This window comes from Lepeophtheirus salmonis, chromosome 4 (assembly GCF_016086655.4).
Source record: "Lepeophtheirus salmonis chromosome 4, UVic_Lsal_1.4, whole genome shotgun sequence".
Taxonomy (NCBI): Eukaryota; Metazoa; Arthropoda; class Copepoda; order Siphonostomatoida; family Caligidae; genus Lepeophtheirus; species Lepeophtheirus salmonis.
In genome coordinates this window covers 48,650,954-48,723,042 of record NC_052134.2, presented here as the reverse complement: position 1 = coordinate 48,723,042, position 72,089 = coordinate 48,650,954, and the positions used below count along the sequence as shown (strand labels likewise).

Genomic DNA, 72,089 nt, shown 5'->3' with positions numbered 1-72,089 from the left:
ATAAAATGATGAGAATGTGAACAATTTTATTTGAAAGTTTATATCAGGGCCAATATAAGTATTTTAAATCAATTAAAGGCTCTAAACTATAGATAACCTTAGTAGATATATAAAATTATCCAACAAATTTGAATAGTATGGCTACAATGTACTCAAATTTGGCTGAATTAGGCACATACTTGAATTTGAATGTTTCATTACCTTGATTGCTGTTCATGATTTTTTTATACTTTTTATTGTTCAGATGGAGTTGTAATTACTCGATCTGAATTAGGAATCTTCTTTGAAATCCATATACATAGAGTACATTTCCTTCTGTAGGATCGCCCAGAGTGGAAACCTACGCAACATTGGTTCAAGAGAACAATTTCTCCCGAGGGTGTTGTCAAGATTGTTTTTATGTTGATATATAACAAATGTTTGTAGTTAATTTTATTTACATATCTACCATAATATCCATGGATGTATTTTCAAAATCAGACTATGAAATAACATTTTTGGCCCAGGAGCAAACCCCACATCAATTGCACAGGGGGACATTTAGAAAGGGGAATTTTGTACTTATGAATTGAAGACAATAATCGAATTTATCTCTGCGCACAGAATTCAAAACCGATCTCAGTTTTTCTATTGTTTATCTGAATTCTGAAATATCTTCTAGAGTGATAATTTAAAAGTATGATAAATAAAATTTATGTGAAAGTATTTTATGATTAAAAAGTGTTTGTATTGCTTCTGTATCTAGTTCTGAACTCGATATATTTCCATTTGAAAATCTATTGATGAAAGAGGAACAAGAATGGCTTAAAAAGCTATTTCACCAATGCTATTTTACACCCATAAAAAGGCCTCAATCACTCATTATTCCACTTCATGTAAATGTAATACCCAAAATTGATATCAAGATTTTTATAAATATGCCACCAGACGTTGAATGGAGGTGACAGGTTTCATCCAGTGAGTTCTACTATGGAATTATGATTGGTACTGACCTCACCAACGAGAAAGTTGCTGTTCACTCCCCGGTCTGGGCTGCAGCTCAACTTATTATTTGGTCAGCTGTTCTGAAATTCAATGGGGATTCTATTCTGGATATAATCTGAGGCCAAGCTAAGAAGCTTTTCTTCATGGGGATTCTTAGCTCTCCGAAGAATTTAGAGGAAGAATCCCTGGAAAAAAATATTCTAATTTTTCATGACCTAAAGGAGCAAACTCCCTTATGCGATGGTTGTTTTTACTACCCTTTAAAAAGTGCGACAAAAGATTTGATTGTTCCTAGATCCGGGCATCTTAAAATGACTTTTATTAAACCAACAGACGAAGCTCAATCCATTTGTGAATACTATTTAAATTTGTTAAGACTTCGAGAAAATAGGAGAAAAATAATTTTATTTTCCCTTCCGGATGGTAGCAAATTTAACTAACAATTTCAGATCTCTGCCAATTGTATCACATTTTATAATCTATGCAAAGATTGTGGGAAATTTCTTATCTATACACTGCATGCCTGTGTGGATTGTAGGGCTGTCAAAATTGTGCAAAGATTCGTTGCCATCAATATTAAGGTTCTGGAAAATGGACTTTTGAATTTAATCAAAGCTTCTATACTCTTTGCATTGTCTAAAAGGATGAAGCAGTCTCCACAGAAGTCCAAAGCTATTGATTTTGCTTTATTAAACTCTAAGGCATTAATTGCTGGAAGGCGTACATCCTATGAGCCAATATACCCCTTCCGAACTTAAAGCAATTTTTATGGCATCTCCTGCTAGATATACCACCCTTTCCTTGAAAGTACCCAATGCTGATTTCACATCCTGGATCCCAGCGGCAAAAGAATTGAAATTCTATCCATCCGTGTCACTCCAACATAAAAAGCTACTAAAGTCAATCATCAGAAGTTTTAGAATTTCTAACCTGGGCTCATGATTGCTGGTATCTATTTTGGTAACAATTATTTTTATACAGTAACTTTTATAAATGCGTTTTATTAATGATGTTTTTTATTATAATTGGTGCACTTCTTTTTTATTATTTTAAATCAATGACACTTTACATCACACACTAGAATAAGGTGCCTTTTTTGTTTTTATTATTTTTCGTCCGGCCTCTTCGAAAGCTCTTATATGAAGCAACAACTTTAAAATATCATGATTTATGTATATTTATTTATGTCATTGCTTTGTATGTATAAAAGAACGGTGAATTAAAAAAAATCTATACTCTTCCTTAGACCCTTATAACTTATTCATAATACATAGTGATAAGGAATGTCTCAGCTTATATTATAGAAATATTAATGTATAATTAATCAAAAGATCTAATTACAAACATGCATTTGCAAGATTGCATGTCCATTTTGTATTTTTTTGAGTGATCCAATTTTGAAAATATAAAAATTATCTATTCATCGAGAATGGATCTCTTTATTGTTTCGATCCTGGTATCTCATTCCCAAGGAAGGAGTCCAATATTCCCCCTTATGATCTCTGGTAGTTTTCTTCGGATAAATTCTCCTCTCGTCACCCCACATGGAATTCCGAATTCAAACATGTCTCGAGATAGAGGATCAGGTTAGAGTCATCTTCCTTTGATTACCTCAATCTTCATTTTACAGGGCATAACGTCATCAAATTGGCATTGAAATTGGACAAAAATATAATGTTACTGTTGTCTATTTGCTAGTAGACCCCCATAAAAATGGGATCACTACAAAATGAAACAAAAATCCTTTAGTGTTCCCCTGTGTTATTGTTAATTAGCCGTAGAACAAGAAAAAGAACCATGAAATTTTTTAAGCGCGGTAGATTTGACCTATAATGCCTTTTTTTTATTTTTTTTATCACGTTTTTGAGTATAATTTCGCGTGACCGGTAATTTAGCCGCAAACATTTTACCTGCCCGTAATTTTGCATCGAACATTTTTGCCAATAGTAATTTTGCCTCGAGGAGGTTTTACCGTATGACATATTGGCTGCCTTTTTATATTATTGGTTATAACTTACTGTTGTGTCTCGATCAGATAAATTCTATAGCTAGTAGAGGAAGAAAAAATGGAAAATAATTAATAAAACAATTAAGTTGGAACCGAGGCAAAGTTATGTAGAATCATAATTATGATTCAGAGCTATATTTTGAATTGAAATAACTATACATATAGATGAAAATTTAATGTAATACCAATTGATAAAAAATATTCCAGCATTCAAAAGATTCAATATTTAATTAGTTATCTCAAATACAGTTCCTGTATGGGTCAAATCAAAAGAAAATACAGTAAAATAAAGTGGCATATATGGAAGCCAATACTTTTTTCAATTTGTTTTATATAACAACTATCTATAACTAAATCATAAACTTTATATAACAACTACAAAAGATTTTCTGTCAAAAAAAAAAAAAGTTTGATTGTGATTGATTTTTTCAGTTTAAGTTTTAATTATCATATAGAATATTTAATACATATATAAACAAGGTAAGGTTGCGTGAAAATATTTCGAATTAAATATAACTTAGTCAATTATGTATATGGCTAATTGTAAGAAGTAATGAATATTGTATAGGTATAAAAAGTTCAAAAATTAGCTTTAAATAAGTCGAATCGATTACTCACATCTAATCAATAAATACTAATTGAAAAATATTTAAATAGTGGTTAGTCTTCCTGCCTTTAAAATATTAATAACTTATCAATATTGATGTTTTGATCCTTATTTAGGACTGAAGACTGCAGTCTAGTTCAGTACCAGTCCAATCCAGTTCAGTCATGCAAATCAGTTCTAAAAGCTTATAAACGTCACTCAACTTTGTTAGTTCTTTTTTTAATCCGTTCTAGTTCTGATTAAAACTAAGTAGTGTTTTGTCGGTTCTTATTTAGGACTGACCACTACAGTCCCGTCCAGTTAAGTCTTGATTCGGCCAAGTTCAGTCCTGAAAATCAGTCTTACAAACTTATAAAGGTCACTAAATTTTATTTATTCATTTTTTTTAATCAGTTCTAGTACTGACTGTCCCAAGTAGTGTTTTGCCAATCTTTATTTCGGACTGAAACCCGCAGTCCCGTCCAGTTTAGTCTCGTTTAAGTCCTGCATATTCACCTTAAAACTTATAAACGACACAGATCAGTATTTATTCTTTTTTAATCAGTTCTAGTTCTGACAGTCCTAAGATCGACAGAAGGGCTGACACCCACTCTGAGTGTAGTTCCCTGTCATGGTGTCCCAGTGCAGGCTAATAGTGGCTTTGATGATATCAGTGTTTGAATGAAGGACAATGTAGGCTTCCCTTCGACATGCACCCAAAATATGCAACTAAAGAGGTTGGTATCAGGGATGTAGTGGAGTTTAAAAGAACTCAAAATAGTCTTGTAACGGAGGAAAGAGGTTTCTTTCATTACTGATATCAAAAGTGTTTTTTATAGCTCACTGGACAGTCTTGAGTTAAACCCCGACATCTCTTGCAAGGCTAATCATGGACTTGAGGGGATTCGTCTGGGCTGTTTCCTTTATCTCCTCCGGGTTCAGTTTGGCCTTTTTGACAGAGCCCCCTCAAACGTTTCGGACTTGCTGACGGTGTAGACGGTGGTCTTGGAGAATTCGCCAATCACGTTCACGTGTCATTTTCTCGACTTCTACGTAAGCTAGAGAGCTCAGGTTTGTTAGTTTTTATAAATAATTACTTATGTCCAAATATGAATTAATTTTAATCAAACAACCTTCATTAATTATTGAATTAGTAGGTGTTCAGATTTTAATGGAACATTCAGTTGTACTGACAGTTAGAAGGACCAGTCCCAAAGACTCATGGGATCGATTCTAACACTGGAATGGACCGAATAAATATGGACTGAAACAATACAACACTTATTAAAGTTATATTAAGTACAAAAACATAAATAATTTCCTAGGAAATATTTTTTTCAATTTGGAGGTCCAGCAAAATTGATTTAAAATTCTAAAGGACGATGAACGTGATAATATTTTTGACAATTCTGCAAAGTATACCAATACTTTGTAATTGTATTGTCAAAAAATCTTTAAATGCTGATCAGAATAAGCCTATCCAAGGTGCCCCCTGATAGAACTCTGAATTTTTTGATTTAATTTTTAGACCATATTAATTAATATGTTGTTTATTCAAGATTATTTATTGTATATATATTTTTAAGACACCTTTAGTAATCTAAAGGGGTCTGTAAACCTGTTTTGAAGAGGGCTCAAAGTTCAGACTCTTTTTTTTTAATACTCAACATGCAAGGCGTTACCTCCCTATTTTCACGTCAGCTGTTTATTTTTCAAGTTTTTTTCTTTATGAGTGATTGGAACATTGATTGATTGAATTTGAATAAACTCTTGTCAAGCGGTGAGCAATGTTCAACAATTATTATCAAATAATATTCGGGAATGTCTTGTTAACTCAACTCATTGTGGGCCTCTTTTTCTTTTTCATAAAAAAGACCTAACGACGAGCTTTCAAATGATTGATTCATTATAAATAAGGTGTGATGAAATATCTGATGCAAGACATACATACGGAGTTTGTCAGGTAAATCCAGAGAACCTTTAACTGAATCCTAATCAAGAAGGGAAGAAAGGAGAGGTTTGAAATTGTATTTAAAAGTTGTACAACAGAAAAAATTATCATCTTCTCTTATTTCAAAAAAGTGTTGTGCCTTGCAGGCCTTTTGAGAGGGGACCCCATTGGCCTCCACATTCATCTAAGATATCACTTGGTCAGACAGGAATTTCCAGTACCTGTCGGTACCAAAAAAAAAAGTCAAAAGGTGCGAGGGATCCTTGTGTATGAGAGCAATCTTAGGTTGTACTTCACGACCCTTCTAATATTCCCCTCAGTCACAGAAAACTACTTGGAGAAGCGATTAGTGTACTTCGTGGGGTCTTCCTTTATCTTCTTTTACGTACTAGCCAAGAACTCCAAATCTCCCCTCAAATTGTATTCTTCACTTCATGCTTTCCATGAAAGGTATTTTCTATTATTTTCCATTTTGCAGTATTGAAAACGTGACACCTTACGCACTTCACAATGTCCGTAATCTATTTCACACTAATTCTTTCGTCAATATGAATGGAGATCCGCCGGCATTGTTCGTCCTGCGCGCCCATGATGAAGAACAAGTGAAATGTTTATTATGCACGAAAGACCAACAACAGAATGTTTAAAAAAATAAACGCAGAACTTCCTCATAATAATGAGAAAACGAAACTTACTTACCAGTCCACATTTTGCTTACGATCCCCTGTAGATAATTCAGATGTGGACTACGTCACAAAATTCACGCAAACTTTGTTTTGATTACACATATACTTCATAAGAATATAAAAATGGTAATTAAAAATATTGTACAAGTAATTAATTCATTACTTTTACAACTTTTTTCAAGGATTAGTTAAATTAATCCATCAACGAAAAAAAGTTTGACATATTTTGAGTTGTATTATTAGCAACAAAAAATATATTTAATTAATAATTATTACTTAAAACATATGTAACATTTATGTGTACAAGTTAGATACAACATTCATCAGTCATTTGTATTTGTTGTGAACCATGAATACGGGTTTTTGGACACAGAAAAAAATTTATAGAGCACGTACTTACATTTATTGAATCATCATGGGCGTCCCAAGGATTATATTTATTTGTTTGTTTTTGGGAAGTAGAGCTTGGTTTTTGGCATTTTTAAAAAAAGTTATTCTTAAAATATTTCAAAATGAAACTTTTTGGCGAAATCATAGCTTTTCACAGAATAATTCAAAAATTACATTTTTGGAATTTTTTTTTTTCAAAAATCCATTATTATTCACAAAAAATTTAAAAATCCCAGCTTTTCACAAATAATTAATTTTTAAAAAATTAAATTTTTAGAAAAAATTTCAAATATGATACTTTTTGGAAACAAATTTCAAAAATCCACAGCTATTTTCAAAAAATTAAATTTTTTTCCATAAAATTTATAATAATATATACTTTTTGAGAAAAAAAATTCACCATTTAATTTTTCGGAAAATAATTTTTAGTCCAATTTTTGAGTAAAGTGGTTTCCTCTTGACCCCCAAATTCCTTAATTTTGGGGGCTATAGCCCCTGCAGATGCCCTTGATCACGAAACCTTTCCTTACAAAAAAGAAACAGAAAAAAAGCCCAAAATCATCTGGTAGTTAGCCAAATATGGCAATCATACAACTCCTCTTAATCTCTTAAAAACTCCCAGACTATCATTGCTCTATTTTTTATCCACAATTTTTTTAATCAATTATTGTACAAGGGGGATTATAGGTCGATTTTTAGTTGAGCAACGGACAAAATAGAACTATGCCTCACTGCCCTATAGGCCCTTCTCTATTGTCTGGATCTTTTTTGGTCGAGTCTTTAAGGAAGAGGTCGAGTTCTTTAAGGAAAAGGGCAGAAATGCAATAGGGAAAGGTAGAATTATTTGCATTATCATTTGATTGGCTAATTTTTTGACTCTCTTATCATTTGATTGGATAGAAAATTAAATGAAGATCTGTTTTGAAAAAATCCTTTGTATTTATGATACTTCACTCTATTTCTTCCCGAGACAAAGTCAGACAGAGGCACGGATATGACTCACACAACACTGTCTTCTCCATGAAGTCAAGGTGCATTAGCACAATGAGCAATCCTTACATTAAAGGAGATGAGATCCACCGAGTGAATTACAAAGAGACGAGATACCTTGAGTATGATGTTAAAGTGGATCAAATTGGATATCCGATATCCAAATGTGAATTCTTAGGAGACAAGAAGGATGGGTGGATACGGATCTATATATCCGAATGCTTCGTACAAAAGATCCATCCAAATCACTGTAAATGAAATGTATGTCCACTCAGTTTCCCCTCTTCTCTTCCCTCAATTCCTTTCTTTTGCAGAGTAATTAGTATTACGTAGTAACAAGGGTCGAAAGGTTTCGTGAGTGAATGGGGCAGAGATCAAAAACCTCCTCTGTCTAACTAGGGGAGTGACGCAAAGAATGACTCATTCAGGTAAAAGTGAAGAGTTTATCCACCAAAAATTGAAAAGGTCATCGGGAAGACGCAAAGTTGAACTATGATTTCATAGTACATCAACCTACCGATTCAGCTTTAAATAGAACATGTAACCCCAGTTTATTTTTTCTACTTTATGAATCCAACGCTGAACGGAACGTTAAAGGCAACTGAAGGCTAAAAAAATATATTGAACGGAACGCTTAGAATCCTGAAAATTGTGCTGTGTCAACTTGAAACGATTAAGTTGAGGCAAGTCGTTCAGGATTGACTCCAGTCAAAAAATTAGAAAAGGGGGGAAAAACTGATCAAAAAATATGTCCACTGCTCATATATTATTTTGGCTACTATTTTTTAGTAACTTTGAAATAGTAGAATTCAGTACAAAACAACGAAACTCATACCACCATTTGATAAGGAGGTTTTGTGATAAAAATCAAGCCAATTCAGTACAAATAAGAAGTCAACTGAGGGTTTCTTGAATTTGAAAATCCAACAACCACTTGAACTGAGGTAAAAAAATATATCCTCTTCACAATTATTGGAGTCAAAACAATACTAATTTCATTTTTTTAACTATTTAAATCCTAATGACTCACTTTAATATTCGTGTAGGTAGATTGCTTCATGTTTATACCTATGAGGTAAGCTCATAAATTCATGGACAATGCAGGTTATACACATTTAAAAATGTGAAGTCATTTTTTTTCTTAGAACTTATTATTATTATATTTTTTTTTTTTGAGGAATTTATGATGGCATTGGAATTCAAGATACTTTTAAAACAATGGTTTGTAAGGATTACGTATATGCACCTCAAGAAAATATTGAGGAAATTGAATCACAACAAACTCAATGCTTTAGAAAATTCTAACAATATTTGGATGATTGTCAAATATAGGTAGTGACGAAAATCTTGTACATTTTGGGCATCATAAAAAAACAAACCCAAAAATTAACATTGTAACGCTGACAATTTGATGAATGTTTTGATTGAGAGCAGCTGAACTGCCAAAACATTTCATTAGATCCGCTAAAAGCGAATATGACAATGGAGAAGGCATAGGCAAGAATTACTCCGATGTGTATCCTCAATTGCGAGTCTCGATGGTCAGTGACAAATGAAGAGATATTTGCTATTTAGTTTCTGAATAACTATGAAATAATTTCCCACCAAAAAATTCATGAGAAAATCGATGCAGCTAGAATTTTATAGCTAACTCTTCACCTTTACCTTCAAATAAACCTATCTCAATCAGAGTTGGGCAAGTTTATGCAACTTAACTAAACTTGAATAAGTTAAGTTAATTAACTTTCAATTTAACTAATTAATTATTTAAACTAATTCTCTTAATTTTTAGTTAACTTGATGAAGTTAATTAGTTAAAGTTAATTTTTTTTTATTCTCAGTTGATATATCTTTATTATAAAGCCTTGATAAATTTATCAATGGACAAACTTAAATAGTTATTTCTTAATATTGAAATTAATTTTAACTAAACCGAGGTTGGCTGAGTTAATTTAGCTTGAAGTACTTTAAAGTTAATTAACTTAAACTTAACTAGTTACAAGAATTAAACTCGAAATTAATTTTAACTTTTCTAGTTAAATTTCATAAAAATCGAAATTAATTGTAACTGAACTAATTACCTAAAAATAAAGTAATAATTAACTTAAAATTAACTAGTTAAAAAGATAAGGTAAATTAAACATTAAAAAAAAATGACTGATTTGTTTTTATCAAATGAGCAAAAAAAAAACACTAAATTTTTGAAATAGGAGCACTCAGAATATCAAAACTGAAGAAAAATACAGTTTTATAAGAATATTTTAAAGTAATTAGCGTTGTTATATATGTATAATTTCGCTATATTATACCGACAGATCAAAATTTAAGCAATACTTTTTTTACGTTAATTTTTGCCTTTGCTCAGTATTGGTAGTTCTAAACATACTAAAAGATCTTTCAACATCCACATTACTAGTTGGATCAAATTTAGAGTTGAGGTGCTCTTCAAGAATCTTTCTAAATGTAGGTATCTCATACCACTGATTATACACCAAACCTTTTGGATAAATTGAAGATCAGGATTTCGTAATTTGGCGCCATCGTTTTAATCTTTTAGTGCACGATTCAAAGGGGATTATTCAAAAGTCAGTATTTCCCTAAATTCTTATTGGCTATTGTCAAAATCTGCCTCTCTCACATATCCAATCATTTAATAGCATCATATATGGTGCATATTTTTAATTAAAAGAGAGCCTAATATAAGAAGGGTTTTGCCAAAGGATTTTTGCTCGAAAAATATCATTAAATGCTCATTAAAAGCTGTTGATTAATTTAACTTAAACTCAAATTTTCTCTATTTATATCATACTACTTTAGAAAATGAGAAATTTTCACACAAAAAGTGGCAAAAAAAAAAGATTTTTTTCATAAAAAGTTCAAGCGAGCAATGTTTTGAGGGATTGCTCACATATTCGAAGTCTAGTTACAACTTATCCGTAACAAAAATTCTAACCACCCTGTAAATTCACAGTCGAATTTGTATGTACCAGTCAGGGAAGACAACTGAAAAAGTGACCGCCTAGTGCAGATGACCTCTTAAACCAGATTGAGTATTTTGGAAGAATTCAAAATGTTAAACAGTGGATAAAAGAGTACAATTAATGATCAAATTTAGCTATTATAGGCTTAATAAATATAAATAAATTTAAAACAATGACTAATTCAATCATTTTGAAAAAGGTTTATAGGTCTTACAGTTTTGAAAATTAACGGGGTTTTTTTAAAATAAATTTTTGTCTTCTTCTTTTGATATCTTCCAACCAGAAGTGAATATGATTAAATGTATTTTTTTACTGTTTTTAAATAAGTAAATTATCTTTAAATATTACTTTCTTCCTTAATTTTAAATGGAATAGGAGTGAAGAAATTTTTTTTTAATCTATTACTCAGAGTGAACATTGTCTATCCTTATTTTTTTTTATCAAACAGCAATATATCACATTCTTTATGGTAAAAAATGCAAAATACATATTATCAGAGGGACTTTGATCTTTTATTAAAGGTTTTTCTTATTATCTCCTTTGTTACAATAACTCATCGAATTTCTTTAAAAAAATCAATCATTTATTTTCTTAAATAATTATCTTTTAATATTATTTAATTAATAATATTGAAAAATGAAATACAAAATTGACAAAATTAAATATCATCAAAATAAAAGGGGTGTTGTTAATATTGAAACAATTACTACTATCAGTCATTTCTACTTACTGTACTTTTTTTTTTAATTAGAAAGATCTCTTTCGATTGTCCTGGACTACTTGTAATAAATATTTCTTCTGCTTTCATCATTAGTAATTAAGGCCTTGTATTCTTTTATGAATGCAATCCCCCTTTTAGCCGAATCCTTAACACATGTTCAGTTGTTAATGATTGAACACATCCCCTTATAGTCATCTCTTAAATTCCAAGATTAAAGATCAGCTTGAACCAAAATTTTAATTATGTTGAAACATTTTTCAAAAGTTCAGGGTGTTTTTTGAAATAAATTTTGGTAAGGAGAGTTTCCCGCAAATAAAAAATTAGTCTACTTTTATTTGTTTTGTACTATTTGATGAGTTAATCGACCCTTTCTAATTTATAATTGCTTTGATCATAGTTTGTTTTTCTTGAGATGATATTTGTAGGTCAAAAATGGCAATGTTACTTTTGTTTGTTAAAATACCTAAGGTGCCTTGTTGCGGCTTTAAAAATTGCTGGATGCGTAATTTGTATTTTCCAAAAAATAAAAAAATAATAAGCTTACCAAAAATTGACGACAAGGAGAAGATATATCAATAAAATGTGTATCAATAGCTGTCAACCAAGCTTTGATATATATTCACAATAAAAATAAAAATATTAAGAATTCATCTTATTTCACTGGGAGTGAGTTTGAATTCATCTTGAAAAAAATAGATCTTGAGAGCGTACAATGCCTTACTCAGGCTGTATAGATCCTTGTGCAATAAAGTGTATCTTTCTAATTTGGACTCAAGCAATGCACCTAAGCCATTGATCTCATAGTGATCTCATCAAATATTTGACAACCCAATCATCTAACTGCTGGTAGATGGCTTTTACCTGAGCCTTACCAGTTCTAGATCCTAACTTAGGAACACCCAGAAGTTGACTAGTACCGAATCCAGACATAGTAACAAGTACATGAATTGTACCTTCAACTATTGGACCAATTAAAGGAAATTTTGCAAAAAAATTGGCAGTAAAGTTATTGTACATTTTTTTATCTCTCATGTATACGTGCCCTCCGTATCAGTGATCCGAAGTATTTTACGTTGTTTTTAACAGTTGATACAAATAAAAAGATTGCATTTTGATCATATTGCTCTGATCTATAAATCAATTTATCTATTTAGGGGTAGAAATAAATAAATACTTTTTACTCGCTTGTTTTCTGATGTTTTCTACACTGTATGTATAATCATTATCACCATCTTCATATGTACTTTCTTTGCCAATGCCACGGTAAACAATCAATTCTTTACTTAAGTGCATTTAATTGGTTATTTGCAGCCTTTTGGATTCAGCTTCTTGCCTCTCTGCTGTTTTCGTGACTTTTTTTGGAATGGGCTTTACCTGCTACGTCTATATACCCTCGGCGTTTTTTCTCTCTCTCTGCGTCGAAAGGAAGTCTCTATCTTTTGGATTTCTTATAATAATGAGTGCATTTTTCTATGTAATGTAGAACAAATCTTCTAGTTTACTCCCAAAGGCATTTATATCTGATTGATGAGTCTGAAATGTTTTACTTTTATGCTTTTTATGCTCTACAACTCAGAATGAAGCTTTTATAGGTGTATAATGACTAGGGATGTCAAATTATGTAAATAAGATTTATTTACATTTTGGTCTCTTATTTGTATTTTCGACCTATTTTGGCATTTTCCTGCCATTTTTAGGTAAAAAAATATCTAGTTATTAGAGTAAAGGGAGGATTGAGTGTGATTCTTAGAGAAGAAAGGGAAAAAGAAAAAAGGATGAATCCATTGGCACGATTACTTATAAAAAGTACTTGGATATTCAGAAATATATTAAATCTAGGCTTGTTAGCGTTCCGTTCAAAAAAAATTATTTTTCAGCCATTATTTCCGTTCCGTTCCGCTTTCCCATGATAAAGTACGACAATATACATTGTAAAACACCAAATCGCGACTTCTCTTTCTTTCACATTGTCAAGGAGGGTTGTATTTGAGAACTCGGTTTCAAGATTTATTACCACAATAATTCATTTAATATTAGCATTCAATTGAGCTAAGGAGCTACAACTGACAAATATCAGTTAATTCATTGTCGAGATTGAGGCCAAAAGGCAAAGTATAGCCGATTTGATTTGCACTTAGCACAGCAACAAGACAAGACAAGAACAACTGGACCGTGGACTAGTTGAGAAACTCAAGGAACGACCGCTACTTCGCCTACGTAGTTGATGAGGTTCCTCTAGTAAACCAGACTAAGTTCACAGCCTCTGCGATTATCATGGAAATCGTGGCTTCAGACGAGAATAGGATTCCCTTGTGTTGGTTTCCGAAAGGCCAGCAGATCAAGGAGTACCAGGACGTTGTCAATGATGTGGGTGGTCTTCCCCTGTGTGAAGTCCAACTACCCAGAAGGAAAATATTTGTTCCAGCAGGACTAAACTGAGGCCCTCGCAACACAAAAACAGAATCTATGATTTTTATTCCCCATTTGCTTAATTCATGGCCAAATGATGAGCCTTCGCCCCATGATTCAGAATTATTGAACTGGTCAAGATCATATGTTCGAGTTAAGGTAGAGTACTAGAAACTTTTGTGTTAGATAAGAACCTTCCAAAGTGCTTCCTTAACCCCCTTGAGCCACTACTCCAATTATTTACAATCCGTCTTTCCTCTATAAATATAGACAGGCATCCAGTAGACCTTTTTTTCAATATATTTGCATTCATTCGAAGTGAAATACCATCTTTCTAAATTGACCGTGCCAAAGATAGTGTGCCCTCAGTACTCATTAAGGAGCTCTGTGGCACCAAGGTTTGGACTTGACTATCTGAAACAAAGTATTTTCTATGCAAGCTTTGCAACTTTAACGCTAAGGCCAACAGGAAGTGTGTCCTAGAACAGTATGGACAATACACCAGGCACAAAAGTAGTATAGATTTAAACACCAAGGGAGCCAAGGATACACAGAAAGTCCACCACAACGTCTCACCCTCCAACGATAATAGCGATGGCGTATTGAATACTAACCTAGTGAAGGTCTTGACCTCTACTAATATCCCCCTTGCCAAGTTTAACAACAGGGATTTCAATGACTTATTGGGGAAGTACTCTAAGAAGACGATTATATACAAATAATGAGGCCTTGAAGTCGCTTGAGAAATATTGTACTTTTTGTAATATCGATGTAGGGTCATTTCGCCATCTATCTTGTCCTAGGATGGTCTCCCTCCGTAATGAAGCAGAAGGATTAGTGCTCAGCGCTTTTGGAGTGATGATCTCGGAGAAATCCTTGCTCTTAATGATGAACGGAAGAATGGAAGAAAATAGGAACTTGGAGTCCATCATAACAGACTTCCTATTATTAATTTATGATAATAAACAGAGAAGTAGCTGTCACACAGCACTCATAATAAAAAAAATGTACATGATACCCCTTTTTTGATGCACTAGCTCGTTATATTATCCGACTAATTTATGATGCGCACACGACCTAGCTTTATCGTCTTGAAGTTTAAAATGTATTAAATTATTATCGTGTTTTACTTTTTTAAATTAATTAAAAATGTTCTATTCTTGCTTTATAAATATTAATTTAATATAATTGTTCTACATCAAGTTAAAGTTGTAACTAAATAAATAGTACATAAAAAAAGACTAGGCCTAGCCGGGCCACCAAGACAATGGAAAAAACAAGCAAGGAGGAGGATAATTCAACAGAATGCTTGATTGAGAAATTTGAATTATATTTTTTTACAATATTTATTCGCATGTTTTGTCTTTTCCTGCATTTTTTTTTTTAGATTTTTGAGTTTTTTATTTGCATATTCAGCTCCCTTTTAAGGATTATTTGGGCATCCCTAATGATGACATATAATCCAATATCACTTTTGAAGTACAATCACGTATAGCATATAACCCAATATCCCTTTTGAAGCACTATCACGAATGATTTTTTCCAATGTTACATGATGATACAAAAAGCTGCAAAACCAGCATACATTTCTTTTGGATTGGAAATTGTCTTGAGATATTGATTCATCTTCAATGTTGCCCAAGCAAACTTATCTCTAAAATTATTTTTCTATTGGGGATATTATACCTTGCCTCGTAATTGGTTCGAGTGTAAATAAAACAAGTTGATTTTGGACCATAATTATTAGGCGGTGAGTTGTGCTTGTTTTTAAAACATCGTCTACCGTTTTATATCCAAGAGGAGTGTTCACATTTGTAGGTATTTATTTTTATTTGGAAAAGCTCACTCTCATGATAGAGAGCCACCCTTCCTCCCTCAAGCCAATAATCTTTTTGCCCCTGGTCATTTCGCCTTTTGGAAATTTTCTGTAGTAAAGGGAGCGGGGATTTAATTGTCGCTAAAATATTTTTCTACAAAAAACAACACAAAATATACATTTTTTAACTTTTTTATTGAAAATCAAAACTATGACGAGCATATAGGTATAGAGTAGCCATTCATTCGATATCATCACCGTTGGCACCAATAACAGCCTCAATACGGCCTCTGAACCGGCCGCAGGCTCTTCTGACCATCACGACGTCATAACAGTTCTCGGTTAAACACTGCATGGAGATTTTGGACACATGGCAGGGTGCTGAGTCGTGTTGCCACACCCAGGGCCTGTCTCCGGCCAGCCCTTGGATCCAGGGCAGAACCACCTCCTCCATAACATCCAGGTAGACATCTGTATTGACCTTAAGACCCGTTTCAAACATGTGGGGAGGCATAACATGACCTTCACTGCTGACCACCCCGAACACCGCACTTGGTCTTCATTACCTTCCTCACATGGCTGGTGCAGGTGGCTACCCTCCTGTTGTTCTGCTTGTTGACCTTCTGATCTTGACATAAATTCTTTTCATCAGAGAAAAACCACAGCATCCTGGGCTGCTTTGGGTGCTTGAGCTTGTTGAGCAATTTTGTTGACTTCATCAGCCTGTTGTCCTTTGCCTTCTGGGTCAAGATCTGGCCCACGTGCATCTTGTAGCTCCTGCACTTTAAATCCTCAGATACACAGTCCCTTATTGTTTTCTCATGGCACCCCAGATCCCTCGCCATGGCCTTCATGGACCTGGTAGGGTCATGCTCAACCATCTTCTTCACCTTGTCGACAAAGTCGGTGTCCCTGACCTTCCTGTCGGCGCCCTCCTCCTTGGGTGCCCTCTTTATGGTGGCATCAGCATCCCAGGTGTCCTCTAGATTCTTACGGATACGCTGAACAGTCCGTAAATTCACTCCTAAGGTTGAAGCAATCGTTGAATTGGAGATTTCACCTCCATTATTAACCAATGCCATGACTACGGCGGACCTCGAAAGCTCCTCGTTCCACTTATAGCTCTTTATCTCCTCATATGATGACGGTATGATGCTAACTGAACTACGTATCGTCAGCTGACGAAAATAGCTTTCTTATTTGGTAACCGGTTTTTTATTTGATAATGTCGTCTTCAAGTTATCATATCTTTTACATACCGACCATGTCCAATGACGGGTATTATATATGTAATCATTTGTGTAACCGCCGGCAGGAATTACAGGGCTGCACTCAATACAATTCTTTATGCTATAAAATTCTGACGTGTAAACAGGATATGACCCCCTTAGTGCGCTTACACGGAAGGTTCCTTATTTGTTTAAATAGTGGCATTTTAAATATAAAGTCATGTTTTTTGTATAATAAAAGAGTTGTACCTTCGTTATTCAGCTGTCCATATACACAAAGAGAAACAAAACCCGATGAGAAATGTCGAAACTGCAAGTAAATCTGCCACTGGTATCAATGGATGCCGGCCTGCACCAAAAATAGATATCCACCCTTAATGATGAGCAGTGCTTTATTTCCCTTTGAAAGTGTCTATAAAAATAGATATTATATATTTTATTTTACATTTCCAGTTGTAATTTAAGTTTTATATAATTTATTTATCAAAAATATATTAACTTCAACTCATTTTATACCCTTTTTAACGCATTTATCTTTATGTTTATGAAAATAATTCAAATATAAAATATTTGTTGATATAGGGCAAATAAAGGAAAATATGGATGTAATCTATCTCATCATATTCATCGTTTACTTTATCATTATAAATATTGATTTAGTATGTCCCAATAACTTTTGTTTATTTTCTTTAGAATTATATTTTCGAAGGTGGGATATTAAGGGATCACTGCTTATAAAATATGGTGAATCTGATCTGTATGGGTGTTAATTCTTGAGTGATGAAGTCTGGCATTTCTAATTTCTTAATTTAATACTTCTCCAACTTCTACGGATTAAGCACAGATGATTCAATTACTTGTTTTTCAAGTATAACGACTTTATTGATAGATGTAGGCATAATATATATAGAAATATTGGTTGATTTAATAGAAGAGGAAAACATTTTCATGATAGAGGGTATCGTCCCAAAAAAAAATTGAGATAGGAAAGATTTAACCATGACAAAAGTTGCGTTCAGTGGTGTCTTTGCAATAAAAATGAGCATAGAGACATATATTTTTCGGGCACCTACTTTTTATATCAAACATTGAAGCCTTTATTGTTTCTTGAACCCTTGGAAAATCCCTTGACCATTTATTTAATAGCATAAGATAGTCATTATATGACAATACACATATTTGTAATAATATATTCTTTTTGAATGACGTTTGATCAAAAAAAAATTACTGCATATGGAAACCTTTTAGCGCCAAATTGGGGGTGGGGGGTGGAGGTCTAGGAACATCCTCCAGAAATATACTTTTCTACGTTCATTTCTGTTGTCAAGACGCAAATTTTGCCACGGTTAAATCCTTGCTATCTCAATTTTTGTTTTGAATGATACACTCTAAATTGTTCTATCTTCCAGTACACTATCATGCAAAATCCTTATTTTGGAAACCTCCGAAAAAAATGCGCAGGTTTTTTTTATTTATACTCTTTAATAACAATGTATCTAACTAATCTCATTGAGGTTTTTTTGGGGGGCACATTTTGTCTTATATTCTCAAAACATTATATATATAAAAAAATTTATTTATTTAAATGATAAAAATAGTAAAATTTTCAAAGACAAAAATAAACCAAAATTCTATACAATATATAAATATAAAACTTTAAAAAAATTAATATAAAATAGTTACCTTTAACAATGACCTATTTGTATTTAAAATTATGTTCCAAGCTCTAAATAGCCTTCAAACTTTAACTCGATTGTAGAACAGTATTTGTATATTCTCATACGTATAATATACTTGTGAATTAAGTTAATAAAAAAACAATATTACTGTTCATTAAATTGTTTTTAAATGCCTGAACAACAAAATATAGACAGATTTTTATTAGATGCATACTAAAAAAATAGAATTCCAAAATATTAATATTTCGGGGTTTTGTCTGTTTTTTCTGTAAATTAAAGTACTGTGTGTCGTCCGTCTAAGCACTGTGAAACGTGCAAACAGGCAGAAAAGGAACGGAGTAAGCCTAAATAGGAAGTTAGGATGGTGGAGTACCGCTTTTATTCTAAAGGACGGCTTTATAGAGGAGATTTTGAAGATGGGGTTGTTTTTTTAAAACTACTAAAAAAAATACACATTTATGACCAATTTTCTGCCTTGTTTTTCATATTCTAATTTAATGGCCATCTTTTAAAGGAAATGTATCAGATGATTGATATACCGTTTAAAAGATGGTCATTAAATTTGCAAAGGATTCAATTAAGTACCCAAAACTAAGACAAACTAAATTATTTATCATAATGAAATAATTTATTACTTTTGAATGTCCATTTCATTTAAAAGATAGTGTAGACTAGTGTTCTCAAACTGAAGGGTCGCAATCCTTATTTTAGTGTTACGTAAAGACATAAAAATAAGTTAAGCATCTACTACATAGTGGTTGATATTGTGGACATAGATCCGTGTAAATTTTTAATCTCAAAATATGTGTAATATAAAAAAAAAAGTGCAACTTTGATCTTACATAACTTTGTTGTTTTTAATTAAAATTTTGATAATTTTCTAATATTTTTTATAATGTTTGTTGTATTTCAAAGACAATTTAATGAATCATTTAGCGAAAAAAGTACATTTCTAAATCATGTTTAAACATATGTTTGTTCAATAATCTGTCTTTAATTCTAATGATACATTTAATTTGACAATTTATAGGGCATTTACATAAATATATGTAGTGATTAATCATTATCATTTAATCTACAAATTTGAATACTTCAAAAAAAAAATTTACTAAGAACGTCATTTATTAATCATATATAAAATGTTGCTCTGAAAAATCCTATTTTCAAGCAATATTTCAATTAATTAATGTCTCAAAAACCACTGATGTCATTTGAGACATAAAAAACTTATCTAATATAATCAAGCCCTAAAGGACTGAATGAGTTAATTTTGCGCTTTAAATAAAAGAACGCAATAAAAAGGCTCAAAAATATGTAATTTTTGAAGAAAAACACCGGAGTAATAAGATAATTTCTTAATTTTGGGGGGGAAAACGAAGAAATTTACCATGGACTCGTTAATAATTTTTTGAGAACTATTCAAAATAAACTTATTTAAGAAAAAATTAAAAAATCAATTAAAACTTAAGAAGATTATGACTATCAAAAAAAATCTTTCGTAGGAACAATTGTGCTTTAGTTTTGAAAATATGTGAAATAGAACAGATATCGTCTCAAGTTTTTTAATCTTAAAAGTTCAAATTGGCGAATAAATTATAGGATCAAAAAATGAAATGGATCAAAGGATTTTTGTTGTGACTTATATCAATGGATGGAACCAATATTTACTGTAGGATATAAGGAGATATTCACATTTAGAGATAGGTCGGGTAAACTTGTATTATCCAAAAAGATCTGAGACCCAAAATCGGCTTTCGGTAGTTGCTCTTCTACAGATATTAAAAATAATATCCGAGGGATTTCCAAGACTATAAAAAGCTTATAGTATTGCGACATGGTGTTACTTGACACATATTTATCTTTATTTTATCTTGCAACCTTTCATCCGAAATCTTCCCGAAACTATTGTTCAATGACTGTTGAGAAGTGTTCACAGTTTAAAAGGAGCGAATTATATTTTAACCAATCAAATTTCAGAACACTGAAAAAAAACACCTTTACATTATAATCATATGCAATTCATGACATAATAACAAGTTAAAATTTCCATCTAAGTAGATGTTTCGGCGTCAGTACATAATACTGTCCAACATCAAAAATGGTAGAAAAACAGTATATGCTCTATTTAATAGAGTTTCATCCCCTGATTCCAAATATGGCCTTATTGTTTCTCTCATAGCCTTGTGGCCTTCACAAAAAAGGCTAAACATTTTATGTTATTTTTAAGGTTCAAAGCTGTTTAAAGGTCTCAGTGTCGAAGATAGGGATAAATTATGATAATGTATTTTAAAGCTGAATGTTAAAAAATTTCAAAACCATTTTTGCAATCTATGCTTTTATAGGTGCTTTTTGTTCAGAGGCTCATAGCTTCAAGACGAATAGATTTAAAAAGCTTAAAAGTATTGCATTTGATAGCTGAATGTATGAACTTTAATTTTTCAAAAAGAACCTCTCCAAAAACTTTCTATATCGTTGTCAATTTAATATAAGGCCACGACAATATTTCAAGGAAAAAACTTATTTTTGAATTGATCTCATAATAAAAGTCCATAAGTATTCGTATGCCCCAGCTAGAAGAGATAGAAACAAAGACAGAGAGAGAAAAAGGATTTACTCCAAGGACTCCCTTGAATGTCCGTTTTTGGACTCCCTTACTCACTATGGGTATACAACAGGTTCTCTTGTGTCCATGAAGCTTGAAATAATTTATTTATACAGTTTAAGACATGAGCCTTAATGTTATAACAAATTGTATTATATATATTTTCTTTTTCCATCTCTTTCTTTCTATATCCTTTCTTTTTCTATCTCTTTTATTACGAATATTTATGGACTTTTGTTATTGTTATTATGGACAATTCAAAAATGAGTTTTCCCTTGAAATATTGTCGTGGCCTTATCTTAAATTGACAAAGATATAGAAAGTTTTTGGAGAGGCTCTTTTTTTTTAATTAAAGCTTTTGACATAGCCCTTCTTCCTCATCAACGTTTTGGACTAGCTGACGGCATAGACGGTGGTCCTGAAGAAAGTTGGTTGGAGTACGCGAATGAAAATTCGTCTATCACGTCCAGAGTCATTTTCTCCACTTGTGCATAAGCTAGAGAGCTCAAGTTTGTTCTGTTTTGTTATTAATTGCTTATGCTTTAGTATATCGAAATATGAATTAATTTCAATCACTCAACCTTCATTTATTCACCCGGTATTGGAATTTTGAAATATTACCAAAGATTTTATATATTTTTATATTGGCCCTAATCAAAAATAAATTTATTTTATTTACACAATTATTGAGAACAACTCAAACAAATTCGGATCCAATAAAAGGATGGCCCATCTAGCAGTTGCATTTTAAACTACCACTTTTTTGACGTTTGATAGCTGCAGTAACATTCTCATTGTGTCTAATAAAAGTTAAAAGATCTCCGGCTTACGAAATGATTAAGTTTACGCTCGAAAAAAATTGGGAAATACTGAAGACTTACTTCCAAAATGGAGAGTCTTCAAACGAAACTGCAAGAAAATTACGTCGGTCGAAATAAAGCGCCTTCCAGGCAGTTTGTGGATAAATTTGTGAAGCGTGTACGCGAAACTGGTTCGTTAATAGATAAAACAACGTGTTCCCGTGTTCGTCCAATGCGTTCAATCGAAAACATTGCTGTTGTTGCCGAAAGTGAAAAAACGAGTCAGGAGCTGGCGTTACGGTCAATGGCGAGCGCTATCGGGCCATGTTGGAAGATTTTTTGTTCCCCCAAATGGAAAAGGAAGACATCGACGACATTTGATTCCAACAAGAATGCGCTGCGTGCCACACAGCCAACGTTACAGTGGATCTTTTGCGCACTGTCTTCGACAATCGCATCATAAGCCGAAACGGCAACGTCAACTGGCCACCTCGTAGCTGCGATTTGACTCCAGTGGACTATTTTTTGTGGGGAACTGTTAAGGATAAATGTTACGCCAACCATCCAGAGACGATTGACGACTTGAAACACGAAATTGGAGTCGCCATTGCAGCTATTGAAGCTCACACAATCGAAAATGTATTGAAAAATTGGGTCGACAGAATGGGCTACTGTAAGGCCAGCAACGGCGGCCTTATGAATAAAGTGGTGTTTCATTATTAACCGGAATGTTGAGGCTTTCAAATAATAAAAAATTATTGAAAAAAAACCATCCGTCTTTTTTTTATAGCAATATCAAAAAAAAAAGTTTCGTGGGCCACTCTTTATAAGAAAGCTAATTATGTTATAGGTTTTATGTGCAATTTTACCTCTTTACCCTGTATGGTGGGATTTATAATATAATTATGAATTGGAATATAGTTGTACTTTAGTACAAAAAAAGACAAAAAATGACTATACAGATAGAAGTATCCCAATATTTAATTTGAATAAAAAAACTCTTCAAGCAAAAATAATAAACATTTCATTAGTATTCATTATTAAAATTGATTTTGACTTTTAATGTAGATATTTTTTGTCAAAGATTATTATCCAGTTATGAATAAGACATGTCACTAAAAAAATACTTGTCACAAATCTATTCAATTCCATTAGTACTTAACACGCCAATCACGAATATTTAATGAGTTTTCCATATCAAATTTGCTTCTTTTTTTTTTTTAAACTTGATTACAATTTTTGGTGTATTTTTACCCTTTTAATACGTCTGTGTACGAAAAAAGTCAGTGATATACATAAAAATTAATTTATTATTAGTTAAATCTTATGCTAATTTAAAATATTGGCTTATATTTTAAATGCAATTTTCTAATCTTGAGAAAATACAATTTAAATGTTTTAAAAAAAAACACTATATCTTATTGGTTTTGTTTGAAAAGGAATAACGCCTCGATTTTTCCATTGTTGTTATGTCTAAAGGGGTCGTTTGAACCAAAAAAAACCCGGATTCATTCATAAAAGAAAAGTTGGTTTCTAGAAGGTCAAGCTAAGGAATAAACCAAGAAGACGTTGATAAGAAAATATACAGTGTGCACGAGCCAAAATATAACCATTGACCCAAGAAACCTTCAAAAGCACATAATTTGAGAAAAAGAAGTCTGACAACCCTAATACTGTTAACTCCAAACATATAACTATATTTTCTATTTAAAATGTGATCCCCCAGCAGCCTCCATAGAAGGCCTGAAGGCCTTGCAGACATTATTAACATTGTCTTCTGGCATGTTAGTAACCACATTCTCTACAGCAGTGCTGAGATCATCCAGTTTCCTGTTAGGAGTAGCACAGGCCTTGCCCTCCACGAATCCTGAAATTCCCTAATCCAATGTTGAACAATCTGGTGAGGATGGAGGTCACACAGAGAGGTTGGCCCAAAATCCTAGAGATTATCTGCTAGCCACCCATAGTTCTCCTTGCTCTTGTGGCTAGGGGTACAATTTTGTTCCCAAACATAGAAGGTCCCTGCATAATCGGTATCAACTATGTTCTTATGACGTCCAGGTACTCCTTAGTCTTGATCCTCAAATCCTTTCAAAATCAATAGGAAGGTATCCTTTTCTAGTCCTTGAGCATCATGGGCCCCCATGGAAACTTGGTCCTGTGGATGGGAGGCACATACTCCACCTGTAAAGCCAGGTACCGATTATTCAAGATGGTCCTTGTTTTATCTACTGTCCACATCTTTTTCTCGGAGGAAATGCAGACAGAGGTTCTGGTGAGTTAGATACCACTCTGTACCTGGGCAGCTTTCTAATGAACTCTGTCGGATTACCCTCAATGGTCCTGTGCAGGTTGTCTATGAGCTCGGCTGACGGCTTAAGATTATGGCTTCTACATCCAGACATCCTCTCGACAGTTCCTGGCCAAACCCCTGGGCACTGTCATCCTCCTCATTTCTGCAATCCTTTATCCTTTGCCTTTTGGCCTCTTCCATCCTTATTCTTAGTCCGATTTTAAGAAAAAAAAAATGGTTTGAGAGGCTTAGAATGTGTCTTCATGAAATTCCAACCAAAGTTTTTGCCTAACAATTTGGCTCGTGCGCACTGTAAAAAATACTCCATTGTTCACCTATTTATATTCGAATTTATTTATTTCCTTTTTTATGTAATATAATTCATTACGAAGAATTTTTACAAATTTCACAACTTAACTTTGATAAATTTCTGCTTCAAGAAAATATTAATCAAATAATTATTGTTATAATTACCTTTTAGAACAAAATACTCTTTTCTAAATGAAACCAGTATCATTTACGTTTCAGAAGAACACTTTACACGTCAAAACAACAGGGAATTATCAAACTAAAAAGTATTTGTTATCCGCAAGGGGGTGTGACAGTTGGTAGCTTACTGTTTAACCTCGAATTTTTACAGCCACCTCACCTATGAGTAATATTAACCTATTTTTTACTGGATGTTAAGATCAAATCGACGCTTGTTATGATCCAACACCCTGATGACGTCTCTTTTTTGCAGACAGAATCGTTCTTGTATCAAGAAACATAATATTATTTTGTATAATATTATCATTCAATGAGTTGTATTATTTTGCCGCAAGAGGCTGATTCTCTCACCTTCATAACATATAGGGCCTCTAATTGCCCCCCTCAGGGAAACAATGACCAACATGACAAGGTCAGAGGTCACGACATCGTTAACGCCTGCTCTTCTTTCCGGGCCCCGATTCAGGTCGGGATTTATGATGGAGGCGGATAGATGAAATTACCTCTCTTCTTTATATGTACAATTCAAGCCTATTTTCAATAAATCCGGCAAAAACAGTGGCCTTAGTGACAATTTGATCTTAGCACTGTGTATATTAAATTAAAATAATCATTCAGGGAGTTGTATTATTTTGCTTCAAGATGGAGCCACTCTCTGACGCTTTATTTTCTATCCAATATGAAAACAGCACTCATGCCCATTTAAAAAGTTGAGGCGTTGTTCCTTTCCAAACAAAACCCATAAAATATTGTGGTCTTTTATACTTTAAATAGCATTATCTCAAAATAATATGATCCCATGTAAAAAAATATAACCTTTATTTGAAATCAGCATTCTGCAAACAGTTAGTTGATATCATTTTGAATGTCAAAAGTTTGCTTAAACCTATAAAAAGAGTAAAAACACTCCTAAAGTTCATATTTTGATACGAAAAAACAAAGTTACAGCTTGTCAAGTAGAGCTAGAACTGAGTATGGAATTTAATAGATTTTTTTAATACTTATGTGCATAATTAATCGATTGCAGGCCATGGTAATTAATTACCTCTATCCAACATAAATTGGTTTTTTTATTGCAATAAAAGTAAAAAATAAATGACTTGAAGTACATTAAAGTACACAGTGATACTAACTTATAATAGTTTGTGTTTTATGAGTCCTTAATATGAGACTTGAAATCAATCATGTCCCTCGGCCAAGGCTGGCTTGTAGATGAAAATTAAACAATAACCATAAATACTCTTTTTTTTCATTAAAATTGCTGTGTATTTTGGCTATAAAAATGGAACAAAGAAATATAATATATCATATTGGGGCTTATCAGTGTTTAGTGTTAATAAATGTCCATTATTAATTACTGTGATATTAATAGAATGAAAATTATATATCATATTGAGTATTTGCAATGACATTATAAATTGCATCATAATTGAAAGAGACGCCGTTTTGAGGCATCAAAGTTGATATTTGTACTAAATAAGATGGGCAAATTTCCATTAAACCTTGATAATACTCCATCAAATGGCATTATGAATAAAAAAAGACTAAACACCTTCATTGAATACTACTTGATGTCAATATTGAAGAGTGATATTTAAATTTAATAATTATGATATAATCATCTACTTCTTCCCAAAACGATCCGGTCTTGCACTCGATGTTGATGATTGTCCTGGTGTTACCCATGATTTTTTTTTTACGTTTGTGATTCTCAAAATATATCAATTTCTCATCGCCAGTTACAGCCCGATGCATAAGAACTTTTTTTTTCGTTGTGTAAATGCAGCATTTCGCAGACAACTTTTCGTATTTGTATCTTGTTCGTTCTGTTCGTGTAGAACCCATTTAACAACCTTTTGAATCTTTCCCATGGCTCTCAGTCGATTGGAAATAGCTTGCCGATTAACATTCAACTGCTCCACCCTCATTTGTTGTGTTTGTGTATCATCTTTGTTCAATAATGCTTGTAATTCGTCGTCTTCACTTTTTTGATCGATTTTCACGTTCTTTGTCTATAACACTCAAATCGCTGGAACCAGCGTTGAAAATGCTTCAAGGTTAGAGCAATATCGCCGTAAGTCTCTACAAGAGATTTCTATGACTCCGCAATGTTTTGTTTTTTTTGATTGAACAAGAAAATCATTACATGCCGCAAATGCCATTTATTTGCCTCTAAATTCAACAAGTTTAACACGTAAAAAAAATATTCTACGAACTCGTAAACAGCTAAATGAATATTACGATATGCAGACGGCTGTTTTACCAACAAAATGACGCTTTGGGTATGACATATACTTTAACAGGTTTCAAGCACCATCTGTTGACAAAAAATGATATTTTAAACTTGGACAGTTGGTAATATTGACCATTATTAGTGTGATTTCCGCTCCCTCCTTGGCCCGAGAACCGCCGGGTAAACCCTTGCTAGCTATTTTAAATAATGTAATTCCCGTTCATTTTAACTTTTAATTTGAAGTTATGAACTGCATCAATTCTCATTTAAATTTGGTATTAATTCATATCTATCAAATTTTACACAAACTAAAAATCAATATGAATACACAAAAGTATTGGAGAGAGTACGTACACCTGGCAATATTTTTTGACTTGTTATAATATCTGTCCCATAAGTCAAAAAATGTCAAATCTCAAAGGTATCCTTTAAATAAGAAGGGCATGGATTTATTTAACAGCGCGAGGGGGGTAAGAGACTTATGAATATCAGCTGCTTGGTATAATATTTTGGAGAGAAAAATTCATCACAGCTATGAAGAAGAGAACTTTTAACATTTAAAAAAAAAACATGAATAAATGGAAAATATTATAATTACATTTAAATTCTTACATATATTTGATTAGATATTTTATAAACAATTTACAACAAAGATACGCGATAGTTCTTCCATCAGAGAGAAAAGTTTTCACCACAATTATCTATTAAAGAATTAACATAATTTAAAAAAGAACAATAATACTATTAGTTTTGACTTTTCCAATTTAAAAAACTTTATTTTTCTCTACAACAATCTCATCTCTAGAAATTTGGCGGTCATCGCTTTTAGATTTTTCATCTCTATGGAGGTCATTGAATCTCTATTGGATCGGTCAACTTTGGAATAATGATCATTCATGGAGCATTCATCTTAAGACGTTTCTTATTAAACAAGGCCAAAATTATATAAGTAGTCCCTACAATGGAGTATCCAAAATTTTAAAGACACTCTCCACTTACCCTTCAGAACTAGAGGGATTCTGCAAAGGGTTAAAAGAAATTAACAAGGGTTACGAACAATCTTTGAAATGGGAGATGCCGGTAAAGGAATGTTTGTATACAATAGAAGTTAGAAGCTATGACAAGTGTATTGTTGCTGATGCTGCTGTTTGGCAAACAAAAAAAGCTTTAACACATTATTATTCTATATTTCCCAGAAAAAAATGTTGCTTAAAGATCAATTGTGCTATTTACATTGAGTTTAGCTACAATTTCAGCGTCATTGTTGAGAAAGTGTTCTCAATTTCCTACTTTAAATCCATTTATTGAATATCTGAAAGACGAAAAATCAAAAGAAAAATACACAATGTTGTCGGAGCCTTTGATAGTAAAACTTCCGTCTTGGGTAGAAAAAAGGTGTACTTATCGTAAATTATACGGTAACCTAGAAATTGGAAGAAAATTTTATAAAGACAAACGTGGAGAATGCCTTTTTTGCTCGTTAATAGAGACTACAAATCATTTCTTCTGGGAATGTCCTCTTTTGAATATAATATATAGCGACGTTCTTTTGGTTTTAGACATCTCTTTTGGGTACTAGCTTCAAAGTGAAGACTTTTTAACCTTTTTTAGTGGAGCAGACAGTCAAAATGTTAACACTGTGCTTACAAAAGCAATGCATATTTTGTACGCCCTAAGATTAGGGAAAAAGATAGAAAATGGAGGATTTTTAAACATTGTCAAGCTGTATACGAGAGTTTTAAAATATTTAAATAGCTAATATTTTTTTCATATGGTTGTCATTATTACATGGGGGATAATGTATTTGTTTACTAATCCATTTGTTTATTTCATTTTTTTTTTGTATGTCTCCATCTTTTACGGTATAAAATCTGAAAATAAGTATATGAATGCAAAGTAAGGGCCAGGAGGAAAAAAATACCATTTCCATATCGTAAGTAACTTCCTATAAAATATATTCGTATAAGGACACTTCGTATAAAATATTTTCCTGTTTTGGAGCCTGGTGCTACCCGAAAACACCACCAAACATTCGGGGTGCAATTGGGGGAGTTGCAGGGTTCTTAATTGTTTTTTTCAAGTTTTGCCAGTATGTTGCATCCCGTTTTGGGACCTGTCAGTACCTGAAAACACTACCAAACATTGGGGATACAATTGGGGGGTTGTAGGGGGCTCTTAGTAGTGACTTAAGTATCGTTGGTACCCGAAAACACCCCCAACATTCAGGGTATAAAACGACAATTCATAATGTCGATGCCCTGTTTCCTTTTAAATTTATAAAAAATGGTTTTATATAAAATTCTTTTGATACGAAATGATCGTATACGGAAATATTTATCACGAATTGCCCTTATACGAATAGTTTTTATACAAAGTCACTGTACATAACAGATAACGCATAAAATTTCATCACAGACAAATAAAGTTCTGGGATTTCGTCTGTAAGTATCTTTTTTATAACAAGGTTATTGAGCCGGGGTAAAAAAGGAAAGCCCAAAAATTAATCGGATTTAACTACACAATAAACATTTAAAGGACTTTAATAATAATTTCTTTTAAATTTTGTATCATTTTATTAAACATTTAATGCATTTTGCAGTCGTAAATATAAATTAAAATGCTAAAAATATTTTTATGAATATAGGACATTGAGAAAAAATAAACCCTTATTTAAAAAAAAAATCTTAACAACATAAATTTGGTGCTTTAACAAGATGTAATTTGTTGTTTTTATCGTAAAAATATTATATTTTTATATTTGATAAATACGCCTATGAAATATTCATGATTTAGTACGAATTTGGGGAATCAAATTAATACTTATAAGTTGGTGATGAGGTTGCGTTTATTATATAACATAATAGCTAGAATAGTATAATTGTCTGCGAACCGTTTGTACGCTTCACACGGCGTTACCTTGCTAACTCAAAAATATCCTTTGTATTTGTTGTCAGCTGCCAATTTCCTACTTTCTCTTGATACGTCATTGATATTTCCCAATGTATTCCTTTTTGATAAATAATTATCTGCGTTTCCAAAAGAACAAGACTACAATTTATTGTTGACCCCTCGTCATTTAAATCATATATATATATTTGCTATTTATTTATTTATTAGTGAAGAAATTTTGGCTATCATAAGGATATACAAATTGATCGCTACGCTTTTAATAAAATATTATGATAAACTTACAGCATCGAATAAAATACAAGGAACGTAGATTTTAATACTATTTAATTCATTTTCAAAATGTGAGTAAAAAGTATGGCAGTGGTAGAAGATACAGAAGTGGTACAAAAGATATAAATAGCAGTTGACTAACTGCCAGGTAATTTTGGGGCTCTTTTCTGTTTCTCTTTGATGGAAAGATTGCGTGATTTAATAAAAGCAATGATGTGCTCAGTCTTTACATTGAAGAAAAGAAGAATCTAAGAAATCTGACGGAAAAACAAAGGAACTACTTTTAAGGAAATAAATTAAATTAAATTCACTAAGCCTCGATTACAGATTGCATAATATATGAGTAAATCGTAAACAAGGCATTCTCAACGTAAATTAAATGATTGCATATAATCAAATTTAATGTTTTACGAGCATACTAAAAAGTATTGGTGGTAAAATGTAGATTAGAAGGAATATATTGGGGTGTATATTATCCCATATCACTAACAGAAGGTCAAAAAAGAAATACTGGTTGTTTTTTTTACTGTTATATGTAATCAACTTTGTGGGTTTTCAGATTCTCCTCACACAATCTTTCCTACAAAAATAAATTGAAAAAAGGACCAAAAACAGTAGGGAGTTAGTCAATTCTTCCAAATTATTATTCAAGTGTAATTACTGTGGTTCACAGATTAGAACGATTTCATTCAAGTTCAACCAATCAACGTTCTGAAAACTGGTTATGAGAAAGAAATAGAAACATCGACAACTGACAACAAAATACAGTTTAATTTTTTTCTGCTAGTTTAGCGGGGGGGAAAAATAGACTGTAAGGTTGTTTTAAATAAATAATATTTCGAAATTAAATAAAGTTAAGTCAATTAGTTATATGGTTTACAAATAGCTAATAAGTTGAGATAATGATTAAGGCCAATTTAAGATGCTTCATATTTATAGTAATTGATTAGTATTAATTACTTACTAAGCCATATAGTCGACTTAACATTATTCGATTTCAGAAGATTATTGTAATTTTATTCAATCTAACTTTGCATTCTATAATTTTTTTTATTGATAAAAAGAAGAGAGACGTTTTATGGGAGTTATTGAAAAAAAAAATATTTTTTTTTTTTAGTTATGATATGATCCATTTTAAATGATAAAAAATAATTCAAAAGATACTAAGTTCATAATAGACCGTTTGGTTGTTTTCATATTTACGGCTTCAACAAGAATGATTAATGTGGCTCTGATACCATTATCAACTGAGGCATTATTTTGGATTTTTTAGGTTCTTTATTAATTAGCTTTGACTTAAACATTTAAAATAGACTTGTAAATGAGTAATATAAAACCAGGGGAAAGGAATGCAAACGAAGATATATATATATATATTATTTTTTTGTGTGTGTGTGTCAGTCACCCCGACGAGTAGTTACCAACATTGTCCACATCAGGTAATAAAGAAGGACATTAGCAAGAATTATTCCAATGTCGATCCTCAAAATCTACAGAGTTCAACAAGAACCAACAAATCATCGGGGTTACTCTACTTATTTTATGAGCATAGGCAAATGTTTAATCTGGTTTTAAATACAATTGAATGTTGCACATACAAATAAGAAGGTTTATTACTTTGGATTCAAATAATAACGACAACAGCTTAGAATAAGAAACTTTATTCTTCAGATTATTAACTCAAAAAGGAGTGAGCTAAGAAAACATACTCCATTTTCCTCAAGATATGTAAAAAAACGAAAATGAACGTGGTAATCCTTACAATTTGAGGCGTGTTCGGAAGGAGAGTAGCTGTCATGACGTTTTATTAGATCAGCTGCAAGCAGCCACAAGAGAAAACTCATAATCACACATCCCACTCATTATATAGCAAGGGTATATAGGCTGGAATTATTCCAATGTTTGATCCTTAATTATGTTCCTAGTCCAACAAAAACACTTTTAACTCACGAAGAGCGAACCCTCATTCATAAGCACACGTACTTATGATTATTTGGTACTTAAATGTCCTGTTAATTTTTTTGGAAAAAATTTAAAAAATCTATATTTATTAAGAGAAAATTAAATTTTTTGAAAAAAAAATTCCAAATTTAGTTTCAAATATTAAATTTAGAAATAAATCCATAGCTATTCACAGAAAATTATTATTTTACTTTTAAATTTAAAAAATCCATAGTATTTCACAGATAATTAAGTTTTTGAAAAATTAATATTTTTGGAAAAAAATTTAAAAAATTAACTTTTTAGGAAATTTTTTTTGAAAAGACCATAGGTATTCATATAAATTAAAAATTTTTGGAAAAAAATCAAATATTCAATTTTCTTGTAAAAACCAAAAAAATTCTTAATTAGGGTGTAGCCCCTCCAGCCCTCCACTGGCGTACGCCCATCATATAATAAACATATTTTGACCTACAAAATAATAATCTGTTCATAAATAAGAATAACTGGTTTTTTTTGTTATTGGTCGATTATGGATATCATAATTCATGTACGTATATGTTAAGATGTGATTTAATTATACATACTACTCAAATTCTGTTCCGCTTCTAAAAGAACAGGAATACAATTTCTTGATAATCCCTCCTCGTTTATAATATATATATTGGTCATTTAATTATTTATGTGAAGAAATTATGGTTATTTTATAGAAATACAAATTTATCGCAACTCTTTCAATTCAATATTTGTAAGCAAAGTTATAATTTATATTACAGTATCGAATAAAATACTATGTAGATTTAGATATTACGACGTATATATATATATAATTTATTTTAAAATACTGAATAAATAATAAGATGGTAATAGTTTAGGAGTACATAAGAGTTATATACTTAACAGTGGGTATGATTTATTTATTTGACGAACTACCATATGATTAAAGCCCTTTTTTCATTTTTTTAAGAAATGTTGCGTGATACAATGACAGTAAGGACGTGTACTTTATTAAAATTAATTTTCTTTGTTTATGTTAGTGAGTTTTCTTGAGACTAAAGTACTCATCAAACAATTAATCTTCCAAACAAATAATGTAAAAAATCTCAAAACTACAGGGTGCGTGGACAAAATCTGCCGCTTCAAAAAAAAAAAAACTACAAGCTTATTTTATAATATTTATTGATAAAACAAAAACGAATATCTTTATTAGGATATAGAGCAGCTATTTATTTAATGTAGCCACCGTCTGCGGCCAAAACTCGCTCCATGCTGCTACGAAACCGAGGACAGGCATTTTGGAACTGCATTGCATCTATCTTGCTGAATTTCTCCTTGATGCAGGTGATGAGAGACTGCTTGGTGTTATAGGAGGAGTGGTTGGTCATGTTCTCCACGTAAGACCAGACAAAGCAGTCCAACGGGTTCAAATCCGGTGATGAGGGAGGCCAAGAGGAGAAGGGTACGAACGCAAAAGCATTGCTTTTTAGCCATTCTTGCGTCCGCTTAACTTTGTGGGCCGGAGCCGAGTCCTGCTGCCACATCCACGGCCTGTCGCTGACAAAGGACTTGACACGACCCCAAAAACCATCACAGTGGCCGGAAACTTGGTCTTTATGACCCTGAGGACGTCTCTGTTGTTCACGGCAATCCAGTGATGGTTCTGGGAGTTGTGGATTTGATCCTGAACGTCCATCGGGTCCAATGACTCCTCCAGCTGCTTCCTGATACTTCTGATACTATTGACAGAAGGCCGTCATATGATATTAGTATTAAGTAGCTAGGAATGAGCGGGCTCATCAAAAACAGAGAGTAACACTGAATAATTCATAAGGATTTATCAACTATATTATTAAAGCAAAACGTGTCTTTTAAAGACGCTTTATTACTCCCCTAGTAATAATTAATAAAAAATTAAAGATTTTGTTAAACTCTGTTATCTTGAAATCTATTCTAAAAATAATATGTTATTATATCTATACTTAACCACGTATATGTTAGATTTATATATACAATTAAATTATTGTAAATTTGATATGTTTTATACATTTAAATGTTGAATAAATTGTTCGAACAAACATATTAGAATTTATTTTTTTAAACAACATTTTTATGCAAAAAGATTACATATTACAGGGTGGTCGAAGTTTGACAAGTGATTTGACATACAAAATAATGAATGCATATAAATTTTTTTATTAATAATAAATGTTGAAAAATTATTATTCATCGAAAAGTTTTGAGTTGTTTGTTTTGATGAAATAATATTTAAATTAGAATTCTTTGTAAAAAAAAAAAAAATAGCTTCCCATTTTTGACTGGAAATAAGCATAAAACAAATTGCAACCAGATTTGAAATAAGGAGGGTTTCTTCTAGATACAGATTAACATAAATATTACATTAGAACGCAATTTTATTTCCAACCTGTTATTCGATAAAAAAATAAACCCAAATTCTAAAACCTCGATAAATTATGATTTATTTCATTTAATACAGTCACACCCAGCCTATACAAGTCATTATACGAGGCCAAAAACGCAAGAAGGCCTAGCCATTTGGTCCCTAGGCAAATTTTCGAATTTTTTCTAGATTCGACGAATAAATTCATCTTTGGTGTTGCAGGGGGTTCGGTTGGGTTGTCATTTGACCGCACCCTACGTATAAAAAATCTGTCAGATTCAGATCCTGCGATTTTGGAGGCGAAAAGTCCGGCAAGATGAAGTCGTCAAAATTGTCTTGGAGCCATTTGAGACTTTTTTTCGAAGTGTGGCAGGGCAGCTGTGCAGGGGATCTTAACTAATGATCAATTATTAACTAAAATGAACGCTTACATTAATAATGGTTTAAGTAGAGGGCAAGTTAAAGATGTTATAAATACAGTATTTGTCACATTATACACATAAAAAATGAAACGAAACATTCTTATACATAAATAAATATACATACTGATTAGAAGAATAGAATATGCATTGGCAATGCAGACAAAATTATCGAGAAAATAGAGGCCCATTATCTTCAAGAGTCTAGAATTATCTTCTACGCATTTTCTAATGACAAAAGTGGTGCATCAGTAATATCAGACTCCTCGGAACACCTTCCAAACGTATTCATCCAAACATTTCTCAAGACAAGAGAGAATCCTTGAAATAACTAATTAGACTTTAGAAAAAACCGACAATTGATCATCAAAGTGGCAGAAAAAGATGGAGGTATTTTTCTCTCCGATTTTCATAACTATTTGGAATCTTACAATGAATATCTCTCATCTAAAACAGTCAATGGCAATCCATATCACAAAGAAGTGATGGAGATGGAACTCAAAGATCCCAAGATATAAATCAAAAAAGTTCTTAATGATGGGATATTAAATGGTTTCATTAATAAGTATGAATTTCAGTGTATGAACCCCGAAAAAAAGAAAGCTTCTCGATTTTATGAGATCTTTAAAATTAACAAAGACCCTCCAAATGGGACTCTTCCACCAGGACTTTCCATCATATCTGGCGATTAGTCCATCACTGAGGAGATAAGCCAGTTCGTGGATTTTTATTACACAGATCCTGTAAAATCTTAAGAAACATTTATCTAGGATACTCCATACTGCTTGAGGTCAACCAACGAAAGTGAAACTCCTCCAACAAACACGACAATTATATCCATTGATGTTGTTGGTTTATATCGCAATATTTCCATTAATGAGGGAATCGGCACATTTTAAGATACTTTTGAAACTTGATCCAACAAATCAATTCCAACATCGTTTGGGATATCATTGTTCAAACAAATTCTTTGTTTGAACATATTTGAATTTAATTCGAAGCTCTTCACCCAGTTGTGGAGCTCTGCAATGGGAGCCAAGGTGGCACCCACGTTTGCTAATATTTTCATGTGCAAAATAGACAAAATGATCCAACAGATGGCAGTACAATCTTCGAATCAAAATGTTTCCAATCCTCTAGAATTCCTAAGTAGATTCATCGATGATTTGTTTGCAATTTTGACTAGAACAGAGGAAGAACTCTAAAATTTCATGTCACAAGTGAATTTATTTTATCCCACAATAAAGCTCACGGCAATATACAATTTTACATTAAAATTTATCTGTGGTTTTTGAAAACCACAGATTACATAATAATCTGGAAAATCCATACAGATTTGTACCAAAAAAACTGATCGAATATAGTATCTTCTTCCTCTTCACCACATCACTCCCACGTGTGTCGGAATATTCCCTACAGTCTGTCTTTAAGAATCTTGAAAATTTGCAGCAATGAAAATGAGCAAAAAAATTGTTTTGGATAACTTACAGAAATGCTGAGAACATGTGATTATCGACCAAGAGCTATTAATGCTTCGATCGAGAAATCAAAGGTAATGGGAAGGAATGAAGCACTCGAGAAAATCGAATCCAAATCAAATGATCGACAAGTGTTTGCTATAACTTATTATCCGCAGCTCAAACAAATTTCATCCTTTCTTCACCATCATTGGAGACTATCAACGCTGGATCCAAGAATGGAAACAATGTCTACAAAGCCAGTTATGGTTACGTACAAGCAAAAAGAAAATCTCAGGGATCTACTTTGTCACTCATAAATTTTCCAGAGACTAACCACTAGAGAACACTTCAGCTTGAGAGGACATAAAAATCTGTTATCCAGGTACATGTGCTAGAACAAGTCCGGGCTATAAGATCCGATGCTGATATGATACAGATGCTTGTGGAAAAATGTTTTTTGGTTTTTTGTGAAAGCTCACAAATATAACAACATTGTTATTTTTTTATTTCTAAAGAGGTCTCCAATGCAGAAGAAATCGATTAAATGTTACTGATTCTTTAAACATCTATGTTTTATTGTGTTGGTTGAGTCTAGCCCGTATTCCTTTAAAGTTATATCAGTATTCATGTAATTTGGAAGTTTTATGAAATAAGGAATGTTGAACTGACATGTAAACTTTTGCATCAAGTTATTTAGTGAACTGGAGAGTATTATAGGATATTAAAAGGGATCCTTGATGCTCAGAGAAGCGGCTAGACAAGAATGTAACCTGCCGTGGGCCGGGATGTGTTTTAGTATATAAGTTAGAATTATTTTATCATTCAATAGTTTGCTTGCCCAAATTTTACTATGCAACGATATTAACCCATCCTTTTTAAAAAAATAATTTTACGGGCAGACTTAACGCTCTTCCATTTCTATTCAATAGCATCCCTAATCCCTATGCCTCGAGAAATCCATAGTCATTGGAAATATAACATTATCCTATTTAGTAGGCAGTTTTGGAAGAAGCTTGAAGGTAGAAGTGGCGAATTCCTCGAGCCCACGAACAAAAGGACCTAATTTCAAGATATTTATATATATATTCTAGAAAAAATCTAGAAAATAACATTAGAAAGAGGGATTTAAAACCTCCCAACCTTGTATATACCTTAAAATTCATGTTCAGTGAGGACGTCCCATTTCAAATTAGTTAAAGCTACACTTTAGAATATGATGATACCGTTTAAGATGCCATTTTAATTTAGTTTGTGATTTTGTAGCAGAATTTTTATTATCAAGAACCTTGGACCCCTTAGTCTATTGGCAAAGTCGAGGGTTTATTTATCCTGCACTTGGTAAATTAATGAAAAAAAGACTCTGCTATCGTAACGTGTCCTCAGCAAGACAGTACCAATAATATATAAACGCAGAAATGGTTCTAGACCGCCAAATTAACCAGCTTGTATTTCATAATACTAATTTGGATTAAATGCAGTTCGATCTGAATGAATACCACCATTTAGTAATCACTGATCCACAATATTTTATAAGTTTATATCCAATAGTTTACAATTTTTCTATTGGATGGGGAGGGGGGGATTGAGGTTTGTATCTTAGAACTGATAAGGTGAACAAATCTTTTTAGTGTACTGATTCAGTATACTAAAAAGGATCACAATTCTCAGCACTAGCATTCATGCCCAAATAATAAAAATTGAGCTAAATAAGCAAAAAAAAATCAAGAAAATCTAAGTGTTTTCCAGTAAAGTTATATATCGGTAATGAAAATAAAAATGGATGCACTTAGTATTTATAGAGGAAAAATTGATTGTACAAACCTCAATAGCTTATGCGGCAAGATGGATAGGAGGAACGGATGTGGGTAACCTAAGAGACAGAGCTCTCTGGTTTTGGAGGGGGAAACTTGGAGAGTGTGTAATCATGCCTGTTACTATGGAACGATTGCACTAATACCCATTTTCTACATAAAAGTGCAAAAAAGGTCGAAAATGCAACAAACAAAAAATTCAATTAAATTTTATTTACATAATTTGAATATCACTACTTATGACTGTTTGTTCATAGCACTGTTGGTTCTGATTGAAAAACATGAAATACAAAGTGCAGCAGGGAAATTTTCCGCGATCAAGAAGCAAAACCAAATCCTTAATAACTTTTTATTAGATAAATATTATGAAAAATGTTATACTAAAAACTTTTAGCATTCAATCTTAGCAAGAATTATTCAATATGGCCGCCTACAGCCTCTATAACAGTCTCAACTGGGGGTAGAGACTTGGCACAGGTTGACACAATATAATCGACGGACATGTTGGCCCAATTACTTCTGATGCTGGCCTTGAGCTCCTGTACAGTTCTATGTGATGTCTTCCCAACTTTGCTCTGTAAGACAGTCCACACACTGTAGTCGATGGAAATGAGATCAAGACTGGAAGAGAGCCAGAAGGTCTTGTCCCAGAAGTCAGCAAAGTGTTCGTTACAGAAGTTCTGTGTCTTCAAGGCGGTATAGCTGGGAGCACCGTCTTGGGCCCACACATAGCTATTTTCAGGATAGTTAGCCTTCAACCAGCGCAAAATTTTCTACCCCAGGACCATATAGTAGGTCTCAGCCCCAATTTTCTCATTGAGCTTGAAGAAGACGGGTGCCATTTTCTTCCCATAGGAGGCCACGACTCTCAAGGAGATTGTTTGTGCAGGATTTTTTGTCTCGGCGGTTCCCTGGAATTGATCAGGTGATGTTGCTATAAATTTGTCGTTTCTGCGGCTCAAAATCTGGTCAACCTTTGAAGATCTTCTTGTCCTAGAAGATTTTGAAAGTCAACGGATGACTCTTCAAGTAACTAAGCACTTTTTTGCATCTTACCAGGCTTAAGGCCTTCATCCTGTTGCTGAGGAGATGTCTTGTTGTCCTGACAATGATCTGAAGGCAGAGGTCACCATGAACTGTCTTTCGGGTGGTGAACTCTTCTGCCAAGCAGCAAATTGATGCTTTTAATGTTGGCCTCCAGGTACTTGAATAATTTGTCATCTTCTTCAAACCATTTCATCCACTTACTGTCATTATTGTTGGTGATCTTGATGTTCTGGACTGTCCTCACGGTCACGCCAACAATCTCTTCAATTCTTTTTGGATCAACATCCCCTTCGAGAAGATCAGAAACTCTTTGACTTTTCGATTCCTGTTCAATAATTTTTTGCTCAATTTCGATCGAATCAAAACAATACATGTATCGGAACATTACGTGAAATGTCACCTGGAACCTTAATTAGCGCAGAAAATTAATTTTAATAACGGGGAAAATTTCCCTGTCGTACTCTAAAAAGTTGAGTAACGTCATCAAGAACTGTACATTATATTGTTTTACAAACTAAATATTACCGAACTAAAGTGGACAGACTTCAGTTTTTAAATATGGACGGACAAAACACTAATGATAAACCACCTGATTAAGTTATCAAAAGAGAAGGAGAGTTTTGACCACTAAATTGGTATACATAGTATTTACTTAATATACATATTTATAATTTAGTGCCAGGTGTAATGAATGATTAGCCAATTTTGTTTTTTGTTTTTTTAAACTAGTTCATTGCATCATTTTCTTCGTATTCATATTATTGAATAGATAGATGTAGAATATAAAATATATATTCAGCTCCATGTTTTTCTATTTATAAAAAAAACACACGTTTTATTCCCAAGATATTATTCAATTTTTGAAATCATAAGAGAATTCACATTTTTATTTTTTTTTGTAACAATGTAAGTAAATAATTCGTTTCTCTAAAAAAGTTCAAGGCAATTTGAATCTCTCCCTTATCCCGTGGTACACATTTTATTATATTCAATTTTCCATGAGTAAAATTTAAACGCAAAGTTTGGTGAACACATTTATTTAACAAAACTATCTGAAAATAGTGTTCGGCACAGCTTTGCATTCAATATGTAAGCCCTCAGCTCTAATAATTGTCTCAATACGAGACATAAATCCCTTTGCAGGCCTTCACTTTGTTGTCAAACTCGAGCTTGGTGCACTCCTTCTTGATGTAAGCCTCCAGAGACTGCCCATTATTGTGAGGAGTCGCACACATCCTCTACTCCAGACACGCCTAGGTAGAGTAGTTCAAGGGGTTCGCGTCTGGGTAAGAAGGCCGCTGCATTTGCAGGCCATAAAAGTATGTACAGCACTCTCTCAGGAAGACCTGGGTCTTAGAGGTGGGATGACACGGAGCTCCACCTTGTGTGGAAACAGAGTTGTACCCGAATTTGTCTCCATCCCAAGGTTGCACTTTCTTATCCAGAAGTTCATTGTAAGCATCTGCATTGAGCCGTTCCTTACTTTCGCGACAAAAATGGGAGGGCAGGCTCCGCAACTCTCAAGGCCATGATTGAGGCTAAATTTTATGTTCTGAAGACATGTTTTACTGAAGCGGAAAGATTGTCTGTATGTTTGGTTTTGATGTAGTGACTATTACACTTAAACACAGTGGCATCAAGGGTGGAAAAAAATCATCAGAAAAGAGTTCAGAGATGTCCTCCTTCGTGATTTTCTACCAATTTCATCCCAGATTGAATATGATAAAATGTGCACAATTGAAAGTCTGAAGAAAACGATTGAGGGAAGATGGTGTTATATGTACTTTGTGTACATAACAATATTTGTAAAGATAATAGCTAGAAGAAGAAAAATAGAAATACAATATTTATAAAAAACATAAAATACTCCCTTGAGTTTAATTTGAAATGAAAGAAGTTTACCAAACATTATTTTCTATATTTTTTTAAACCAACATGGCAGATAACCGCATGATGGTTTCATTTGTGGTCTATTGATTGATGAGATCAATAGGTATGTTCGTCTACAATTACATTCTTGATTAGGTAATTCATAGTACTAAATAATAGATGTATTAAAAGAAATTCATCATTTTCCCAATAGATGGTCTTAGAAATGTGTATCTCACGTTGTATAAATGCAATCTGTTTACACTGGAGGGATTTGAAAAGAGAAGATTTCCTACTAAAAATCTTTTGGGAGAGTTTTGGGATTGTTTCACGAAGTAATGTTTGAGTGGTCGTCAAGATAAGGCATATTTTACAGATTGTCTTCGATAAAGGGCAGGGTTTTTTTGTCCTAACCTGTCCTAGAGTTTATTTGACCTACAGTTTGAGGATGTGGTATACCCAGTGATGTAAATCCATTGAATTTGTTAGCTGCCCCAGTTTTTTTTAAATTGGTAGTCTGAAGAATGAATTTTCTTTTCCTAAACAGTTGTCATTATTATTTAATTCCTGAGTAGTGAACATCCTCTCATAAATAAATTCAATTAGAATCAAAAACTGATTAAACATTCGTGTGCATTCATAAAAGACGATTTGTGGTGGAGTTATACAGGGTGGAAAGATTAAATCTGCAGCAACTTTGTACCACCACCGCAGTAATATATTTTGTACTGACACTGATTTTTCTGTTGCCAAGGGTTATCGTAGTAAGATTTGTTGCGGAATTATAATTGTATGTCGTTTTTGTAGTAATAGTAGAATTGGGGATTGGCATCCGAGTAATTCTATCAAACGTCCTTATTTATTTCATTTTCTAATTCCTCTTTTGCCACAGCGGATTTCAGCCTATTTAATTGAATATCATGACCAATATCCTCTCTCTCCTCCAAAAAAAATCTACCAATTGTAAGATTACCATGTTGATTTTACACAGGATTTTCATCACTAGTAATTATTATTTATTTAACAACTTTTTTAAATGGATATACTCAACAATTCAATATAATATTAAACGAGGTACTTGAACTTGTTGGGATTTTTTAATTTTAATTTGAAGCTTACAACAAAATAAAACCTCTAGACTATAAACTCTTGGCCCAGTTGGAGAAATAACTGCAGAAAAAAAAAGTTCCTTGGAATATTCCCATCTTTTTTTATATATAATAAAAACTGATGACCTTTTCAATATAGTATATGTTGATATATATAAGTCTCCCAGGGGTGCTTCAGATATAACAAAATGAGTTAATCAAATCTTACTCTATCTTTCTTAACCTCTTCATGGATTGATCTTCTTTTTTTTTCAAATCCATGTCAATTTCTTGAGGAAAAACATTCTAAAAAATAACATCTGCTTTGTTTTTTCTTTATTTTGATTTTTTTGTAAAATAACCACCCCTGTAGCCCTGTTTCCTGATGGATAGAATATACAGGGTTTATCTTATCAAAGTGGAATATATTTGATTTTTTTTTTTTTCAGTTTTTCAAGATTAAAATATTAATGATAGGTTATACTTTACAAAATCATCTGAAAATGAAAAATGAATCAGGATCATTGATTAACATTGATCAAAGAGTTTCTTAAGTTTATGAACTCAGGGTCGTCCGTAGGATTATATTTTGGCTTTTGGAATTTTGTAAAAAAAATATCCAAAAGTTATTATTTTTTGGAAGTAAATTTCAAAAACCTACAACTATTCCAAAAAATTTCAATTTTTTGTGGAAAAAAAATTTCAAACATCCATTTATATATTCTCCAAAAATTCAAAAATCCACAACTGTTGACAAAAAAAAAATATACAATAAAAAAAAAAAAAAAAAAAATTTTTCTCTAGAAAAAAATTTTGAAAATAAATTTTAAAAATTACATTTCTAATATAATTTTTTTTTAATTTTTTGGATAGAAATTATAGAAATTCATAGCTAATCACAGAAAATTAAAGTTTATGAGAAAGAATATGAAAAATTAAATTTTTGGAAAATAAAATTGATGAATCAAATTAAATTTCAAATATTAGATTTTCTAGTAAAAAGTAAAATATCCATAATCCGAGGGGGGTTACAGCCCCTCCAGCACATCCCCTGTGAACGCTCCTGTAACCCCATTCCGCTTCATGGTCCGTGCCGAAACTAATTTGTCAATTGACATATTGAGGATTTATCATTTTCAATTCAATCTATAGCAACTGTTTATCTTTCAAAGCACTCAAATCCTAGTCCAAGATTGCTAAATTTTTCATTTTATATATTAATTATTTTTTAATAGGAGATATTGCGTTTGTCCAAAAAAACATTCGAAATTGAGAACGAGATATCTCGTATAAAATCCATTTATTCATTGAAGTTTTAATTATTTCATTATTTTATTTTAACTATTTTAAATACTTTTTACAAAAAAAAAAAATGCGAAATTTTAATTAACCAGGATACTAAAGACGCATTCAATCATTTGTATGCCAAATTTAAGGCTGACCATTTCCCCCCGTACGCCAGTTTACCCCGAAGTACGACACTGCAAAAAATAAATTCACGGTTTTTATTACAATAGATATATCCTATGTACTTAAATTTTCCTTATAATATAAATATGTAACACGTATAAAAAATGAAATTAAAAAATGCTTTGATTAAACATTTGAAATGATGTACATAAATATGTTCCTAAGTATAATCCTAATTACATAATTAGGGGTATTCATATATATGTCCATGTATTGCACAATATTAATAGAGTAGTCCTGAGCCGTTATTCATCTCTGAGGATCGACGAAAGGTTACATTTGGATTTGTTCTCGAATATCTTTGTTGAGCATCCAAGACAGCTCTTCGTGGTATTGTGGATAAATACTCGTCCTCTCTTCGTGGTATTTGATTATGAGTATTCACATTTAATTGGAGTAAGGAGCTCCCAATCTGGGCGTTGTTTTTAGACTGTTCGTTGCGGAGATAGGCGAAGATGTCCATGCCCGAAAGGTAGCTATCCTCTGTGGTTTTGCTGTCAGAGCGCTCTACAAAATATATTTAATCAATGTATGTAAGAAACTTATTTGAGTAAAATAGATAAAATAAAACATAATAAGAGTTGTGGAGAAAAAGGAGTTCCGGCGTGTATAGAAATCGCTCTCTCAATCATATCAAAAATAAATAGGCTACAATCGGTAGAGATGTGAAAATTGTCGAAATCTTCACAAACATACAACATTTTTGTTGTTTTTAAGAACCGACATATCTGCGGACCGATATTGCAATATATTATATCGCTACTTACTCGCTAATACGTCTGGATTTTCTAAATAGGGCAGGGTGATTAGTAAATTTATTAATATCTTGCAAATTAGTAGTATGCACTATTGATATATTTGTATTCGAGAAGATTTAAACAATTTTTACATGTCAAACCATGGGGGACATCATGTCCGGTGATCCGTGTTGGAGTGGCGTGAATTTCTTAGGAGTGGCCATTTGTAAATTTTTACTACCTCTACACTCCAGGTATACGGAAGTTATTCTTAAGTAGATTTCAGATTTTGTATTTTATTACAAAAAAAATCTGATCTTTTTTGGATTATGCACCTCCTAAATTAGAAAAAAAGAACCAAATCTTGCCACGGACCACCCTATTCCACCTGTTACCTCTCCATTCCACTGATAGTGTTTGAATCTAAAAAAAAACGGAAGGCAAAAAAGTGCATATTTGCCTTTAAAAAATACAAATCTATATATTCCAGATTACCTATCCAGAAATTTTTTATAAAAAATCCACGTTCGACTGGAATCCCTCCTTTTCCACAATTCTAATATTAATAACTATTTAAGTGGGCTCACACATTGACAAACGTTATCCAAAATGTATACAAATTACACTGAGACTGATTGAAGCACTGTTGTGGCATATATTTCATATATTAAATAATGACAGCTGCTGTAATTTTTTTTACTTATAGGGCATTTTCTCTGTTAAAAGAAAAGATGCATAAATAATTAGAATGTTTTTTGTTTTTTAATTTGAAACATAGAGCTACAAATTACAATATTCCCCCAGAATATCATTGTTACTCTATATTTCACGAAACCTCACTAGCTTATTTATAAAATATCCTAACAAATATTAAAAAAATCAATTACAACTTCACCCTTTGAGAATAAGCACTTGAAGACAGCCAACATCAAAGATATTGGCTTCTATGTAAAGTTCTTTATTTTACTCTATTTCTGGTGATTATAAAATTTTTTAATTAATCGTACTCAAATAAATTAATCAATAATTTATTTTTCAAATGATGCAATATTGGTATCAATTTGTTGTTAAATTTGATTTGCATCTATATACTTATTTCAATTTGAAATAGAGCATCTTAATAAAGGCTATAAAGGTTAAACATATATGTTTTAAAGGTTTTAAAGGTTTAGTTGGTCATTTTCGTGTTATACATATTAAACTACAATAATAAATATATGTGATTGAGGCCCTGGGCGCTTCAAGACCTAAATTTTGTTGCAAACGCTCGTCAATGAGGGAAACTACTTAGTTATAGTAAACATAATTATAAAGAATAACATACCCTAAAATAGTTTGAGTATTATTAACAGATATATTATAATGGATAGTGTGTGATAGAGAGAGAGAGATAATGAAGAAGTAGAACGGATAAGATAGAGAAATGGAAGAAGGGATCGTTGGGGCTGGACTTGTACATATTAAGCCTATTTAATAGTGAAGGTCAACATCTTGATTGGAAGAGCAACATCGAAGACATTGATCATTCCAGCGTCGAGGAGAAATGGTGGAGAGGATATCCCTCTCGTTTTTGATCTTGGAATTTAGGATTTTCCTAAGATGAGCATAATAGTCTTCGTTCAAGTTATACATGGATAAATCCGAGTAAGAGTGTCGAAGTATATCCTTGAGTTGATGAATATTTTTCTTGTTGATTTTGAGATTTTTGAGTCCTTGTAGGTCAAGGACTCCTCCGCCACGGAGGCGGAGTTGCTGATTATCTTCCTCATCAGCAGCTTCATCCAAGAGTGCAGGATGAGAGCGCCATCGACGACCTATTGATTTTCATTTTGGTTTTTTTATTTATATTTTACCATTTAAAAAAAATTATCCGTGAGGATGGTTAAAGATGACTCAGGCAGAAATACAGAAACATGCACATAAGTAACACAAGTATTTAAATCATTAGAAAATTATATAAACCAGTGGTTCTCAAACTATGGTGAACGTACCACAGTAGTATAGCAACTCCCTTCGGTCGTACGAACGTTATTTATAGAGGTGTAAAAAAGACAGCACTTTGGTGCTTGTAAAATAGTGATATAAAATGAATTTATGAATTCATTTAGATTCTCTTTTTATTTTATATTCCAGCAAGCCGAACTATTTTTACGAGTATTGCTTGGGTAAGACCCATTATATTTCATTCTCTTTACTACTTGTTATTCTATTCGCGACCTTTTTGTAGCACTAAGTATAATTAGGTCTGCGATAAATGTTGAGGTGGAGATGAGTTGAAGGGAAGAAAGAAAAATTACAGTTGGTACTCGTACTTTTTATCCCTTATATAAGAATAATTTATCATTTAGTGTAAATAAAAAGTAGTTCAAAGGATAAAACAAAGAAACCTGATAGCCGTTGCAGGCGATCTCACTTCCCTCAACAAAAGCCGCAACCTTTAGCAAGCTACTTTGTCTATGAATATATATTTGTTTTCTTATTATTGGTTATAAGTTGAGCCAAATAATACTAGAAACCTGTAAACGAAGGCTCAAGTGCGCCCCCTACAAATGGGAAAGAAGAACCGAGAAATTACTGCAATGACATAAAATAATTCCAAATGGCCGTTTGTTATATTATTATGAAGAAAAAAAAAGCATTTATTCGATTTAAATAGTCAAACATATATCTATATAAAAAAAAATTCACCCCTGTCGAATTCATAAATCAGAGTTTATATGAAATTATTCAATTCCAATATTAAGCCTATCACAGACGTCTTTTTTAGCTAAAGACATACTTATAAACTGATTCTATGCGGTACATTGTTGTAATTTCCCAGTAATTCTACAAGATTTGAAGCGGGCACACTTGAGCCTAGACTTACAAGCATGGTATATATAATCAGGTATGCTCTTCTGAAATGTTTTTGATTTGTTATTGAAAAGACCACGTTACATCTGACGTCATTGGATTTAAAATAATGGATAACAGATGAAGTTGAACAATTTCAAAATATAATTAATATTTATATTATCATCATTTACTCTTTAAAAGTCTAGCCTCTACGATTTTCCTAATAATTTCAAAATGAACACTCCGAAGAGGGTATTCTTACCATAGATTTATCAAAGCGAAAGACATTCGTGCAAAATGGATTCAAGCTTGTCATAGACAAGACCCATTCAATCCCGAAACTGCCAGAGTGTGTTCTAGACATTTTGAGGAAGACTGTTTTCAGAGAAATCTAAAGGGCTGAACTCATATCTAACTACGGGAGGACTTCTAGTAGCAGAGGTTCTGAAAACTTTGAAGTCAAATGTTTTTCCTACTTTATATTTTGTTCCTGAAAGCTCTATTCGAGCTGCAGATACAGAGAAATCAAATATTAAAAGGACAAAAAGGTAATTTATAGAATAAATAACTCTATGCATAAGAAATTAAGCAGATCTATTTTATACCTATTCATACCCTTCCGTATATTTATCCTAGGCTCTCCTCCAGGAACACAAAAAAACATTGTTAAAAAACTTCTCACTACTCCAAAACAAAGGAAGTTTGAAAGCAAATAAGCCACCTAAAGAATGCTCTGATGCTATGGAAGTATCATTTGAATATTTAAAGCCTTCCTTGGATGTCACCTTGGGGACTATTGAAGAGCATGTAATACCACAACAAAACATAAATGTGTCAGTACAGACAGATATGTATAATGAACAGCTTCTTTATAGGAGGAAAGAAAATAAAAGAATTCTCATGAAAATAAATAGACTTGAAAAAAAAAATTTATTCCCCTTCAAAGAGTCAGTTTGACCAAAAATGTATCTAAAAGAAGTGAATGTAAAGCCTATCAATGTAAATTAAGTAAAATATTTTCACCAAGTCAAGTCAATGTTATAATGAATGAAAATGTTAACGCCAGACCTTAAAAATGGTCGGAGGAAGATATCCAGAGGTCTCTCATTCTGAGATCAATGACTGGAGGAAAAGCCAATAAATATCATCAGAAGAAATTCCCCCTTCCCCTTGCCAGCTTTATCCACATTAAGGAAATGGATTTCCAAATTTAAATGTGGTCCTGGAATTCAATATTATATATATGTATATATGGATTATATATACCTTGCTGACAAGTTTCTAGTATTATATGGGTGGTTGAACAATGATATGATAGGAACAGTAAACCAGAAAAAGAGAACTAGCTCAGCCCGCAATGTTCTGGGTAGAAATTATTATCTTGAACTCTTAAATGTGCATAGGTTCAATTTACGCTCGCTCCTAGTGAAGGCAATTACATTATATATTGTCTTCAAGGACAATTCGTAGATGGAGTCATTGTACTAGTATAATGTTTACTCACACCAGGGGGTCCACAAGAGGGTGGCCTAGATGGGTTGTAGCCCCCCACCAATACCCATAAAAATTAAATTTTTAAATTTTTTGCCAAAAAATTTAATTTTCTGTCCATAGCCATGGATATTTGCTACATTGGAGACCCAAATATTTTCTCCGCTGGTACAAACTATAAAAAGTTTGAGAACCACTGATCTAATCTCTTTAATTCAAAGAGCGCATACTTAAGTCAAACATACATATATAGACACTCTATAAAACAAGTTATTCATAAAGATAATGAGCCCCTAGGTCATGCTGGTCAAACGAGACATTAAAGAAATTGAAGAAGTAGGTCAGAAAAAGAACCGAAACCGTGCTGAGAGTTTTCTAACTAATAAATATACTAAAGATTAAATGGTAAAATATAAAGAAATATTTTGTGAATGGCTTAGTATCAATTGCCTCGAAGTAGAGATGAGGAAGAATGATGGTGTCTATTGTGATGGTGATGCTGTTGTTTAGAAGCACGAATAAACACGGGATGTCGGGAACTATTTATATGACTAGAACGAATTTCCCGACGAGTCTCCGACATAGCACCTGAAAGATTAGGTCGGAAATGTTTAACATGGGATGAGCAAGTCATCAAGTATGAAGAAAGAGAGATGGATAGAGATAGTGGAAGTTAAGATGATGAAATCAGAGAACTACACTAAAGAACAAATGAATTATCTTACCGTGTCGATTCTTTTTCGGAGTTGGAGGAGTCGCCAATCTTTCTCTAAAGTTCATTTTCGCAGGTTTAATGGGAAAGAAGGATGGTGAAGGGGTTCCACTTCCAGTTGATTGAAGTGAGCTTTCCGAATAGAGTCTATTCCCTGCTCGATCCTCTGAATAAACTCCCTCCTTCCCGATGGCAGAGAGCTGTCTACCCTTTGGCATAAACATAATAACGAATGTAATTGCAGCTACGGCGAGAAGTCCGCCACCAATACCCACTGGCTGATATTCAATAGGAGCTATAAATCCTCCAATGATCCATATAACAAATATACATGAGCTGAACACCATAACGAGGCCTATGTAGGAGCCCTCTCGGTAGTTTTCTCGGATTTTCCGAGCTTTAAAGGCTAATAGACTCACTACACCCATGAGGAAAAACACGTATAGTAGGCTGAAAAGGAAAGGAGCAAACTCCAAGTCACAGATTCCATTTTTGGCTTGAGCAGGTGAAGAGAGTATCCATTGAACACCGATAACGACTTGAATGAGAATAGCAAAGCACAATAGAAGACATTGATATGTACCAGGAAGATATACTCCGGAGTTTAAAGAAATAAGGAACACTAGTTTGACAAGAAGGGTACTAAAGACGATGCTATATGATATACCAGTCCCAAGACGAGTCACTGAGCAAACAATTTCATTGGGTTTAAGCACATGACTCACAGATATCCCTGTACATAGAAAGAGACCAGCCATTAGCACTTGTCCTAGAAATAAATGTCTTCGACTTGGATTTGAGCGAAGGGCTTTTGATAGGAGAAACACTTCAAAGACAATTAGAACGATGATGAGGGATACGTCCCCAATGAGGAGAGGAATGACCCAGACATCTTCCCTCAAAAGAGAAAACACAGTTTCAATCCCTCCAAATGTTTGCCTCGACGTTTGATTTCGAGCACATTCCAAGAGATGTGCATCTCCACAGAGATTCTGTTTCCGTGGACGCTTTGCAAGTTTCTTTATGAGAATGGGGACTTTATAGCGTAGAGTGGTTTTTGTGGATGTGGCATAGTCTTCTTTCATGTTGAAAAACTTTGTTTGAAGCCTCCGCTTCTTAGTGGGTACAGATGAATAGTCCACTTTGACAGTGGGATTGAGTTTAGAACGGATGAGTTCTTTACGTCGAAAATAGGGTCTCCGCTCTGTTACTTTGGATTCATCACAGTTTATGAGTGGAGAAGCAATGGAGAGAAGAAGGAGGAGGAGTGGGAGAAGGGATCCTGGAGCTTGCATCTTATATCAGGAGGACTGAGCAACTACGAAAGATTTTCTGAGAAATGGCAAAGCATCCTGAAAAAAAAGAAAAAAAATAAGAGTATTAACGGATTGAATGCATTTGGAGTAGGAAATATCTGACATGTTATGCTTCTACGTATAAGATAAATCCCCATATGGCCAGCCAATTTATCATTATTTGAGCTTTCATCAAAAGAAAAAAATAATAATAATGATGTATTGAGGCAGATGCCCAAGAGCACAAGTGGGTGAAAGTGAAAGTTTGAAGAAAGTTTCAGATTTATTTTATGTTATTATTATATCAAATAGGTGATGATTCAACACAAAAACAATCTTGAACAATAATCAAGAAGAAAATGAGAAATGCCCAATGTATTTTTTAACATCATACGGGATGGTGCATTAAAATCTAAACACTTTGATTTTTAAACTTCAACCAGATATTATTTATTAATTAGCAGTAGAGCAAAGAGTTGAGGTCAGGTGAGCAAGGAGACCAAATACTGGATGCAACAATTCAAAATTAAATTCTGACAACCAGGTCAACATTTTCTTTGCAGTGTGTCATGGAACCGAGTCTTATAGTCAAACCAATGGCCTCACAGCTGCGATTTCCTCAATCCAGGGTTTGGCATCTTGATGTACTCATTAGCATGGATTTGATTGCATCACGTAACATTCTGAGCTTATTGTTCCGAACCTCATAACTGTCAAGCTGTTGATTCATAATCAACTTCAGACTCTCCAAACAAGGGGCTTGTCCAGGTGTAAGAAATTTTCAATCACTACATTGTCTCGTCCGGCACGGATTGCAACATGGACACTCTCCTTTCTCTGCAATTGTGGAGCAAATACTTCGTTGAATCGACGCCATTTTTAAGGGATCACATATGTCGGTACATAGTCTTATTAAAATTGATATATTGTATTATAACACCAGCAAAATATCCGATGCTCTTTCAATGAAATATTAATTTATTAGTCTACATTAATTATTATTTTCTTAAGTAATCTTCAAATAATTAATATTTAATGTAAATATTTTTTTTAGTGGTTTTGAATCTTGAGATAATAATATGTATATTAATAATTATTGATGGATACACACAATTATTCCTTTCGTAACCAATGTTACACAAACGATTACAATCTATTAATATATTATATTCAAGTTTTATTAATCAAGAACACATAGAAAAAAATATTCATGTCATTATGAGAACATTGACTATTCAGGGGTTTCATATCCAAATATATAATATTAATAAATCCAGTGAAAAAGGGAAAAGTACTTAAAATACACACAAGATGTCGCTTTATGTCACCTCCTTACGTTTATTGTACTGAATGGTCCATTAAAATATGACCCCCTCGGATTTTAAACTTCAAAAAAGATATAATTGATTAATTAACAATAGAATTTCAACAAAATTAATACCATAAATATATGTGTATCTGAGCTCTCTATATCATCAATGTAGCCACCCTTAGCGGCAATTATGAATTCCGGGCGGCAGCAGAAGGCCTGGCACCCACTGCCGATGTATTCCTCTGTTATAGGATCTCAGGTCTGGCTAACAGTGGTTTTGAGTGTCCCTTTGTTTGGACGACAGACACTGAAGCATTTCTCCTCGACGCGCACCAGAAAAATGTAGTCGACAGAGTTGGCATCAGGGCTGTAGCAGGTCTGAAAGGGTCAAACAGAGTTCAAAAGACTCATTTAAAAGAGACATTCAATGGAGGAGATGGGTTTATTTCATTGCTGGTGTCAAAAATAGCCTTTCGACACTGACAAGTCTATTTCTACCCACTCTTTTTATACCTCTCTAGACAGTCTGGTTTAAAAACGCGATATTTTTTGCAAATACCATAATGAACTTGAGGGAATTGGCCAGGGTATTATTATTTTTTTTTGACTTTTTGAGCCCTTCTCCCTCATCAACGTTTTGGATATGCTGACGGTGTAGACAGTGATCCTTCAGTCGCCCAACAATTTAGAGTACGTGAATGGAGATTCGTGGATCAAGTATCATTTTCTCGACTTGTACGTAAGCTACAGAGCTCAAGTGTGTGTTGTTGTCAAACTAATTGTGTATGCTTTACTATGAAAAACCCCTAAATAAATTTGGTCGAAAATACTCAAAATGAATTAGTTTGTTGTTAGACAATTCTTACCAACAAGGTTTGGAATTATTATTCATCATTAGTTGGGGATCGTGTAGATCTCACCTACAGTTAATTCTCATTAAACCAATCAATAACAATAAGGGAAAAGAGGCAGAAAAATCAACAGCTGACAACAAAGTACAATGTAAATTGTTATTTCAGTGAGGTAACGCCCTACTATCTTAGGCGTCCGTAGGTAGTGCCCCCCAAATTAAGGCATTTTTTGCTCTTTACTAGAAAATTCAAAATTTGATTTTTTTTTTTAAATAACATTAGAAATGTAACTTGATTTTCAAAAAAAAATTCAAAAAAATTTAATTTTGTGTAAACGGCTGGGATTTTTGAAATTTGTATCAAAAATTTAATTTTTATTTTTTGTGAACATCTGTAGATTTTGGAGTTTTTTTTCCAAAAAATTATTTTTTTGTTTGAATACCCATGGATTTTTAAATTTTTTTTTTAAATTCAATATTTGAAGCTTTTATCGAAGAAATTTAATTTTTCAAATTATTTTAGTTTTGTTTGGAGATTAAAAATACCAAAAACCAGGTCTCCTCCCCTCGAAAATAATCCTGCAGGCGCCGCTAGGAATGCCCCAATCATATGATAGTAAGTTGCTAAATCCTCCTCCAAACTATTGAATTACTACGCAATCATATTTGGTACTTGTTCTGGGTTTAACCAGAGCTATTTCGAAATAAGCAGCCCATCAACGTTCAGAATACTCATCAGCGAGAATATAGACGTATAAATCGACAGCTGATATCAGAAATACAGCTTAAATTTGTATGTTAGTGAAATAACACTACGGAAATAGCTCACCCCTGAATAAAAACTCGTTCAACTTCAACTTACAAAAGAACTATAGAAGATTGATAGCGTCATAACAATTTTCTAGGTTAGTGAATATATTGTCATGGAAATCCATCGATCATCTACTTAATAAGAACTACTTCAAATTCAACTAATCAAACAACCTTCAGAACATTGATAAAAGGGAAGAAAGAGACATAAAAATCTACAGCTGACACACAAAACACAATGTAATAATTTTTATGTTAGTGACTATAACATCATGGAAATATTTACTCCCTACTAAGAATTCATTCAAATTCAACTAACTAATCAACCTTTAAACATTGATAAGGGGGAAAAGAGAGATAATATCGTCAGCTGACACACAAAACCCAATGTAATTTGTCTGATATATATATATATATATAAATTCAAAATATAAAGTAAAAAGAAACTCACGAGATGTCGATTCATAACGGATTTACAACACTGTCGTACATTTTCAAAACTTTCAACGTTGCACTTACACATTGGCCAAATATTTATTACCGTTTCATCACTAATTTATTTATTTATGTACATGAATGTAGCTGAGATGAGGAAGAAGGAACGGAGTGGATTATTTTGTAAGGTACTAGAAAATGTCGATAAAAATTAATAAGGTAATAAAAATAGAGGAAGGTATTATTTTTTTTTTGAAGAGTCTATCTATAACTGTTCATTCTTCTATCTTTTCTTCGCTTATTTTTTATGGTTGATTCTTCTTCGTCAGAAGAAGAAGTAATAACGATATTTCTTTAACCATTTTTTCACCTTCGTTTTTTTTTTTTTATTATTGTTAAAATATATTTGAATTAAGGCCCGCGCGTTTTTAATATTTATTTGACAGTCCTTCAAATGAGAGCGTACCCTAGTGGCAAAACCAAATACTATATGAACAATTTGATACTTCATCAATGAATAATTAAGATACATGTAATCCAAATCAACAAAGTCATCCCTTTAGGCACATAAACCAGAGTGGAATACAATGTCTGCTATAATAATACTCTCTATTAGTGTTGGGCTCGAACTCGTAAAAAACTCGACTATATTCGAAATATTGGAGTATTATGCCTCGCAATATTCATTTATTCCAGCAATTCTAGTTCTCTACTACAGGGGGAAATTATATCGAAAATAACAAATTGTATTTGTAGTGATGAGTTTACTTTAAAGTTGAATAAATTAATAGTACTTAATTCCTATAATTAATTTATAATCATTTTTTTTTTTAAATCACGAACACTCAATGTACGCCTTAGCTTGTAAAATAAGTTTTATTTACATAAATTATAATAATTTTGTAGCCGGAGTTGGAGCCAGTACACATTTTCCGACTCCTGACTTTGACTTCTACCAATTAAGGACCGACTCTCCATCCCCGGTATTTTGCGGATATTAAAAAAAACGAAAATCAACACGGTAACCCTGACAATTTGAAGAATGCTTTGGAAGAGATAAAGAATAATGCTTATGACGTTTCATTAGATCAGTTACAATCAGCACTGACGAGGGAGGAAGGTGAAAAGGAAATAAACAAGGACATTTGCTAGAAAGACTCCGATGTCGATATCCAATTCTACTCTGAGTCCAAGAAGGACTTAGAATTAGAATTCGGAAATAAATCTGTGTATTTATTTCAGGTTACTCTCCGTCTTTTATGAGCACACACGAATGAATATTTCATTATGTTTGACTATATTTGAATGTAGTAGGAAAGGAAGGTGGCTCCTCGGGAATTAAATAACAATGACAACAGCTGAGTAAAAGAAAATTCATTGTTTTGATTGCCAATTCCAAAAACGAGCCAACTCAAAAATACATACGATTTATGTATATCTCTATACATAGTTTTATAGTAAGAAATGGGATTTTTGTAGAGCGTGAGGAAAAAGAGGGAGGAAGGCTTCTTAGTATTACTGAATAGAGACTCCTATTAGCGTCAGCCTCCTATTATCTGAATATAATAGTGCTATGATGAAGAGAATCTTTTACATTTCAAATAATGTAACATAGCTTTTGTATCCATCGTATTCTAAATTAATTTAATAGGACGTGAGTAGAATAGTTATATTGTCTGCAAGGGGGTGTAACAATCTATAGGTTGCTGAATAAACTATTTGTTTTTAAAAAAAAAAGGGACATGCTGAGAACTATGCAAGTAGCATACACCTTTATTAATTAATATTATCATTCAGGGAGGTGTATTATTTTTCCGCAAGACGGCGCCACTCTCTGTCGCTTTGTTTACAAAATAATATAGCTAAACAACCCTATTGACCAATTTATGCATTGTTAGCCTGTTGGACAGGAAGTATAAAATTATAGTAGCCCCAGATTTTGGGCTATGGATTTTACGATCACTGCTTTGCTATGCTTGTAGAGTAGATTAAAACTTTCTTAAATGATTTCTAAAATCGCCAAACTATATTTAGCTCATTATAATTGAATGTCTTAATTGTTGAGGTACTCAAACTGGCTTGACAATTGAATTGATGTAGATTGGATCAATTCAATGACTGTGCCCGATGTCTTTACTCAAATTCGACTTGAGTCAATGCTCAAAAACTCGAACTCAAACATTATAACTCAAATCCAACACTAATCTCTATATTATTCTACTTTTTTCCCAATGAGAAAAAAAATGTGATTTATGCCATTTTTTCTAAGAAGATGGAAGAAATTATATATATATATATTAATTTTTATTTTTTCATGGGAACATGGATTAGTTCGATCTTTATCAAGTATTTGTACCTGGTATCAAAAAAATAATCATAAAAAAATATTATGTGACATGTATGAAAGATATCGTCATTAGCTGACCTCAAACAAGGCATCCATGTTTCCTTCACCACGTATTCAAACCATTTATTTATTAATGGAAGTAAAAAATAAAATAATTCATGGAAGGGGGATTTTATCATCAAGGCCTCACAAAAACTACAAATATTAAGACAAGACACCATTTTCTTACACAATTTCCTGAGGAAAAAAATAATCTTATATTGTATTATTAATATGTAATTGTATTTATATTTTACAATGAGAAATGATGCTACGAAAATCTATTATTCGGATCAAAATACAGAATATATTTAGTAAATATTTTATAGCACGTTTTCCCAAGTACCTTTTTACATCCATTGTACCTTTCATTCACACAGAAACCTGGGAAGAAAAAGGCTCAAAATCCAGGAACATCTGCAGGATTACATTTTAAGGGGTGTTGGGTTTCCAAAGGTATTTCGGAAAAAATTAAATTTTTAGGAAAAAAAATTGGAAAAATCCACAGCTGTTCACAAAATATTGAATTTTTTGGAAAAAAAAATCAAATATTAAATTTAAAAAATAAACATTCAAATATAACATTTAAAAACAAAAAAAAAAATTCAAAAACTATTAATATTCATAGCTATTCACAAAATATTGAATTTAAAAAAGAAAAAATCAAAAATCCACAGCTCTTCACAAAAAATTTAATTTTTGGAAAAAGAAAATATCAAAAATGAAATTTCAAATATTACTTTTTTGAAAATAATATTTTGAAAATTACATTTTCTGGAATTTTTTTTAATAGAATGATATTTTATTTGTTCTTTTTTTTTTGGGGGGCTAAGGGTATTTATTCTCTTTATAAGAAGTTAGGACGGAAACTTGAACAGCTGAAATGATATAGTTAGTAACTTCGTTATTTTAACTAATGCCTAGCACTTTCGTCATAAACTATTTTCCCTCAAGACATGCCGCCGCCTTAGCCCCTTTTGGTCTCAGGACATTTCGTCTCAAGGATATTTCGCCTTAATATTATATGGGGGAAAAAGTAACTTCGTATTTTTTGCTTTATTTAAATGCTAAATAAGAAGGGTTAAAATCATACAATTTAAGCAAAGTATGCCCTATTCTGTTCTATTACTTATTCCGAACGAAAATCCAACTTCATAATGACCTTGTCGTTGAAGCCCTGGTCCCTATTGACAAAAAACTTGGACAACCAATATTCGCAGGCCTTTATTGAGGTCAAATTTGTACCACCACGCGGTATGGTGATAGACAGGCAGTTACTTGGTGCCAAGTCTGGGCTATAGAGTGGATGCACAAAAACTTCCCACCCCAGATCCCGGAGCTTCTGGCGCGTTCTGAAAGATGTGTGCGTCCTAACATTGTCTTGATGAAAACGGTTCCTCCCCTATTCGACTTTCTCTTTTTTTATCCAGCCTTCTGCAAATGGTTCAAAATGGTTTTATGATTGATGCTCAGCCCCTGCACGATGCTACGACTGCTATCATGACGGTCTATCTCGAGATTTTCCATGATTGTATCGATATTTTCGACGACAGGACTGCCAGTGCGTGGTATATCACTCCCCTCCAGTATATCAGAAGGAAATAGCTTGTGTCACTGGTGTGTGACTCGAACTAAAAGAGTATTGGCCCCATATACATCGCAAATTTTCTTGTTCGCTTTCGATGCGCTGTTCATTTGCGGTAGTAAAAATGTAAAATATGGCGAATTTCTTCCTTTGAGACCTCCATACTTGACGCACTATAAACTGCCCATATATATTACTCCCAAAAAGCTTATGTAGTATACATTTACACTTTTACAACACCTTATTGCATGATCCAATGTTAACAATAATAAACAAGATATACTTAGTCATTAAAAAAAGAGCAGGAAATACGAAATTACTTTTTCCCAAACTATTATTGAAATAAATTATATTTATACGTCTTCATTGTTTATTTTTGATTGAATTTGATGTTCCTCATTAATTTTTAAATCAAATATGTAATGTACGTTACTATAAAAATCAGTTTTCCTTGGAATAATGATAATGGCATTATCCACCCAAATTTCAAGACATACTATCAAAATCTCACTATATAATGAGTTCGAACCAGAGACAAAATATTTGATATAATTAATAATGTAATAAGAAAAATAAACACTATATCGATTTGAATGGAAGAAGTTCTAATCACTTTGACAGTCTCCATTATCAATTATCAAATGATGTTTCAGACGAAGAGCCAGGAAGCTGTTAATTATGACCCAACCTTTGAATCCCTCCAAGAATCCTCTCAGTGGTTTGATTCAATATAGCCATCCGCCTCTGAATCTGACACATTCTGGATCAAAACGAAGTGAAAATCCCTCCTGTTTCCTCATAACAAGCACTCAATGATTTTTATAGTAATAAAACTTCTTTTTTTTTTTATTTAAAAATTCAACCTAAATTAGGAAATAAAGTCGTATAAACTTCATTTTTTTGTATATTAAGGTAAATATCCTTAAGGCAAAATATCCTAAGGCAAAGGTGTAGTAATCAGCTTCTAGGGCTCTTACTCCCGAGCGATTACTCCTAGAATTTCACAATTTTATCTGAGGTCTGGAAAACGTCTAATCCATTTCATGCTGCTAGCAAAAAAAAATCATTATTTCTTCCTGTTTTAATCTATTTGAGCATGGAAAAGCTCGTCTCTGTGAAAGCAATTGTAAGAGGCAGAGTCTCGAGAGCTACTCAAAAATGGAGATAAAGCTCACATTATTAAAGATATATGCTACATTGAGTATAAAAAGAACATACTCATTATACCACTCCACAACAATCCCCAAGGATACCTTCCGTCTTTTAGAAGCACACAACATGAATGTCCAGTCAGGTTTTGAATGTAATTGAATCTATTTAGGGAAATATGTTTCCTACTCAGGAGTTAAATAATTATGACAATTACTAAATAAATAAAAATTAATTCTTCGGACTACCAATTCCAAAAAAGTGGGCTAGCTAAAAAATACACAGGATTTACAGGACTAACTATAACATTCATTTATGACTTTGACCATCTATCATTTACTTGCAGTAGTTTTCAATAATATTGAAAAAAGGTTTGTTGAGGGGGAGGGGAGAGGGGGTGTAGATAGCTCGGGGGAATACTTGGGGAGGGGGATAAAATTAGGGGAGTAGTCGTCCAAGGAGTAGATGTCATGGGCCCAATTTTACAAGACTACCCCATTCTTGCAAACTATGGAAATATTATTTAACTATAACTATTGGAAATTGAGACAACCTAACAAGAGGTACGTTGATTCAAGCAATCAACTTACAAGACACTTATGAGAGAGAGAAAAAAAAACAGAAAAACGACACCTGACAACAAAAAATATAATAAATAGTTATATTTGTAATATAAAGCCATGCAATGCGTCATTAATCTGAAAATTGACATCTTGAAAACATTAAGAATAAAAAGTATAAGAAAAAACGACATGGCTCCTTTTTGATTGAAGAAAATGGGGAATTATAACACTTGTGTATTTGGATGTCGTAATGATGAACATAAGGATTAACACTTGTATCGTCAGCTATCAAAAGTGTCTCATTAGTATAATTTTCAGTCCTCCTCAAACACGGGATTCCTCTCACTTGGATAAATAATTGCAATGTTTATATTTTGTGTTCAGCTGTTTATTTTCCCTTCTTATCATTGTTCTGAACGTTGTTGATTGATGGGGGGAAAAAATCAATTTAAGGAACAAGAGCGTTGAATAGTTCCCTACAATGAAATAATCAAATAATAACTGAATAACTCTGCCTTTGTGCTTTTTCTCTCTCTCTCTCTCTTTCTGTTCCTGTTTGGAAGAAAGGTTGCGATATACAGGGTAGAATTTGCTTTCTGAAACTCGGTCATCTTAGAGGAGATATAATCTATCAGAATTTATAAGAATAAAATATTTTGCATTTAAGGTAGAAGGTTTTCTTCTTTATAAGAGTAATTCATTTTCTTCTCCAAAATCATATAACAGGCAGCTGATATTAAATATGCTCTTAATTCAGTAATACCATATGTCTACCTCCCGTCTTCTCCACACCTTCTAACACAAATAACATTCTAATTATAGCTAACGATGTCCAATGCTATTATAACAATCATTGCAATAATGAATTTATACAAGTAAAAACAGTTGATTATTCATTGTTTCAGGATCAGTAGTCAGTAAAAAATGTTTTTTAATCTTGATTCTATTTAATTTTGTCCGAACTTTGGGTAAAATGCTTCTAAAATTCAAGACAAGTATCCATCCAGTTTTAGTATCAGATCTGAAACCTTCAGCAAGTCCGAAACGTTGGAGAGGAAGAAGGGATCTGTCAGAAAAGACAAACTGGACCCAGAGGAGTTAAAGAGAACAGCCTAGGGCAATACCATCAAGTCCATGGGGGACCATGCAAGAGATCTCAGGGTTTCACAACAAGCTTTCCAGAGTGCTATAAAAAAGTGGGCGGAATGAGCCTTTTGGAGTGACCACTTTTGACACCAGGAAGGAAAGAAACCCATCTCTTTCGTTGCAAAACTGTATTGAATGAGTCTTTTGAACACTTTTAGATAATTTTGGTCAGCGTACAGCCCTTATGACAACTCTCTCAACTACACCTGTTGTGTGCATGTTGAGGGGAAGGCCTGCAGTGTCTGTCAACCAAGCACCAAGACCCTCAATGTCATTGTCTGTCAGCACAGGGACGCCATGACAGAGGACTACATCCATAGAGGGTGTCATGCCTTCCACCGCCCCTTGGAAGCCATCGTTGCTCCTAAGGCCGGCCACATCAATGATTAAGCAAGCTCAGACACACATCTATTTATGATATATATTTGGTTGAAATTCTATTGTTAACTCATAAATCATATCTTGTTGAGTTTGAAAATTAAAGTGTTTAGATTTCATTGGACCACTCGTTATCATTAGTTGCAAGTCCTTCAAAAGTATGAAATTAAGTTCAAGTCGAGTCGCAAGTCTAGAGTCCTAGAATTTAATTATAATTTGAAAATATTTACCCTTCCCCCACCCCCAAAAAAAAACGATACTAATTGGGCCGTATGTGTTTTATTATATGGCCACCCTACCCTAGCTAATTAACTCTCATATCTATGCTATGAATATATCCTATATATATTTATAAATTTACAAATTGGACAGGTATGAGAAAGGTAACTTAACTTTAATTTACCTTATTATTTTAAATAAAAGAAAAGATGGATGTAAAATAGGTCAGTGGTGCGCCATATGCTAGACATTATTATTCTTTTGAATGAAGTATGTAGCCATATAAGCAATAAGGAAAATATTCTTTAACATGACAAACCTGTCTGTACATATCCACATTGATATAATAATAACACGTGGCCAGAAAAGTCCCGGGTTTTACACAGAAAAGACGGGTTTTTTCGAAGAAAAAAGGTTTGTTTTTTATTATTCGCATAATGAAACAGAGAGCCTAAAAGGGATTTCAAGCCGTTCCTTAGCTTGAACGCTATTTGCCCCATCAAGAAGTAGTATAAAATTAAAACACATAATTTTTTTTAATCCATTGTTTTTGAAATTACAAAAGATGCGTGTCACTTGCCACAATAACTCACAAACTAATCAACAGATTGTCGTGAAATTTGGACGCTATCTTTTAAAGGTTACTACCAACTGAAAATTAGTTGAATTAAACAAAATTAGCGCAATCTATCTGTGAAACCCGGGATTTTCAGGGCATGTGTTATGTGGAGGACAGTGTACACCTTTTTAATATAAATATGAATGATGACTTAAAATGAAGATATAGCAACATAAAAACAACATTGAACAAAAGTCCAGATTTTTTTTTTGTGGGGGAGTTGATGTTTGAATTTTAAATTTTTTTTTTTAAAAACCTACAGCTTTTCATAAATATAAAATTTTTTACAAAAAATTTTATATATTAATTTTTTTTCCAAAAAAAATGCAAAAATTTCAATTAAATTTTTCAAAAAAAATTTAAGAATCAGTAGTTATTCACAAAAAAATCTTAAGAAAAAAATTTTCAATTTTTTAATTTTTTTGGAAAAAAAATCTAAAATCCATATCTATTCTCAATAAATTTTACTTTTTGTAAAAAAATTTCAAATATAAAACTTTTAGGAAAAAAATTATAAAATTCGTTGCTATTAACACAAAATTTAATTATTTGTGAAAAAAAATTCAAAAATCCATAGCTATTCACCGAAAATAAAATTTTTGGGAAATTTAGAGAGGGGCTGCAACCCCTCCAGCCTACCCCTGTGGACGTTCCCGAATCTCTAGGTACATGTTATAATAATAAGTCTATGCCTCAAAGACTTCATTTTTTTTTATTGTTTTTGAATATTTTTTTAAAAAAATCAATAGCTATTGAGAAAAAATTAATTTTTTTCGAAGCAATATCAAAATTAAATTTCAAATATTAATTTTTTTGTAAAAAATTTCAAAAATCCATAGGCATTCATAAAAAAATTTCAAATATTTTATTTTTTGGAAAAAATATCAAAATGAAATTTCAAATATTTCAGTTTTTGGAAAATATTTTCATTATTACATTTCAAATATTTGATTTTTTTGAAAATAAATCCAAAATCTATAGTTATTCACAATAAATTTTATTTCAGGAAAAAAATTATAAATAAATTTCAAATATTAAATCTTTTTTATCGCTATTCACAATCAGTTTTTTTAGGGGTTTTTTTTTCTTTGATAATATTTTTTTTTGGAAATTTGTATAGTTGGGGGTGGAAGGGCTACAGCCCTCGACCCTACCCCCTGCATACGCCCTTGAATCTCTAGGTACATGCTATAATATAAAGCCTCGGCCTCAAAGACTTTATTGATCCATTTTAATTAATCTCATGTTAACGTATAAAATATGGAACATATATTTTATTAAAATTTCGCAAGTACGTAATATAAATTATTATAGCCGAGTAATGTTATAAAAGCACTTATGTTATTATGACAAGCAATCGTTGGGATGACATTGAAATTTATTTTCTCTCTCCCTCCCTCTCTTAAAACTTCTTTGTATAATAATTCAATTCCAAATCATTATTTTACCCTTTTAACCAAAATGATTATCTACATTAAACTTTTCTACATAATTCGGAGTAGAAATAGCTCAAAAACGATCAAACTCCGGGACCCCGGAATGTAATTACAAGTCATTGTCACTCAACTTCACACTTAGTCTCAAAGGTAATACAAAATACAACGTTAAACTAAAGGACTCTTGGGAAAGAGTGGGCGCTCTAGTCAAGGTAGGTAGGATTTAGTAGTTCTCCATTCTGATTGGCTTAGAAGTACATAGAAGCTGCTGCATGTTCCTCCAGGCACGCAGCCAGTTTGAACAAGCCGTCTCCCCTCTAGTGAAAAGAGAAGAAACTGGGGGACTACGTCACAAGAATAACATGACATTATAGGTCGGTGTTAGGACATAGTCTTCCTTGTCTTATAATTGAATTGTTTATTTTTCCTTAACCGCTCTTTCTCTAGAAGCCTTTAGGTTAAACCATCATGTAATCAGGCCTGCTAGAATTTTCCATTTGATGTATCCTACCGACTCCTGGTGTAAACAGGCAAATTTTGATAAAACAAGCAATCAATCATAGTTTATAAATTCACTTTTGCTATAACTTTCAACCTGATGTATCATATCGACTGCTGGACAAGAAAGACAGATTTCCACGCAACCACTCATACATTTTAACATCAATATTAAAAGCGTGGTGGAAGTCGTACACGCTTTATAGTATAACCTTGTATTTCTATTAACATTGACTTAGTCTAAAAAAGTAGGAAGGTAATGAATTATGTTACATCACCAGAGTTAGGAGTTAGATTTTGATTTAGGATATATTTGATACATACAAGGTAAAGTTGATATGTGTATAATGGAAACTCTAATTTTAAATATTAGAAAAGGAAAAACGGTTTTTGCATTTTCCCTTTCTTCTTTTTTATTTATTGTTTAATAGGTGGACGTGGTGTTAACTTTTCTTCTGATGTAAGCATTATCGCCTATCTCCGGTGTTAATTGTTTTAAAAATGCATAATTAAATAGATGTTTATGAATTAAAATATATTTATAATCTTTTCCCTGCACTAATTCTAAATAAAATATAGGAGGATCTCCTCTTTATTACAATAATTCATTAATAGTTTCATTAATTCATGATTCAATATGATGTATTGTACACTGGGCAAAACAGGCAGATTTTGACAAAACACGCAACCACTCATAGTTCATGACATCACTATTGCTATAATTTTCAATTTAATGTATCGTACCAACTACTGCGTTAAAAACAGATTTGTACAAAACACGCAACTACTCATCCACTATGACGTCAATATTAAAAGCGTGGTGGAAGTCAAACATCAGTCGTACATGCATTATGCTATAACCTTGCATTTCTATTAACCTTGAGTAGCTGAAGATATCCTAGGAAGTTATCTTCTATATCGTTGGTTCTCAAATGGGGGTACTTGGAGGCACTCCAGGGGCACTTGAGATTTTTGAAAGAATATTTTACAAGTCCACATAATTAATTATTTTTTTCACATAATTTAATGTTTAAAATTCAATTTAATTTCCTGTGAATATCCATGGATTTATATATTTTTTCTCCAAAAAATTTTATAATTGAAATGTTTTTCCAAAAATATATAATTTTTTGTGAACAGCTGTGGATTTTAATTTTTCTTTCCTAAAAAAGTTAATTTTTTGAGAACAACTGTAGATTTTTTTTTTTTTCCAAAAAAACTTAATTTCTTAACAAAAATATAGACTTTTGACAAAAACTTCTAAAAAATTTAGTTTTTTATGAATAGCTTAGGATTTTTGAAATTTTTTTCCAAAAAAATTAATTTTTTGAGAACAGCTATAGATTGTGTTGTTGTTTTTTTGGGACAAAAAATTAAATTTTTTGACAATAAATAGGGATTTTTATACTTTCTTGAGAAAATGTATGAATTATAGAAATTTTTTCCCAAAAAAAAATATTTTTTTGTGAATAGCTGTGGATTTTTGTTTAATTTTGAAATTATTTTCCAAAAAAATTTATCTTAGGATTTTTTTTGTTTATTTAAATCCAAAAAACCTCTTCCAAAATGTAATCATTTGGACGCCTTTGTCATTGAATCTAAATATGTTTTCTGCTAGTAAGGGGGTACTTGGGTTAAATAAATATTTTACAAGTGGTACGTCACTAAAAAAGGTTCCTGTCCTATACAAAGTTGTTCTGTTAGGCTACGCCTAATTACTACGTGTAATCCATAGTATATTACTAAATTCAATGTCGATGCAATTGACTTTGTTATAAAAGTATGTACACTATATTATTAATTTAATAGGCATACCATGAATTCTATAATTATAAGCATATAAAAAATGAAGGCTTTTGAATTAAGTCGGACTTATTATCTTTTCTGAAAAAAAAAATATTTTTTTAAAACATATGACAGCTCATTATAGTCATATCATGTTTAACTGAGGATCTTGAAGTTGTATATATATACATAGTACGGAGTACTCGTATAACGGTTAACTTCTTACAATGGATTGGAGTACCAGCAGGTTTTTACCTTCTTGAAAATTTAGAAATTTATTATTTTCTTAATTGAATTCACAAACAATGATGCTTTTCTTCAGTGTTTACATATTTGTGTTAGTCAATGACAGAAGAAACATTAAATTTCCCTTTTGACAACTGAGCCTATAATGTATGTTGGTATCAAGTTGTAACTTGTATAAGCAAATTATACAAGTGGTAATTGTGAGTACGTCTCACTATGTTTTTGTAATTATAATATCCGTCATATTAATTTTGTAATCATTAATAGATATCATCATTGCATTTTAATCTGCTATATTTACTTATTATAAGACTTTGGGCATTTGAACTTTATAGTGTGTCACAATATAGTCTGATCAATTAGTATTGTTCAACAAAATAGTCAATAATTACATCAGTGATCAGTGTTGTATCGGAACAATGCACAGATTTCCGTATCAGCCTTCTTTTTTTCCCCTCCCTTTAGTCTTTGTTTTATCGGTCCGATCTTTTTTTACTATTCAATAGTCCTCAGGATAGATTAGTCACGGTGTTTGCTAGCGAACACAAAAATATCTTATTTATTTTGTTGTTAGTTGTGGATTCCCTCGTATGACCTGATACGTCATGGCTATTTCATAATTTATTATTTTTGATAAATAAACGAAGCAATAAGTAATACTCCAAGGTCACATTATATAAAGTGTGTCGATAAGAGATTTCTTTGTTTTTGTTTACAATTTTGATGACGTCATAGAGGAGCTAATTAATTATATTTTCTAATTAGACAATCATATTTTTGATTACTTCTAAAGTTATTTAAAAAAATTAATTCAACGTTGTTTTTATTGAAATTAGGTAAGAACATAGATTTTCAAATAAATATTAACAATATTTAAACACAATCCTTCACTCATACGCCTAGTATCTCTAGAAGAAGACATAAATCTTGGAATAATAGGAGTTAACACTAGCCCATACCACTGAACTTGGCTCCTGTTGTATTTACATACAATGTCAATATATATATATATATATTAGCCATCTTATTATTTTTATATATAAATTTTGGCTATCATGTAGCCAACGCTTTTGACAAAATATTATCAGCAATATCATAATAAAGAATCGAATAAAATCCTTTTTGGATTTTAATATTATTACATATATGTAATTCATTATAAAAATTGTGGAGAGATAATATGACTAGGAGTACTTAAGTGATAAATAGCAGTTGCTTTGATTGACTTATTTGGCTAACTACCAGATGATTTTGGGCCTTTCTATGTTTCTTTTTGAATGAAAGGTTGCGTGATGGAATAACAGTAACGGCTTGTAGTCGGTCCTTTGTTCCTACTGTCCTAACTATCTTTTTTTTTTCTTCACTCCTAGCTAGAATTGAAAAAAATACAAGGGAAGAAATTATAGAGAATCACCTCTTACTTTCAACTTTAGGTATCATGTCTCTTTGAAAGAGGTTCTGCTCAACAGCTGAAAGGATGTAGTCAATAATTGATGTTGTATTTACCAAGGGAGTCCCCTTAGTGGTCTTGCAGTTCTAGTGGTTCAAGCAGTTCTTGAACCACAAGAATGGGAACCGACAAAGTCGAACCGACACCACAATATATTGCTTCAAATGTAGCGTTTTACAATGATTTTTTTTACGTCGCCAGGGTAATACAGTTGTATCTGAAATCTAAAATAGCTTATGGCTTCTTTTGGATCTGGAAAAGTGGCTTTAGGCACCAGACAGTGTAAATACAAGAGGGAAGGAGTGGGGTAGATTATGGATCCAGGTTCCTTACTAAGCTTGTCGGGCCTTATAATATGACAACTACAATATTTCTTAAGCCAGGGTTTCCCAAACTTTACTATGCCCAGTTCCTCCCTACACTTATACATACTTATAGGCCTCCTATATACGAGTTTTCGGGGTCCCTGCTGGAACTTGGGGCACTATGCACGCTGTGTATAACGTAGCTACGGCCCTGTTTGTATCTAATATCATTGTTCAATTTGCATTTATTACAAAAAGTGAGATGAGTAATCATAAATTAGGATACTAATGATGAGAGGATAATACAATTATTGAATATTCCTTGAACGGTAGATAAAAATTAATAGTGTAATTGTTTACTATTTTGACTAAAGTTACGAAATAATAGTAAGTACTCTGTGCTACATTATAAAGTTTAAATGTCCACAGTTATATTATTCCTAAATTCATAATCTTAAACAGAGGTGACCCCTTGGAATCAATACTTGCAACTCGACTTGAAGTTGAGTCCATAGTTTGAAAACTTACCACTCGGATAAATGCAAATCAACGACTCTAGACATCTCTGGGACACAAAAGCTAACACTTGCCACTCAAAAGCCTTTTCAATTTATTCACTGGGTATTTAAAAAAATTATAAAAATCCAACTGTACTCCATGAAAATATTCAAAAACTTGGGTTTGTGACCAAAAATTTGAAACTTGACTTGCTGTATAATGACTTTTCCCCAGTTCACGTAATTAGAAGGACGGATTTTACAATTAAGTTAGGGATTTGTAGACTCATAAATTGTAACTTGTAGAATTTATATATAGAAGTTGTAACTGATACAACATATATACAGGGCTCAAAAATGAAATCTGCACACTCTTTGGGTCAACCTGGAACCAAATGTCATTGTCATACCATTTTTTTAATCCCGCGTAATATACTGACAAAACACATTCATTCAGTCTAATTTCATCACAATGGAAGAACTATATTAAGAGCTACCGGAGATTCAATTCACAGAGGAGGAAAGAAGATGTGCCGTAGTTATATGCCTAATTAATAATCAAGTACAAATTAGCAAACATGACATCAGTCACACCATTAAGCTGACAATACGTTACATCTTGGGTGTAGTAGCAGGTCTCTGTACCCTGCTATGTGCCCAACAAGTATCTTGCCTGGCTTGAGGAGAACTGCTACGACTTCATGGCCTCCAGCACCCCCGATCTTAATCCGGTGGATTATGTTGTCTGGGGTTATCTGGAGGCACACACTAAAGACACCCCCACAAATCTGGCAAATCTGGTGTCTGCCATCAAGAAGCACTTCGCATCCATAATAAGGGAGCTCGCCATCAATGCCTGCTCCCACTTGAGAGGCCATATGGAGGCCGTAATCCAAGCTGATGGCAATTATATCAAGTAAGTCTCAAGAGACTTGATCTGCAATTGTTTTCTATTTGAAATAAAAATATTAAACATTACAGAGTTTACGTTGTTTGTTTTTTTTGTAAATATGAGAGAGGTTTACTTTTCTACTTTTTTCGAATTTCAATGACGGCTTGTTGGGAAAAGTTGTCATGTGGTAAGATAGTAACCTATGCAAAATTTCATTTTCCTGCAATGTCATCTATAGGTTGCATATTTAGTTCAAAGTTTGAAAGGAGACAAAAGTTATTTATTTTGTCCATAAGGAATCAATTATTTCATCATTATTTTGCATTAATTAATTATGATAAACATTATTCCAACCTATAAAAACCTTTATAAGGTTTTTTTTTTTCTAAAGCTACCCTATGAAACAAAAAGGAAGAATTACACAAGAAAATTTGGATTTTTCCTTTCTGAAAATGTAAAAAAAAGGATGCGCGCTATACGCGGATCATCCTTTTTTATTATTTTTTTTCATACCAAATGACAACTTTTCTGCACTAGGCGTATCCAAAACTTGAAAATCGAAACAGTCTACTCTGCCATATATCCAACAAGTCTAAAATCTGGCATGAGAAGAATCGCTACCATCTCGTGAACAAAGACCAGTGGTCCCACAGCTCCGCCAATCTTACTCCCATTGATTATTTGGTCTGGGGATACCTTGACAGACACACTAATGTACGTCCAAGAACAAATAATACAAGTATGGTGACCACCATCAAGCAGCACTTTGCATTCATCATCTAGGCTTGCTCCCGTTTCAGAGGTCGTAATTGAGGTAAAGGGCAATTATATCGAGTAAGCCTCTATACACATGGCCATCGATGACTTTTTTTATTTTATTTGAAATTAAATTATTAAAAATTACGGATTTTATGATATTTTTTGTAAATACGATCTTCGAGCCTGTACATATTCCAATGTATTAAGCTGATTTCTGAATGGAATGATTTAGAGAAAACGAATAGGAATATTATTGATGTTTATCCTTGATGTGGGAGGGGGATTGTCCCATGAAACACTGGACAGCAGTAATTATATAGATATTAAATAAAGCAAGGTTATCCCAACAGATCGATAGGAGGGGGGTATTGGTAGATGACTTTTAAATGGTCTATCGAAACTTCCTGTCGCTTATATATATATATCTTAAATGTATGTAGTCAATTCATTTTTTTCTTGTTAAGTGGTCAATTAATTTCTGATTAAGATTCTCGTTTTCTAACAATATATGACAATTAGGTAACTTAAACGAAACATACAGCATTGAAACTCACCCTCGACTATTGTCCTTGTATTTATCTCTATTTATGAATAAATTGGATTCACATTAAAGACATTGGATCTAGTGAATCGGAAATTAAAGCCAGACTCCTCAACACTATTATCTTCTTCGGATCCGGCTCCAAACCCATTAGTACAACAGAACCTCCATGGCTTAGTGGCAGATATGGAAACAATCAGAGCAAGTACGTGAAGAACGGCAAGGATTGATAAAACAATGTTGAGAATGATGTTCGTTACGGAGTCAACAGATTCGTCATTTTCTTCATAAAAATGCATGGTTATTTCACTATGAGATGATGATAGAATATTAAAAACATTGCGAATACATCCGTGTAGAAAGGGCCTCACCTATTTCTAGTAACGTCTATAATTCATAACTATACTGGAACACAAAACTTCTTTTTTTTATGAACTAATAGTCTGAATAACTAATATTTCCCAAGTCCCATCAAAAGAAGTGAAAATACTCTGTTAACAAATTATTGATGTTAAAACTAAATAAATTAATAGTGGTAAGAAGGCGCGCTAAATGAACATAGTAATATGTATCAGAACGGTCCTCTGCTAGGGGGAACGGCCCTACTGTCTATTATCATAATAGTGTATATTGTTATCAATTTTCGTGACATGATTTTCTCTTTTTGTACACTTTTTCTTCCTCCTTCATATTAAGGTAGGAAAAAAACAAAAAGCAACCAGAAAAGGTAATTAAATAAATTATGACCGTGTATGTATTATTGTATATATAGATTATAACTTAAAATAGACATGTCCTCTCCCCGACGACCAAACCTATGGATATACGTAGAGAGAGTTGCATTTCAGCCATGCTTCCTTTATTAATAGACTTGGGATTTTAGAGGGATTATTGAGCAATTTTTAAAGAAAGATACATTTGTATTAGGATGATTTAAAGAAATAAGTGTCATTTGATATTTATCATAATTTATTACTAAAATTAAAAGTACTTAAAGACCTTTCAACCTCCACATTAGTATTTGGAGCAAATTTAAAGTTGGCAAGATCTTCAAGAATCTTGTTAAATGAAGGCCTCGAATCATGAGCAGGACTGTAATTTGCTAGACTTTGCAATTTAGTGATAAAGTGTTCCCCCTTTGTTGGTAGATTCAAGGAGGAGGATTCAACAGTTAACTTAAGCCCCCTTCCTCTAACTGACTGTGGTCAGAATTTGACTACTTTACATATATAATCATGTATTCATAAACCTGATGGCATCCGTGTACAGAAGACTACCCTGAGGAAAGTTGCACGCTGAAGATTACCCTGGAGGAAAATTGTCAGTAAGGAAAATTGCCCTGGAGAAAATTGCCCGTATTTTGTTCAAACTTCATGATGAATAAAAATATATTGCAATTTAATTTCCTTACAATTTTTTTAAAATCAATCCAATCTTCTAAGAAATTGATTGTGAGGATTAGTAAGGAGGGGTGGGGGGTAATTTACTCAGGTAATGTCAGAGCCATCTTATGGATTGTAAAAAATATAACATACTTTCCTTACACCACAAAAGGGCCTTAATCTTAATCTTTAAAAAAATTACATAATGATTATATAGCATATGCTATAAAGGACAGTTAAATAAAA

General features: G+C 32.6%; 1 protein-coding gene across 3 annotated transcripts; it reads right to left on the bottom strand.

Moving 5' to 3' along the window:
- Positions 1–43,551: 43,551 nt before the first annotated feature.
- LOC121116117 (uncharacterized) lies at positions 43,552–70,924 on the bottom strand. 3 transcript variants are annotated; one of them, XM_040710340.2, is made up of 5 exons: positions 70,475–70,924; positions 49,319–50,657; positions 49,044–49,181; positions 45,592–46,081; positions 43,552–44,037 (listed from the first exon to the last, which is right to left on the bottom strand). In XM_040710340.2, exons 2-4 carry the CDS (start codon positions 50,598–50,600, stop codon positions 45,738–45,740), a joined length of 1,764 nt encoding a protein of 587 aa, XP_040566274.1. In that variant the 5' UTR covers positions 50,601–50,657; positions 70,475–70,924; the 3' UTR covers positions 43,552–44,037; positions 45,592–45,737. The 3 variants fall into 3 exon arrangements, with proteins under 3 accessions (XP_040566274.1, XP_040566276.1, XP_040566273.2); XM_040710342.2 differs by lacking the exons at positions 45,592–46,081; positions 49,044–49,181; positions 70,475–70,924 and adding an exon at positions 54,024–54,349; XM_040710339.2 differs by lacking the exons at positions 43,552–44,037; positions 45,592–46,081; positions 70,475–70,924 and adding an exon at positions 54,024–54,157 and having other exon boundaries at positions 48,967–49,181.
- Between the last annotated feature and the right edge of the window lie 1,165 nt (positions 70,925–72,089).

What these genes read in the sequence shown, in the direction of transcription:
- LOC121116117 (XM_040710340.2), bottom strand. Translation starts at nt 50,600, where the DNA reads ATGCAAGCTCCAGGATCCCTTCTCCCACTCCTCCTCCTTCTTCTCTCC. An exon ending in TCCGAAAAAGAATCGACACG is followed by an intron (nt 49,182 to 49,318) that starts GTAAGATAATTC and finishes CTAATCTTTCAG; the next exon opens with GTGCTATGTCGGAGACTCGT. An exon ending in TTCCTCATCTCTACTTCGAG is followed by an intron (nt 46,082 to 49,043) that starts GCAATTGATACT and finishes GAAAATCAATAG; the next exon opens with GTCGTCGATGGCGCTCTCAT.